The 72,089-nt window shown below is 37.3% G+C and overlaps 2 protein-coding genes and 1 pseudogene across 2 annotated transcripts; 2 read left to right on the forward strand and 1 right to left on the reverse strand.

Annotated features, from left to right (window-relative positions):
- Positions 1 to 4,883: 4,883 nt before the first annotated feature.
- On the reverse strand, positions 4,884 to 35,154 carry EIF2A (eukaryotic translation initiation factor 2A). The gene is made up of 14 exons (XM_007086309.3): positions 35,001 to 35,154; positions 25,207 to 25,276; positions 21,375 to 21,449; positions 18,170 to 18,288; positions 17,072 to 17,171; positions 16,631 to 16,713; positions 14,993 to 15,066; positions 14,712 to 14,856; positions 14,402 to 14,518; positions 11,580 to 12,151; positions 8,133 to 8,246; positions 6,741 to 6,869; positions 5,884 to 5,949; positions 4,884 to 5,282 (listed from the first exon to the last, which is right to left on the reverse strand). Exons 1-14 carry the CDS (start codon positions 35,050 to 35,052, stop codon positions 5,217 to 5,219), a joined length of 1,782 nt encoding a protein of 593 aa, XP_007086371.3. The 5' UTR covers positions 35,053 to 35,154; the 3' UTR covers positions 4,884 to 5,216.
- Positions 12,369 to 12,487, forward strand: LOC122230778 (annotated as a pseudogene).
- A 214-nt stretch (positions 35,155 to 35,368) lies between the features above and the next one.
- SERP1 (stress associated endoplasmic reticulum protein 1) lies at positions 35,369 to 39,387 on the forward strand. Its single transcript, XM_042957200.1, has 3 exons — positions 35,369 to 35,811; positions 36,103 to 36,178; positions 37,377 to 39,387. Exons 1-3 carry the CDS (start codon positions 35,728 to 35,730, stop codon positions 37,415 to 37,417), a joined length of 201 nt encoding a protein of 66 aa, XP_042813134.1. The 5' UTR covers positions 35,369 to 35,727; the 3' UTR covers positions 37,418 to 39,387.
- The last annotated feature ends 32,702 nt before the right edge of the window (positions 39,388 to 72,089 follow it).

Genomic DNA, 72,089 nt, shown 5'->3' on the forward strand with positions numbered 1-72,089 from the left:
CCATGCTCATGCTCTGTCTCTCTGTCTCTCAATAATAAATAAACATTAAAAAAATTTTTTAAAAAAAGATGTGGTATACATATACAATGGAGTATTACTTGGCAATCAAAAAAGAATGAAATATTGCCATTTGCAACTACTTGGGGGAACTAGAGGGTATTGTGCTAAGCAAAATTAGTCAGTCAAAAGACAAATATCATGACTTCACTTATATGAGGACTTTAAGAGACAAAACAGATGAACATAAGGGAAGGGAAGCAAAAATAATATAAAAAGAGGGAGGGGGACAAAACATAAGAGACTCTTAAATATGGAGAACAGAGGGTTACTGGGGGGGGGGGGGTTGTGGGAGGGGGGATCGGCCAAATGGGTAAGGGGCACTAAGGAATCTACTCCTGAAATCATTGTTGCACTATATGCTAACTTGGATGTAAATTAAAAATAAATAATTAAAAAACAAAACAAAAACAAAAAAAGAAAAATAAACAAAAGTGTGCCTGGAAGGAATTTTGCCTCAGAGTGTAAAATGTAAGCAGCTCTGTTTTGCTAAGTCTTTCGGGACTCTAAGAATACAGCTCCCTTTTCTTTGAAAAGGCATTAAATTCCTACGAGATTTCTGAAGGTATTCCCAAGTCATATTTGATTTGATTTGCAACCATTTCAGGGGTTACACAGTACTTATTTCCTCTTCCTAGTGTGCTCACTATCCCTCCATCCCTCCTCAGCTCAAATAAGAAACTAAGAGGTTTCTTGGGTGTGACGGCTCTGACCCAATTCCAATGTCATTCCTTCACAACTCCATTTTCCTTCTTGCTCTGTGCATCTCCTGTGTATCTTTTTCTCTGTCAAACCAGTCTACGAGATTGCAACTTTTAAGTGAGTGAACATATTTTCCAGATTGTTGTTAAATTTCTAATTCTTTAATTTCCATACACAGTGCTCTGATTTGGGGGACCCTCTAGTGGCCACATCAGGAATTGTTTTAGCTAAAACGAATTTTCAAATGCACTTAAAAGATAAAGATATTAGACATACCATAAAAACTTTTAGAAGTGTGCTTTTCTGACTCCTAACTCAAGAGAGAAAAATAAAGCACTGAATTTGCCACTCTCCTTGAGAAATGCCAGGAAAGGGGCAAAGCAGCAAATCTATGGTAACACCGGAAAGATGGCAATGGCCTAGAAACTGTAAAAACTCTAGAAATACTATTTGGCTTACCTGTCATCTCCGCAACATACCAAGAAAAAGGTGAAGTAAAGACAGGAGCTGTCCGAGCCCCAGGGAGGCTCCAGGAACCAGGTAGAGCAATAGAAAGGGAAGGAGTGCACGGTGAGACAGCAAATTGAGCAGCTAATTTGAGTAGGCAGTCATTTCTGCGTTAAGAAGCCTTCAGTGCAAATAGGTCCCCACAACTGCAGCAGGGCTCCCATGCCTGACATCTAAGCTTACTGACCCTAATGTGGCTAGGTTGTCCCTGTACAGTGGTTGGTAATGTTGCTGGGGCCTGAGGCTGACCCCTCATGCGATGGAGGGGTTAGACAGTCTCAGCAGGACTATGGCTGTCAATAGACGTGTCTTTAGGTACCTAGACAGCGAAGGGACCAAGATTAAAATGTTTACCTTACAATTTACTTTGGGAAAACTCAACATCTTACTTTTTTCACGTTTCACAGACTTTCTGATATGAAATTTCTTTTGGAATTTACACATATTTTTACTTGCCGAGGGTGTATAAATTCAGGAAGTATTTAGCTTAAAAAAGTAATGTAACAGTTTATCTGAAGCAGATTGGTGGCCCATGAAGTCTTTTCATTAACCCTTTGAATAATAAAGGTTTAAATGGTTAGATCCTCATCAAAATCAATCTGGTCCATGGTCTTGTTTCTTAAAAAACAATTAGGTGTTAAGATGCCAATTTGCAATCATTCATGATATTCACTCAAGTAACTTGATCATACTTTCATCAAATAAAAACAATAGTCTCAAAGAGCTAGCAATGCCCAAGATGAACACAGACTGACTAAAAAAACCGCAAAGAGGTGAGATTGGTGAAGAAAAAAACAATAAGGGGGCATTTAAGTTTTTAAATATGATGTGACCCAGCAAGGCCACTGCTGGGAATTTATATAGTGGAAACTATAAGAAGCAAAATAACTGTATGCTGCACTATAATTATTTTCATTTATTCTGTATTCTTGTAAAGTAGAAGTCAGCAAACTCTTTTAGAAAGGGCCAGAGGAGAAATGTTTTAGACTCTGCGAGCCATACAGTCTCTTCCACCTACTCAACTGCAGTTGTAGCATGAAAGCATATATGGCTGTATTCTGAAAAAACTTTAAGGATCCAGAAACCTAAATTTCATGTAATTTTCACGTCACCAAATTATCTTGTGATTTTCCAATCATTTAAAGATGCACAAACTACGCCGTGCTGCACGGGATTTAGCCCACGGGCTATAGTTGTGAAGCTATGGGCTGCAGCATCATTTTCATAAGGTTGCATAGCGTTCCATTTTCTTATTAAAATTTTTCACTGTCCTAAACATCACACAGTTTTGCAGACATTTACTTCCCTCTCACGCTACCTCGGAAATCAGATATGCTACCAAAGAGTAAATGAATTCCACTCAACCTCCTTAACACTGAGTCCGAATCTTAGAAATGAAAGGTGTATGGCAGTCACAAACTGAACTGTAAGAACAGTTATTTATTCTGAAGTCGTCTCAGCTGATTATGATTTTTTTAACTGTACAAAACTATAATCTCCTTTATATAAACAAAGTAAGCACAGCAAATCAGGCTAACATTCCTTCTGACCGCCCTCCATCCTCATAGTCAATGTCCTCAGTTTCCACTAGACTTTTTCTATTAAGTTTATGTATTTTTAAATGTGCATGGAAAATACAGTGTTAGTTTGACAATATTCAGTATTCCTTTTTTGGTAACATACAGAGCATGTTTTGACACAGATTATCTATTTCTTTTCTGAGAAAAGAATTCCTTTTTTTCAAGTGATAGTGTTGGGTTTTGCTCTTTTTCTCTTCCCTCACTGGGAAGCTTGCTTAACTCATGAAAAGATAAGGAGAGCCTTTGTGTCTACTGAAGTGCTTCCCTTCAAGATTATAATGCTCTCCAGAGATGTTTATGGCAAACGCCAAATGCATTTTTGAGACACTCTGAGCAAGGGAGATTTTTATGAGAATCAAGGATTTATAGATTTTCCTTTATAATGAATACCAATGTATTTAAAATCTCATTTTCAAGCAGACTTTTATAACCTTACCCTTTTTTTCCCATCACCTTACTCTTACTCCCAGAGGATAATGTTTAAACTAAAAATCAAACAAAATGTGTAGTCAAAGAACCTATTAGTGATTTTTATATTGACATGTGCTCAGAAATGAAACATTTCCTTGGAAAAAGCTGAATGGATTAGATGACTACAGAAATAAAGACAATTCTAAAAAATGAGCCTAAGAATTTTGGTAAGAACAGTTAGCCTGGAACAATTTAAAAGCATCTGACTAAAACAAAAGTCAAAGATACTACCTCTGAGATAAACATTTTAAAGATAATTATTAACGGTTACCGTAAATTGTGTTATAAATGGGTAATTAATTTTTTTAATGTTTTTATTTATTTTTGAGACAGAGAGAGAGCATGAGCAGGGGAGGGGCAGAGAGAGAGAGAGAGACACAGAATCCAAAGCAGGCTCCAGGCTCTGAGCTGTCAGCACAGAGCCTGACGCGGGGCTTGAACTCATGGACTGTGAGATCATGACCTGAGCCGAAGTCGGACGCTTAACCTACTGAGCCACCCAGGCGCCCCAGTAAATGGGTAATTAATTTTTTAAAAATAGACTGCCAGGTCAAAAAGAATTACACTGTCTCAGGATGCATTAGTTAATATTTTATTAGAAAAACGATTTTTAAGGTAATACACTGTAAAAGTAATCTATCTGCTTAAGTTTTTATTATCAGAAATGAATTAATGTTGAAAGCAATTATATGTATGTGTGTTCACACTCACACTCACTCACATATACTCTCTCTCTCTCTCTCTCCACACAAAATACTTAAAATAACACTCAAATTTTAATGAATTAGGTCTTTACCAAATCTTATTAGAAGTTCTGGGGTGTCAGTAAACTCAGTTATCTGTTTTTGTTTCTCAAGGTGTTTCTGGATTCTTTTACCTATCAGTTTAAATATTACCTCTTGGAAAATGGGTCATCAATGCAAATGAAAAGTAATTTCAAATGTTGGGGTGCCTGGCTGGCTCACTGGAAGGGTGTGAAACTCTTGATCTTTGGGGGTTGTGAATGCCAGCCCCATGTTGGGTGTAGAGGTTACTTAAAGTAATCAAGCTTAAAAAAAGAAAAGTAATTTGAAATGTAAACCTGATTAAAAAAATTAATTGCAATAGACTCTGAAACCAAATATAAATTAGTTTTGATAGATGAGCGTCTGGCATTATCATTACATCTTTTTTTTTCATCATATGAATAAATATCAAAACAATCAAGACTCGACTACAACAAAATAATCATAGTTCATGTTTGGAAAATATTTACCTCATCCTTAAATCACTAGATTTATTATTTGAAATACCAAAATAAAATGTTTTACTATTTTCCATTTTTCAAGTCTGTATTTTAGAACTAACCAGAAAAACTATTCCAAATACTACAAATAATATAATCAATTTAATATATTTAGTAAAATCTGATATTTAAGGCTTTTCTTTCAAGTTTGGACAGTATAAGAATGCTTTAGGATAAGAAAAAAGCCATATTACATATTCAAAGGAAAAATTTCCCAAACTTGTCTTGTAAATTAATAAAGGATCTGTTAACTTAGCAACTTATAACAAAGCCAACAATGATTAAATTTAAATTGTTTTTATTCACATATATGGTAAATACTATCCTCTACTAAAAAAAGCAATGACATCGTCTTTCAATCTGTCAGGCTTACTAAAGAAATTCATGTATTTCTTTTCTACATCATGTGTTGACATGGCATAGGATGCAGGATGTAAAAATCAATTTAATAGACATTATTAAATAATTTTATACATATGCAGAATCTTGGATAAATGGTTAAAATTATGGATGAACATTAAATGTAGGTACATGGGTATTTCATGTACACCAATGGGTCTATCAGAAAATGTGTTTGCACTGATTTCTGGTAACAATTGGCTTTCTGTGGATGTTTAAATACCCAATTCCAAATCTTCCAGCTCCTGGAGAAGGGCTTTCTCTTTCTGAATCTTCTCCAACTAGAAAAGTTTCAAACAACAAAGTTATTAAATAGGAAATGAAATAAAGTAATTATTGGATCTTTACCCAAAACAACAAAGCAGAAAAAATTTGTAAAAGGTGTATTTCTGACATTTTAACAGATCCACTGGTAAATACAGATTTAAAAATACAGAGTAACAAGCTTTAATTTGTTGCGTGGTATAAATCAAGGGGGCAAAGCACAAATGCCGCCTTACTGCAACTCTGAGGGTCCAATAAATTTTCATTCTATACTTCGGCATCCCTCAGAAGGCGAGAAAGGAATAAAAACAGGGCAGTGCAACCTGAGATATAGGAAGGAAGAGAATCTTGTGTTTATCTACTATAATACATCGCCTTTATTTTCAGCAGCAATGGCCTTACTATGCCTCTTAGAAATCACGATTCTCTCATTTACCATGGTCTACATCCGGTCTTCCCCTGTGCTTCTCCGTTTAAGTATAAAAGGGTTTTACAAAATATATGGTTTTCAAAAGAAGTTTTTAAACTCATGTGCTCTTACTTGATTAAATGATTGTGTATAATAAAAAGGGAAGAGTGGTAGTGACTACACGCGCGAATGAAACACGTAAAAATGACCTGATTTTTTTCTAGCTGTTTTCCAGCTGCGGCTTGTTCTTTCAGTTGTTCGATTGCTTTCAGTTTCTGCAAACATCAAATATATTATGAGTCAAGAGGAAGGAAGAATAAGTAATTTCAGAATGCAAGTTTTTTTAGTATCAACTCAATCACATAAATGGGAAAACTGAGTAAGGAGAATCAATTATCTCATCTTTGGATCAAGGATAGTCTGGTAAAATGCTAAGGTAAACTCTTTTTTTAAACTTAGATGTAAAACTAAACATGTTAAGAACACGGGATTTGGCAAATTTTCAAGTTTTCAAGTAATGGTATTATATATGTACGTGTATGTATAGACATACATGTATTCGTAGTAAATATATCACTAACTTCACTGTTTTCTCTAGCACTCCACTGTACCTAGACAATGTCTGTGGCTTAAAGAGACCCTTCATAATGCAGCCTGGGCAGGCTCCAGAAACCCGATTTTATACCAGGGCCATCACCACAAACTGGCTGCAATTTGGCAAATTAATGAACTTCTTTTTGTCTCCGTTTCTTCACCTTTAAAACTGGGATAAATAGCTGTTCCCACTGATCTCGTAAATGTCTAATGAAATACTGAGTATAAAACAGTTCAGCATATTTCTGTACAAATGGACCTTTTTTACTGCTCCAAAAATCAATAATAAAAAGACTTACAGCCTTTAGACATTTATGAATAGAACTGAAACCAGTGCCATTCCTAAATTATAGTATTTCATAGTGAGAAAGCAATAATCAGAGCTGCTTCTAACTTCTTAGATGCCTATCTTTATATATTTCTCATGTATGTCTTTTAATAAACACATCTGCTTTTTACTTAAGTCTCTTACTTTCTTTAGGTTCTTGATTTTTTTGTCTACTTCAGGGTCTCCAGAGGTTGACTGCGAGATAGTATTTCGTGGTGTGCTCTGTGGGGCAGGAGTAGGTGCCAAATCAGGACTCTTTTCATTCCTTGCTTCCTGCAGGAAATATTTTCAAAAAATCAATTTTCTAAAATCAAAACATTAAAGTACGTCAACCAACAGAGCCTTGATATATAAAATGCTAAAGCCAAAATGTGATTTTATCTTTTATACTACATTTTATGTCATTGATCTAAATTGAAGGTCTCATGAAATATGCCACATTGTCCCATAACAGAAAGATACAATGCAGCTTAAAAAAAAGTATCACAGTATAAGAAAGACACCCAGAAGGTTTTTACTATGTAATTGTCATAGAGACTACTTTGCTAGATCTAAAATTTAAAGTAGCATAATAATTTGAGACCCATGTTGAGCACTGTTAGTGCAGAGCCTACCTGGAATTTTCTCTCTCCCTCTTTCTTTGCTCCTCCCTCCCCCCTGCCCCGCTCCCATGCTCATGAGCATGCAAACTCGGTCCCTCTTTCTCTCTCTCTCAAAATAAATACACTTAAATAAAAAGTTATATTTAAAAAAAAAGATATTTCTGGAGATGAAATATATTAACTACAGAAGAGCACACTGATTTTTTTTGAAGCTCAGATTTTAGCAGACTATGGCTGCATAATGCAATTCTATACCTTAAAATAGTAATTGCCTGTCAAAACACGTAAGCAACCTAGAGCTGTCAAAATTCAAGCATTGCCAGCAAGACTGCCTTGTCCGAATCTCAAAACTATGATCGCCATGACTTCACGAACAGATACTCCTAGCTTAGCTGATCTCACCATCACTATAAGACATACACAATCATAATCTGTCAATTATGACACCGCTGTGTTTTTTCAACTATAAAATCATATAACAATCCACCGTTTTGGGTACTTCTGGTGTTGAGATTCCCAGCTGAATAATTTCCTATAGTAACGTAATACTGAGAAACAAAGTGGCTTTAGTATCGTGTCATTTCTGATCTCTCCTAACAAACGTATGCTTTCAGGGAGCAAACTGCACCACTTCACACAGGCTCCACCAAAAGGGTCTACGACAAGTAACGTTACTACACAATCCTATCAGGGTTTCAGGTTTTAAGATCAGGTCGTTTCCTCGCTTCCTCATTTTATTTTATGGAACTATTCAGAAATTCACAGGCAAACACAAAAAGAAAGATATTCTGGCTATTTATATCTAACTCCAACTACATTTTATAACGGAATAGTCAAGTCTTGAGGACTAGAATCTTTAAACTTTGAGGCTTAAACTAAGCTAATTTAACTGGTTTTGTTTGTTTTGTTTTGAAAAGATTAGTGCCCCAAATACCTGTTTCGCAGCTTTCTTAGCCTCATGCTTCCTTTGATTTTTCAGGGCTGTTTTTGATAATGGCTTATCATTTCCTGCTTGTGGTTTCATATTCTGAGGTGGTTCCTCCTCATGCTGTGGAAAATGTAAAATAAATGACTGTGAAATGCAGTCCATGTTTTTAAAAACAGGCATCACAAATCATATAATTTTGCTAGTGTGGAATAAACTTATTAAATTTGTTTTACAATCACTGGCAAAGAATATTTCAAAATTCTTATTAGTAACAGGCACACTCCAACTGTCAGGATGGATTTAATAAGGATCTTCCTATTAACTGATATATGGTGTCTTTCATTTATACAAGATCTGGCAAAATTCACTTCAGTTTTGCTTCAACAATGGAACTTTTCTTAGTACCACTATGACACATGATTCTTCTGAAAGTAGATACTAACGGTAGCTCCTTCCGGAGTCTTTTTGGATCGGACTACTGCCAACAGAAACCTAGTTGCCTCATTTGTTTTCTCTGCACAAAGAATTACTTGCTAGATCTTTATATGCAAAATCAGAGATTAGAAGATTAAAAATGAAAGCAAATTGAAAAACTAAAACAGACTAGAAGAAAACAAAACAAGAGGGGTGACCAACTGCATACTTATAAATCCAGTATTAACATAATGAAGAGGCATATGAAAAACTCAATGACCTGTCAGACTATACAATAAAAACACATCATCATTTCCATCATGAGATATTTATATAACCATCCATCAACTATATTTTACAACAGAAAGAGGGTGAATTAAGGAGTGGATCAAGGAGAAATTTGTGGAAACTCAAATGTTCTCACCACACACACACACACCCCACAGTGAGGTGGGAGATTCATTAATTAACTAGATGGGAGGAATCCTTTCACAATGAATACATCTAACAAATCACCATGACAGACACTTTAAATATCTTACAATTTCACATGTCAGTTAATTTCAATCAAAGAATACACACATACAGGTTTACGTTATCTCCGGAGCTGCTTCAGGCAACATACAGGATACATGACAGTACGACAACTTCTTATCAGGTTCATCTACTCAGTGATTTCCCTCTAAACTGCCGTTATCTTAGCGGTAACTGTCTCTTGGACTCTATCATTCTCAGCACATCAAAAGAACCAGATCTCCATGAAGGTTCTTAAGGACTAGCTCTCAGATCCATGTTGTACTCAAAAGTGCTATAAGGAAATGGGCAGGGTCAAACATTTAAGATGACGGAGGAATAAATAAGAAATCATACCGTGACTTCATCTTAGCTGCATGAACCGTAACAGGTCATCAAAGTTGTGTGTGCATACATGTTCTACCTGAAGCAACTGAATATATGAGAACCCACAATTGTAGAACAGATTTGATGGCTCGTCTCTTTCACTTTCTTATCTACACAGCATACAATGTTAGTTGAGACATGGCTTTATTTGCCGAACATTTGTTTTACACATCAAAATTCTCTCAATAGTGGGCTCTCCTATAGTACTTTGCTTTGGATAAAAAAGTTTCTATTCATGAGAACTCCAGGGAAATGACAAAGCAATTACAAATGATGTAAGAAAGGATAAGTTACAAGGCTATTCCACAAGGCTCTTATCCACAAAGGATAAGTTACAAGGCTCTTCTACATTATGAACATAACGTAGCCATCAACAGGCTTTCGTTTTAGACAAAAAGAAAAAAATATCCACACAGCTACTACGGATCATGAGCTTTTCTGGCTTTAGAACTGTGCCTATCGTATACAATTTCATCCATATTAATATATTTTTTTCATCTATGTCAATTATAATGGGACTGTTTTAATGAACACATTACAACACTGAAGGGTGATTTTGGAAGCCAAGAAATACTTAAGTATAATTTATAGGTGAGTTTTTATTTATAAAAAAGTTTTTTCTTCAGAGAGAGAATCTCATCATTTTTTTCCCCTTGTGATACATAACCATCCTCCTTTGTGAAGTTATTTACTAGAATGTCTTTGTTTCTACTAATTTCTTAGCAGTATTTTTTTTTTTTTGCCATTTAGGTCATTTCTAGAATTTGATACAAACAAAAAATTCTCATTAGCCTGTGGTTCCTCCATTTAAAATCATTTGATAAAATCACATAATCATCATGTTACGTACAAAAGCAAAAATTTAGTGGAAATCTTAAATGGTAAAACAATTTTGGTTTTAAATGTTCTTACTAAGTTTTATTACTATTTTCAAAGTATATCTTTCTCTTCCTCCCCCTATCAAAACAAATGAGTTTTATGGATCAAAGAATAAAAATATACAGTGATTCGGAATTTAGTCCTCTTGTGCTTACAGATATTTAGAAAGCCAGATATGTTGAGGTCACTTCTGTTTTTATCTTAGGTAAGGAAAATTTCAATATAGAGGGAAGACAATCCAAAGTCTACTATAACCTTTCTGTTTTAATCTATATACAAATATCATAAATGGGCTTAATTTGTTCATAAGTTTTTATGTTTTTAGTAAATGATACAACAGAAATGTTTAAACAAAACATTTCAATGAAGTCATTACAGACCACTGCTAGATTTTGTGGAGGAGGAAGGGTTCCTCTGTTTTTGTTTTTGAGAGGGTTAGGAGTGGTACAAGGGAGGCATAGGAATGTTTATCCTTTGAACAAGTGTCGACTTCCCTGAGTGGCTAATAATTAAGTGGCTGAATATCCTCATTTACTTGAACCAGTTTACACTTACTGTATGGTCACCTTTATAATACCAATAATATTGTTGTTCATTCTTATAGAACAACTTTATTTCTTAACATCATCACAGAGACTCAGATCACTAATAAATGTTTCCCCTGAGCTCTGAAATGCTCACATTTTAAAGATCAGAATGTGACCAATGCTCTAGTCATAACTTTACAATACAGATGGGAAATGACAGCCTAAGGAAAATAAACATGTTTTGTTTGACCAACAGTGTTTTAAAAATCGAGCAATTTTACATAAGCATCCAGACTGGTTTTGTCTTGAAAAATCATTTTGGCAAACTGGGCCTAAATCTCCTATGGAAACAATCAGCTACTGCTGTGCGGTTGCTATGGCCTTTAAAGAGGGCATGATCTCTTCCTTCCCCCATTCTCTCCCAGTCACCAAAGCCTTACATTACCAGCCTAGCCAGACAGGCATGTGAATTTGAGCCCATGATGTCTACAAAGGCAGCATGTCATACTCCATTATCTTTCTCACAAATGTAAAATGTGAACTGTTTTAAATGGACTACTCTGTTAACAATGTCAGCTGTTCCCCATCTTCAATGGTAGGTCCTCCATGATTTCTAGAGTTTATATTCTAATCAGGTGCTAAGTAACACAAGAGCATACATGAGAAAAAGGTCTCGAGAATTCCACACACTAAAAAACCTTTTCCTACCAAAGTAGTAAAAAACGTTACTTACTAGTTTGGAATTGGTGATTGGTTTATTTCTTAAAGCTGGAGGTCTATAAGCTGTTGCAACTTTAGGTTCTTCACTGGGTACGTCACTTGGAACTGCTTGGTAAGTTATCGTTTTTGCTGGAAATATTCCATCTAAAAATGGCTGCCAAGAAACCTGCCATAATTCTGCATTTGATGGCACATCATGCTTGTGCAAGACAGAGCCAGTATAATGCCAAATCTTATACCCATTATTAACACGTAACCTGGGAGCACATGTGGCTGTTAAAATATGCTCACCATCAGGGCACCAAGCAAAATACGTAGAATCAGAGGCCACTGGTTTAGAAATAAGTTTGTAGTTTTTAACATCCCACACTTCCATTTGTCCCCTCAGATTTCCAAACCCAGCTAGTACTAATATATGTCCATGCGGGCTATAGTAGGCTGCATTACGAGGACCAGTTCCGAAGTCAAAAACAGGATCACATTTCAAGTTGAAAATTGTCGCTTTGGCAGGCATAAAACCATAAACAGCACAAAACTCAGTAGAACTAGAATTCCAAACGACATCATAAATGGGGCCATTTTTTGCTAGAAAAAGAATATAAAATCGAAATTAGCAATAAAGAATAACATGAATACAATATTTATTAGCTGAATTACAATTGTATAATACTCATAAACATGTCAAACAGTAAAAAAAAATCCAACAATTTCAAGATACGTTACAATTAAAATATTTTTATATGATATACTATGGATACTGATGTATAACCATAAATTTATTTAAGAACCTCTAGGGAATCTAGTCTACGGCCATACCACCCTGAACGCACCCGATCTCGTCTGATCTCGGAAGCTAAGCAGGGTCGGGCCTGGTTAGTACTTGGATGGGAGAACCTCTAGGGAATCTAAATTTCATTTAAACATTTTGGCAACGTAGGCTCAAAGACACACGTTATTATTACTATTACCAAACTAGTTTTCACTGGAAGAGGTAATGTGGGCACACAGGAATAAAAATACACATTATATAAAATGATACACCACACAATAAGTTCCCCCACACAAAGGCAACACTCTATTCCCTGTATATACTTTCAGAATAGTTTTGTTGAAATTAAGCATCTCTCTTAACCATACACATACACATACACATACACACACACACACACACACACACACACACACACACACAGTTCTTTGTTGTTACAGTTAGTACTCTATCTTGGAGATGTTTCCATATAAGCACACTGAGGTCTGCCTCACTCTTTTCCAATGGTACTGTATTCCTATATATTCTCAACTGTGAGTGTACACAAACACATCTATAGGAGTGAAACTGGCTGCTCAAAGGTACATACGTTTAGTTGATAATGTGCTACCAGACTGCCCTTCAGAGAAGCTGTACCATTTTATATTATCAACAGGTTTTTTTTGAAGTTTATTTACTTATTTTTTTAGTAATCTCTACACCCAATGTGGGGCTCGAACTCACAACCCCAAGAACAAGAGTCACATGCTCCTCTGCCTGAGTTAGCCAGGAGCCTCAACAGTGTGTGAGAGTACAGATTTTCTCCTCATTCTCATTCACACTGCGTAGTTTCATACTTTTATCTTTGTCAAGCTGCGGAGACAAAAATTGTTGTCTTGCCTTCCTTTCTGTTCTTTTATTATAAACTGAGCACATTTTAATATACTTACACAATCTTATTTCTGGTTTTGTGGACTATTTTTTACTGTCCCATGCCTATTTTTCTCCCCAATTATTGGCCTTTTATTGATTTACTTGATATAGCAACAAAATTCACCTTTCTCATACTCATCCCTTTTCCATCTAAATAAATTTTCCCCAATCTTTTGTTTGGCTTAGTTTATGGAATTTTCTTCCTCCAATGTAAAACTCTGTATTTTATACATTCAAATTAATCACTTTTCCCTTATTAGTTCTGCCTTGTTAGAAAATCTTTTTTCACTTTTTTAGGATTAGAAAAAAATCAACTTTAGAACCAGTTTACCTAGTTTATAAAAACGTACCGGCATTTTAATTTTTAGGTTAATTTGGAGAGAAATGACATCTTTATAAAATTCTCCTTATAAAGGTCACATTTTGTCCCTTAGAAGTTTTAAAGTTTTCTTCCTATTAGTCCTATAGATTTCTTGCCTTTTGTTGTTATGCATTTCCTTCTATTATGTTTTTTAAGTGGCTATTTATACTGTGACTTCATCTATATGTACAGAGATGATTCTGTTTTTCCTCCTTCAAAAGTGTACATTTATTCTTTTGATATGTTACACTGACAAGGTCCTTCAGGATGTTAAATTATAGCGGAAAGAGGACATCCTTGTTTCCTTTCTGACTTCAGAGGGAATACATAGTTTTTTGTAAGGAAGTTTATCCTACTCCTACATGTTCAATTCAAAATGAAAAACCAGGGAGTTGCCAGAGTTTTAAAACTTATTCTACAGTTAATTTAGCTCATCAAAACAAAAGATAAAATGGTGACATTCCTCACACTCAGTTCTGAAGGAATGCTACACTCACAAGACCAACTCCCTGTCATTATAAGTTAAATAAGTCCCCAAAGAGCTACTGCAATGAAATTAACCTCACTCAGCAAGTTCCCCACTAAAGTGCTGGCGTAACTAAATTAATTGGATTCTGTCAAAATAATGTATGTCTGGGGATGACTTTAAGTGTATTAATCAAGAGGAATTTTACCTGAAAGGTTATTAAAATATGCGAGTTTTATCACTTGAACAAGAATTTAGATTGCATCATCTTTATGGCCCAGTATTTTTTCCATTGTTTTAGCATAAGAAGGCTATGGGAATACTCACGTAGCTGCACGACAGCGCTTTCTCCGTTCACTGCAATGTAGTGCAGCGTTTGTTCTCCGTAGTAGGACGCCCCTGTCTTGTCAACGTCTGTACTAGCTATTACTAACACGGCAGTAGCTAGAACGGAAAAAACTTTCATTAGATTTAAAACACAATTTAACCTGATGCTGATAAGAAAAATTTTTTAAATTTAACACAGCACATGTAAATTTTCATTAAATAAGCATTGATATTCTTTTTTTCTATATACATATAGGAATATAAGCCTCAATGAATACTTGATAAATGAGATAAAATGTATTTATCATACCTTTTTTATTCCATAGCATTGTAACTTTATCAGCTTTAAAGAAACTTTTATTAGCTAAGGCTGCATGAGGTCCATCAAAATTGGGGTACTGATATAATCTAACAAATGAAGGTGCACCCTTACTTCCTGGAACATAGACAGCCACCTGAAATACACATATATCATCATCACTTAATTTTCTGAGGCATATAAACTAAGATGGACATGTTTTTATAGTCACTAAGCACTAGGAAAAGGTTTAATTTCCTAAAATTCCATATGAACAAAGACACAGAAATTACCTTGTATGGTTGGGGTCCAGGTGATAACACAAAATCATTAATTTTTTGCAAATGCAATTTGTTTGCAATTGTGTCTAAAAAAACAAAAAGCAAATGGTGTTGGAAGAATGAAACTAATAGGAACATGATAAATTCTGAATGTATTATAAACGATTAATGTAATGATATAGTAATACTGCTCATTGTAGTCTCATGAGTAGACTCATGTGGAGTGGGAACAACACAGACCTACATTTCAATTTCTACCCAGTCATTTAGTAGCTGGGTGACCCTGGGCAAGTAATGAGATTATACATCTAATCCCACTGATTGATTATAAGAACACAGTGCTCTTTCTTATATAAATGGTGCCACTAGGTAATCAAATAGTAGATGGGGGAATTTCTCTTTATAGAAGTAGTATAGCTTATAAATGAGAGGGTAGGGAGGAGGGAAATCACCAATGTGCAACCAGTCATGAAATAACAGATCAGCTAATCCTACAAAATTACAGACAAGAAGACACTATGTGCTTCTTGATAAAAGAACTGAACACTGCTTGTGAGGCAGACTTGTCCTCATCTCCCCAAAAAAGAGAATCTGAAGCTGACCAGTTCTAGATGCAAATAGCTATTTAGGGGACAGATGAACATGTTAAACTATAGGACAAGATACAATAGCAAAATTCAACTATGAGAAAATACATGAAAAGTAACCTTGTTTCTTAAATAATAAATCTCAAGGTGGGGGTAGAAGAGATGGACAGGGAGCCTATAGCTTAAAAGAAATTTAAAAGAGGGGTGCCTGGGTGGCTCAGTTGGTTAAGCATCCAACTCTTGATTTCAGCTCAGATCACGAGCTCACAGTTCATGAGTTCGAGCCCTGCATCAGGCTTGGCACTGACAGTGCAGCGCCTGCTTGGAATTATCTCTCTTTCTCTCAAAAATAAGTAAATAAACTTAAAAAAAAAAGAAAAAGAAAAAGAAAGAAACCTAAGATTCTCTCTCTCCCTCTCCTCTACCTCTCCCCTGCTCACACACACTCTCTCCCTCTAAATAAATAAATAAATAAGCTTTAAACAAAACAATAACAAAAAATTAAAACATTTGCAATTATCAGAAATTTGAACACTGACCAGATACTTTATATCTGTGATAATGGTATTGTGGCTATTCAACAATTAAAAAGCCCTAGTCTTCAGAGATACATACTGAGATGTACAGGTAAAATTATATGATGCCTAGGATTTGCTTTAGCACAGTAAGAGAGATGTTAGGTGGAGAGATGTGTGGATGAGGTAGGATTGGCAATAGGCTGAAAGTTACCGGGACTAGGTGTCTACTTTTATGTTTGAAATTCCACACAATAAGACATTTAAAAAATTTGTATCAAAGAATTTCAATAGTAACTAAACTCCGAAAGAGGTATGCAAATGCCTTAATAGCAATTATTAGATAATAAAAACTTATTATAAAAACAAATCTTTGTTAGAATTTCTTCAGTATTCAGATTTACAAGAGTTATTCAAATGAATTAATAAAACAACAATTATTAACATATTAACAGTATTTAGGAAAACCCTATGATGCCATATAAGGCAACAAAACTGTATATACATTTATAATAAGTGATAAATTGATTTCATAAATCTTTCCATACTAAAATTGTTGTTTTCAAAGAAGTGAACTTCATTGTTAACATTTCGGGCACAGATAGTTTCATCTTCTGACCAAGATGGACACCTACGTTGAAAGAATATGAAAAAAATTTAGACACGTGTAACCTCACATGTTAACCTGTTAAAGTTTGTGATACGCTTACTATTTAAGAAAAATACTTATAAATATGATGTCAAGTCAGTTCCTAATAGTTTTAGTTAAGCATTTGTAAGAGAAAGGTATTGTTCGTTTTCATCCAAATATTAAACAAAAGAAAGATCAAGTTTTTACTCTATTACATTCCCACATATTCCAGATCCTTAAAGATCTAGATTTTAGTCTAACAAGTTATCTTCTAAACTAGTACCTGAGAAACAATATTACACAATGAAGATATTTAGAACATTTTGTAAATAATTAGCATTTTAAAGCATTTATTTACCAATTTTGCATTTTTTTCTGAATGAAAGACTTCAAACATGTACCAGTTTTCACATCGTAAAGTTGTAGGTTGGGTACCCCAGCTGTGCCATCTTTAGAAGCTAAAAGAAACACAGATGTCTTTGCAATAATTGTCTCCTAACGTTAGTAAAAAGAATTTATTCTTAAAACAACTTTCAACAAGATTATAAAGATCAAGTAAAAGAGTTGCTTTAAATCAACTTTCCCTTTTGGGTTTAATCTCTATTCCTAAAGCCATGACAAAAGTTCAGCATTTCTGAAATGACTTGATTACTATAGATTTTAAGAATACTTAAAAGATTTGTTTATTAAGTGTGACATGTTAAATGGATTAAATTATCTTACTATGAAATCAATCGTGTGTCTCTAAGTCACACACACACAAAGTTACACAAACTATTCATGAGTCTCAATTTCCCATTTATTTACTTGGAAAAAGAAGATTCATTCAAGTCTGCCTCTTGGAAGAACCAAGCTAGAAGGCCTATAACCAAACAACGAACTATTATCATATATTTAACTCAACACTGCCCACACTATTAAAACATTTTTTTAAAAGCCCCTACACCCCGAGTGTTTTCTTATTCATCTATGAAGTGCAGCTGTATAAAATGTTCATATAACATACCATCATATCGTTAAATGTGTTAAAAAAAAAATGGCACACCATCTTCCTATTCTTTGTCATATCTTACACATTTCTTACATGTTGCGTCTATTGAACTTCCTCTTTGATTTACAATGATTATTTAAAATGTTTTCCATTTAAAGGTCATTATTATTCTTAATTTTTGAGATCTTCTCCCTAAGCAACCACTGATGATTCACTTTCTAAAATTCCCCTTGAGCTTTTTCTTTTCCTCTATCTCACGATAAATCTTTTCACTAACTTACTGTACCTTGAAATTACTTAAAGTACATTGTATTGGGGGAATACAAGATTCATTGTTGAATAAAGATTTTCACAAACACTATTTACTATCTAAAGATTAATTGCTTTCTTAAAAGGTTGTAAACTCTTTTTCCCCCCTGAATTGAACTGATCTTGTCAATATTCTTACAATTGGAAAATACTTACTAGTGTAAGGCTGCCACGTTGCCAGGACAGTGTTTTTTGGCGAGAACTCAAGGCAAACTGTCTTTGGGAGGTCGAAGGAGTGCCGTAGTCCCTTGTTAGTGACATTGATAATATTTATTCTGGTTTCAAAAGAAATTACTTCAGCAATGAAATACTGTTTTAAAATAGCCAGCACTATCCAAAACATTCATACCTCTTTTCAAATACAGATCACTGTAAAGTGGTTGTTTTCATAAAAATCAATTTTCAGGTAAGTTCTAGAAAACATCCAATAAACACCTTAACAACAACAACAAAAACCAAGTGTATGTTTTGCCAAAAGGCCCCTATGTAAAGCTGGTACTGGGGAACACAGAATTAGCAGAAGGATGTAACACATGATTCTACTTTTAGCTGAAAAGAAAACAACAGGCCTTTAAGTGGACGCAGAGCTAACCTACATATAAGCTGAGGTGTATTAGACTAAAGCAAAATAGAAGTGCTAGGCCAAAAGTATTTTTTTCAATTTGACTAAATGGAAGCTGTAGCAGTTGTGAGATCAATAAGGACGCTTTCGATGTCTATCAAAATATCAGAAGCCATCTTCAAAAGATAAAGGTAAAAGTATGAATCATCATAATACGATAATGATGAAAATTACAGCAATTGTATAATAAAAGCAGTTTCCATTTTTTGGATGCTTTCTATGAACCATGTTTTGCTCTGACCACTTTATGTACATTTTCTCATTTAATCCTCACAAGAGATTTGTAAAGTAGGTATTATCATCTCCATTTTACAAATGTTAAAAGTGAAGCTTAGAAAAAGTAAATGATTTATGATTTGTCCAAGATCATACGACTGATAAATGCCAGAGCCAAGTTCTAAAGTTTCCCAAGTTCTAAAACCAGTTTTGCCTGACTTGTCTTATGTACTCTTTGGGGGGAAAAATATATTCCATCTTATTTTAGAAATTGCTAAAAAAAAAAAAAAAATTGCTTAAAGTTACTTTGTTCTATTCAAGTTTGGGACACTGGTTTAGGATAAGCAGAAATTGCTAAGAGTGAACGAATACTGCATATTGTTTAAACACAACACACACACACACAAATATACAAGATTCTTTAAAACTTACTGTAAATTACATATTTTAGAATTACATGAAACTTTCTTTTTTTTGGTTTTTAATAGCCTTTAAGAGTTATTCTTAGTTAAAAATAAAGAGTATTTATTTTAACTAAAAACCTCACATATTTCAAGAAAAATCCGTTATAGTTTTTGATTAACTATGACCTCAGCAAAGCCACAATCAATACACTACATCTGTTTCTCTTGACCTCAGGAACATTGTATGTTGTTGTGGCCATAGCAGTTTAAGGAAATAAATGCTAGAACCAGGTATAGAAAATACCTATTAAAAAGATGGACACAACAAATGGGCACAACAAAGGGTTCAGGGGCACCTGGGTGGGGCTCAGTCGGTTAACTGTCAGACTCGATTTTGGCTCAGGTCATGATCTCACAGTTCATAAGATCAGGTGCGCTATCAGCACAGAGCCCCATTGGGATTCTCATTCTCTCTCTCTCTGCCTCTGCCCAGCTTTCATGCCATCTCTTCTTTCTCTCTCAAAATAAACAAGCTTAAAAAAAAAAAGGTTCAGAGTTGAATCCAACAGAAAGCCAAGTAAGGATACGAAGTATAAAAAATAATTAATAACTGTGAAGGTGAAAACAGGCTTATTCAACAAACTCTAAGCTAGCAAAATAAGGGATACTTCAAAAAGATAATAGACAAGAAGTATGGTATGTCCCATTAAATAGTGAATTTCTATGAGCTCATTACTCATAGTATAAATTACAAGATAAATTTTAAAAAATAAAAGTCAAACACCCACAATCAGTTACACCAAAAATAAGAAAATTTGAGAGTATGTTCTTTGAGACTGAGATTAAGACTGTCTGTTAACATTGTGGATAAGGACCCAATACGATTATATTCCTAATAATTTATGAGTAGTAGTATGCTTATTGGATTCAAAAACTTAAAAAAAAGAAGTAAAAAACTGATTAACATAAAATTACAAAAGCTAATTCTGCCAGGTACTTACAGTCATAAAAAGTGAATCATCTAATTCAGCACAATCTTTTTAGCATTAATTTAAAAAAATCATGTGTTTAATCCAATCTGACCTGACAGTTGAAAGACTTCAGCTTATATTACCACTGTGTAAAAACCAACATTTAAAATGTACTTTTTGGGGGCGCCTGGGTGGCTCAGTCAGTTAAGCGACCGACTTCGGCTCAGGTCATGATCTCACGGTCCGTGAGTTCGAGCCCCGCGTCGGGCTCTGTGCTGACAGCTCAGAGCCTGGAGCCTGTTTCAGATTCTGTGTTTCCCTCTCTCTGACCCTCCCCTGTTCATGCTCTGTCTCTCCCTGTCTCAAAATTAAATAAAACGTTAAAAAAAAAAATTTAAAAATAAAATGTACTTTTTGTATTAATGTATGCATTTTTCCCTTTTAAAAAACCTAACATATTACATCTGATAAGAAACAACAAAAATAACTTTAAACCAAATTACACATATTCAGGCATTTTCCTGGTTCTTTGCCTGAAATGTTGTAGTGCCTACAGAAAAATTAAAAATGAGTGGTTTTCTTAATACAATGAGTACTTAATCAAAATACTTACTTTTTTTGCAAAACCAATTTTGTGATCTGATTATTTTATGTAATATAGACTATCCTAGACATACTTTTGAATAATTTATAAAATATTTAAATAATACTTTTACATACAATAAAACTCACAGTAATAAGCAAGCAGTTGCTACTAATTTAATAGCAAAGATATAATAAAGTATCTAAATCTAAGGTAAACAAGCAAAGAGAGTTATTCTCTAAGTGTTAGCACAGAACTTAAATCCTAACTGATCACTTAGAGCACTATGTAAAAAAACCTTTCAGCTTCTCTAGCATTAAATTAATTGCCCCTTACCACACATTACTTTTTAATTCTAAGAAACTAGATAAGTCAAGTCATGGCATATAAACAGAAGCTAACAACTTTGGAGGTGTTCTATGGAAGCTGCATTTCAGACAATACCTAACTACATCATGACATTAAAAGATGGACTTTATTAACGACACCCAAACATGTGTTATTCAAATGCCAGTTATGTTTAAACTGATGACACATAAAATATGTTATATAAATAAACACTAACTTTTCTCCGTTGCCCCAGGCAAACAAGGTGCCATCCTTGCTAAAGGTATAGACTTTGCAATTTTTCCCAGATTCCCTGAAAATGACAAGAAAAAAAGTTTAATAAGCATGAATACTTTTAAAAAAATCTGATTAAAAATTTACAATCTTATCACTAATTTAATGATTATGAACTTACATAAATTTAAGAAAGTAATTCCATAATGCTTTAGTCTACCAAAATACCTTATCTCTTAAAACACAGTGCCAACAACCACTGCAAAGTAAGGTGGAAATCGATGTTACAACAACAGATCAATCTTAAGGAGAAAACAGAGCCCTTTTAGGTGAATAACTGGTTTGTGTGAAAAACCCAAAAATGTAGGTGAACATGGAAGTTACGAGCTATCAACCGTGATCTTGAGGGCTGACGGATTTCAATATAGAGACTTTGTGAAGAATGTCCCAGACCACCTGCATAACAAAACAAGTGTGGCTACAACATCCTGAAGTAGACAAGAAGTGTCCTGGATTTGAAGGAAAAAGATCTTCCATCGATTTCTGATGTGCAGAGAAGGAAAGTATAACAACGGTAAGAGGATCTTCACATTAAATAAGTGTGGATGCAGGATTCTCTACAAAAACAGACCTGGGGAAATCAGACTTCTTGGCAATATTCTATCCAGTGGTCAGAACTCTAAGTACTGTATCTCTCAACAGGAGAAGGCTACTACGAGTACATCTCACAGTGACAATCAACACCCAAACAGAAATGTGTATGTGGGAACATGTAAATGTCCGTAAGTGTAGTCACATAAAACCAGAACTTCATAGCTAATGAACATCTGAATTATTATGTAACAAGCACTGAGAACTGACCAGTACATCCCCCTTAAACTGGATACTATCTTTACATTAATTCATCCGAAGATGACCTTTGTGTTTCTGCATCACATAATAATGGTAGCTTGTACTCAGCTTGTAGTTACTGAAATATCCTTTTTTGCCCTCTTTTCACATAAACAACTAGACCAAGATGTCCCCCATCCTACACTTGTACCGCAACTTATTTCTGAACCTAAGGGCAGACTGTGCAGTTATCCTTATTAATTCCACCCAGGCTTTGGCCTATTAATTAGTTCAGCCTACTGAGATCTATTTACATCTTCATTTTCTCTTACAAAACATTAGTCATTTCTTACAGACTTATGTAATGTATAAATTATAAAACTTCATTCTTAGCTATCCTCTAAATTCATGATAAGAATGTTGAATGAGCTTTGGACAAGATCATATGGCTCACCAATATAGTCCTTCCCTCAAACTAAAATCAATTCATTAATCAGCTGACTTTACCACCATGCCACTTCGTCTCACATAAATAATAACAATAATCCTTACTATCATTTAATACCCAGTCCTTGGATATCTAGGTTTTGAAAAGCTCCTCAGGTCATCCTAATGTGCAGCCAAATTTGAGAACCACTCATCTAAAAGCTTAACTGGCCATAGGTTTGTTTTTTGTTTGTTTTGGTTTTGGTTTTGGACCTTCCTAGAAGTTAAGTATCATGTAGTTCCCATTACTACCCACCAGGGGGTAGGTCTCCTGGTGTCTCCTTGTTCTACCCTCCGTGATGCTGAGGCTGTACTGGACTCTTTAAGTGCCTCCTCGGATTCACCCTACCTTTCCTGCTCCCAGTCATCAGCTATTCAATGAAGAAACCTGGCTACCTCATGCCCTAACACCACTGGTTGTCTCAGACTCTCTAGGAGTGAGGGCCACATTTCAGCACGGCTTCCACTATGCCTAGTGAAGTAGCAGGAAGAGGAGGTGACATTCAGATTCAACCTGAATAGACCAAAAAAGGCTCTGGCTGTACATACATTTCTTACCCTTCCTCTCCACGACTGTTCTGAGGCACAGTGGTTCATTATAGCCTCTCCGGAGACATTCTGCATGACCAAGAAACCTGGCTATATTTTATGAATCTGTGGTCAGCTCAGTGCACTCCACGTTAGATTTACTTTCACTTCTTCCTTGCCTTATTCCCTTTACCCCTCATTCCTGCTGCCTTGGGATTGTACACCCCACTGAAGTGCTTGCAGCACAAAAGCTCTGACACAGACTTGTTTGCTAGAGTAGTGCTTTTCAAATATTAATATGCATACAAATCACCTGAGGGTCTGGTTAAAACACAGATTCTGATTCAGTAAGCTGAATCAGGGACTGAGATGTTATACTGGTTCAAGGTGATGGCAATATAGCTGGTCTTGATACTTCCTGTATCATGATTCTAAAGAACTGGGTCTAGTAAAAAATTGGTCGACAGACTTAGGTGATGTCAGCCTGATTATAAAGTTCCCCATCCATAGTTCTTCTAACAGGCTCAGCATCTTTTGATGATCATTTACCCAGATCAGTGGTTCTCAAAGCAGGGTCCCTAAACTTGCAGCTTTGGCATTACTGGGGAACTTGTTAAAAATTCTAGTTCTTGGGCCCCACCCCAGATCTAATGAGTCAGAATATCTGGAGAGGAAGCAGCAATCTGTGTTTTAACAAGCTCTTCAGATCACTCTGATGTATGCTAAGTCTGAGAACTGACACAAGATTTCTTTAAGATTACAATGATTATCTAACCCCAATGTTACTTCTGTATTTATCCACTGGAATTCTCCTCTAAATAAGTTTTCCTCATCAACAATCTGGATACTTTGAAAAACCGTCTGTATGGGAAAGACAAAATAAATGCGTGATTTCTTCTCTTGATTTGTCAATTTTCAAAATAATGCGCAAGGACCCCATCAACCTCCAATGCTGACCAATAAGATTTGGAGAGAGAGGAATTTGGGGGCGAGTGTTTACATACTTGAATGTCTCAATCCTTTTAGTCATGATTCTTTCCAATGCTCAAATTGCCTCATTTTAAGTTGCTGTGAATGCCCTGAAGTTGCCTCTTGTGACTCTTCAACAAAGCCCTGGTAATCTTTTATAGCTTCCTTGCTTTCTGGACCAAAATGTCTCTAGCTCAACTCGTACTGTCTTCTGTACTAGACCTGGAATCAGTCGCTTCTTCAAGGAACGAGTTCCTGTTACTGAAGAATGGTGTTTAGAGATCATAATCTGTGAGACAGGGGTATTCACTGCTACTACCTTATCACTGCCCCTTAACCTTTTTCAGTGGACATTACTAAAAAATACAAGCGTTTTTATGAAAAGAAATCATGAGTTCATATTGACATATGCAAGTCTATCCCTTAGGCTGAAAATCTTGGTTTCTGAGGATGTTAATGTAATTGTTTTATCCTGTAATAGATTTAAAATGACAATATCAATTTTCTGTTGCCAATAAAGCTACTGAATGCATTTAAGAATTTTGAATGTCATCATATAGTTATGCCACCAACTTAATACTTTTATTCGTTTTTGGTTTAGCCTTTTTATTCTTTTTAAGAAAAAACCATATCTACATCTATCGATCGTATTTTCTTCCTTTCTTATACATTTGTCATTCTCTGATTTCACGAAGACTGTAGGCAGAGGTTTGACTATCACATTTGCAAGTTTTTCTTCATCCCCTAAGATAAAATTCTTCTAAGTCAAAGGCTTCAACACAATTATACTCGTGTCTACACTTTTTCTTTTAAACATGCTGAAGCTATTAGTTTCAAATCTAAAGATTGATCATTTTTCTTGATAGAGAACATACATTCTTTCCATCTTCTGTTAATATTATATAACATACCCCAGGAAACTTGCTTATCTGCTCTTTCTTGTTCAAAATATAACAACAACGAAAATAATTTAGAATTATTATATAGTTCCCTATAACATCACTTAACAAAATAAACCATACCTTGGAAACAATGTGCTTTCTGTAAAATGTGGTGGTCCATTTACCATGTAAAGTCCTTCTGATCCTCGGACTAAAAAAACAAAACAGAACCACCATTAGTTTGTTAATAAATACTCAGTAATCACAAATATTTTATTTTATATTTTATTTCTTTTCTTTCTGAGAGAGAAAGCATGAGCAGAGGAAGGGCAGAGAGAGAGAGGGACAGAGGATCTGAAGCACGCTCTGCACTGACAGCAGCAAGCCCAATTCACGAACCACAAGATCACAACCTGACCCAAAGCTGGACGCTCAACCGACTGAGCCATCCAGGCACCCCACAAATATTTTAAAAAACAAAAAGCTTTCAGTCAAAGTATCAATGAAACTATTAAACATTTCATAAAACTATACAATGTTGGCATTACAAAGGTAAATTTTTCTTAACCCTATTGCATGAAATTATGTAACCCTATTGCTGGGAAACCAATAGGTAATGTCATGGAATGTTTATGTCTCCCCCAAATCCTCATGTTGAAACTCTAACCCCAATGTGATAGTATTTGGAATTGGGGACTTTGAGAAATAATTAGATCATGAGGGTAGGGCCCTCATGAGTGGGATTAGTGCCCTTAGAAGAACAGTCCCAGACCTAGCCAGCTTTCCTTCTGCCGTGTAAAGATACAATAAAGAGTTGGCAGTCTGCAACCTGAAAGAGAGGAAATATTAGAACACAAGGTGGCTGTGTGCTTTATGCAAAACAATAACCTAAAAATATAGAATATATTCAAAGTTCTTAAAGAAAACTAGGCATTATTAATACAATTCTCAAACTAAGAGAACAAGTGGGATGAGACACATTCATTACGAAGTTCCCAAGGACAGTAATATCCTAAAAAATTAAGTGGGAATAAAGTCCAAGATTAAGAACATCTATAAAATTAATTATATATTTTTAAATGGCCGAATTAGAAGTTTCTAAAGCTGAATCAAATAAATTGATTCGTTCATTCAACAAATGCTTACTGAGTAAAAAATAAAAACTGCCTCCCAGACCCTCTGTTGAGTACTGGAGATACAATAGGGAGGAAAATCAGACTTGTTCCTGAGCTTATTAACCAAATAGTCAAATACATGGAATTCTGTAAGTGTGCTTAGTGCTACAAAGTAAAGAGATACGGGGCTAATCCAGTGATTAATAGGTGAGTTTTGATCTAAAAATGGAAAGTTAGGGAAAGTGTCCTTGAGCACAGGATTTGTGTGCTGAGATGTGAGGGATGAATGGCAGTTAACAAGCAAAGACAACAGTAACAAGTGCAAAACCTCCATGGCAAGAGAGATGACAGAGCAACACAGAAATGGAAAGAGGGCCTTTATGGAAGGAACTGGAGCTGGAGAGGAAAACAGGGTTCAGACCAAGCAGGATCTTATGGCCTAAGTTAGGCAATGTTGGTCTGTAGCCTAAGAATGGTGGGGAACTTCATGGGGTGCCTGGGTGGCTCAGTCGGTTAAGCGTCCGACTTTGGCTCAGGTCATGATCTCGCAGTTCATGAGCCCCACGTTAGGCTCTGTGCTGACAGCTCAGAGCCTGGAGCCTGCTTGGGATTGTGTCTCCCTCTCTCTTTGCCCCTCCCTCACTCGCTCTCTGTCTCTCCCTCTTTCAAAAATAAATAAACACTTAAAAAAAAATGGTGGGGAACTTCAGAAGGGTTTTAGGCAAATTTTGAGAACCACATCTGCATTTTGTAATGGTCAATCTGGTACAAGGTAGAGAATAAACTGGAAGAGAGTTAAGAGTGGATAAGAAAAGACTATTCAAGACAGTTCTGCAGGAATCCTACAGGAGAGCATGGAAACTTGGACTGGGGTGGGCAGTGGAAATGGAGAACGAGTGTGTTTAATTTTAGGAGATAAAAATAGCAGGGCTTGGTGATGAGTTACTATTTTATCAGCTAAAATTCTTGCTAGCAGCAACAGTTTAAGAGCTGAAGAGCAGAAAAACTTTTACTGAGGTTCATGGTTATAATTATATCTGCTTCCTTTTCTGCCAGCTGTTCACAAATATCCCCTTCCTCTCTTTACTGAGAAGGCAGCAAAGTTGGTAAATAGGGGCCACTCTCAGCTCCCTTGTCAAGGGACAGTTCTCATTAACACTGATTTTCTACCTGAGAATTACTAGCTCAATTTTCAGATACTAAAAGTAATATAATTTATAGACCCAAAGTAAATAAAGTTAGCATGAAAGGAAAAGAACCACTGATGAACAAGACAAAAATTGATGTCTTCCTGGAGCCTCCATTCTAATGGAGGGATAGAAAATAAGCAAACATACAACTAAATGAAATTTCTAGTTAGAGATCCAAAAGTATACAAGTAGCTACCATGTTTCTTCATATGCAGAGCACCAGACTGAACTGTCAAACTGTTACAGGTCCTTTGGCCTTGAATGGAATGAATTCTAGCAAAGTGTTCTGCATGTATCACAATCTTTTTTAAGTTTATTTATTTTGAGAGAGTGTGTGTACGCGTGCTCTAGAGTTGCGGAGGGGCAGAGAGACAGGGAGAAAGAATCCCAAGCAGACTCCGTGCTGTCAGCACAGAGCCTGACAAGGGCTCGATCCCACAAACCATGAGATCATGACCTGGGCTGAAACCAAGAGTCAGACACTTAACCAACTGACCCATCCAGGTGCCTGTGCATATATTAAAATCTAAACTCCTTATACTACGGCCTATAAACTTCTATATGATTTGGCCCCTGCACAGTTCTATGGGCTAGGTATTAGGGATTTAAAAAAATGAATCCATCACTGCACTCAAGGTAACAATGTCAAAGGAGCTCAGTCTGTGGCTATGCCTTGAATGAAACACTGAAGTTATCTATTTTAAAAATCTCTAATGACATTAGAAAATTTTGTGCCAGAAAATGTTTTCCTACAAGATTTTAAAACTATGAAGTATAATCCTTTACCATGAAAATTCTCACTTGCTTCTCGGTTTTTTGGTTAAGATCAAATGCAGCACCAATATACTACACAGGCAAAACGATGCTATTTCTCATTACCAAATCATCTGCTGCAATATCATGTATGACACATTCTGATTTAGAAGAAAACAGGCCATTCTTTTCTTAATACTATAATAATGGTTTTAACAAATCTTTATTTGAGGAATTAATCAAAAATGATTTTACCAAACTAGGGAGTTTAGTTACCAGATTACACTTTATTATAAGGGTTACATAAAACCTTGTCAGCCTAATGAGGTCCTCCCACAAGCTGCTGTGGCAACTTAACACATTAAGGACCCTCTTACAGAACTCACATATAGGCCTAGGAAAATAAAACAGCATATCATCAGTGAAGTCCCACTGAAGCTGAAGTGTAATTAGATAATGTGCTATATGATGATGCAATCAAACCATGTTCTATTGCCTTAACTGCCGGCCCTTAGAACATATGCCTGAGGTGACTAGCAAAAAAGAAAAAAGAAAAAAAAAAAAGCTTTATCGAACTCATCTCAGCTTTTTGTGTTCTCATGAACTTGCAACTAGTGACCTTGGTCCTCTGTATTTGTTGACTTTGCTGTTATCAACAACCACAATGTTTACTTGGGGTAAAATTCAAAGTTTTTGTACATTATACAGTTGACCCTTGAACAACACAGGGGTTAGGGGTATTGAATCCCGCACAACTGAAAATCTGTGAATAACCTGACTCTCCAAAATATTTAACTATTAATAGCCTATAGCTGACCAGAAGTCTTACTGATAACATAAATGGTCAATTAACACATATTTTGTTATATATGCATATATACTATATTCTTACAATACAGTAATTAACTACAGAAAAGAAAAGTGTTATTAAGAAAATCATAAGCAGAGGTGCCTGGGTGGCTCAGTTGGTTAAGCGCCTGACTTTGGCTCAGGTCATGATCTCATGGTTCGTGGGTTCAAGTCCTGCATTAGGCTCAACGCTGATAGCTCGGAGCCTAGAGCCTGCTTCAGATTCTGTGTCTCCCTCTCTTTCTGCCCCTTTCCTGCTTGTGCTTGCTCTCTCTCAAAATAAATAAATAAACATTAAAAATAAATAAAAATAAAAATAATGTTTAAGTGGACCTGCATGGTGCAAACCCATGTTACTCAAGGGTCAATTGGACTAAAGTGGCAACTATATTGCCAAACCCATGAAGGTAGCAGTGGGAATTTCCAGGGTATTCAGGGCAATCAGTACAAGGTTTTCCTTTTCTAAAATTTCTGTTTCATATCTACATACCAAACTAAGACAGGTGGAAAACCCCAAAGGATCTACTATAGACTGAATGATTACCACCCCCCTCATTCATATGTTGAATCTTAATCCTTAAAGTAATGGTACTTGGAGGTAGGCCTTTGGAAGGTAATTAGGTCAGGACAACAGAGCCCTCAAGAATGGGATTAGCACCCTTATGAAAGAGATCCCAGAGAGCTCTTTTGCCCTTTCTGCCCAGCAGACAATGGCTATCTATGAACCAGGAAGTAGGCTCTCACCAGACACCAAATCTGCCAGTATCTTGATCTTGGACTTCCCAGACTCCAGAAGTGTGGGAAATAAGTGTTTAAGCCAACTACTCTAGGGTATTTTTGCTATTGTAGCTTGAATGGACTAAGACAGGAACAGGAGCAAGGAACAAAAACTACTTAATCCACATTCTTTCATATAGATTGTTTACTCAAAATCTTAAAAGGCAACACTTGACAGAAATGTCAGTGTGAAAAGTGTCACTCTTTCCTGCTCAAGTAGCATTCAGTCTCATGTGGTTTTTACTTCCTGGTTTTAGTTATGTTTCTGGAGAAGCAAAATCTTGAGTCAAATTAATCAAGTGCTTTCAACATGCACATGTTCACATTCTAAATAAAGAACAGTTTTCTTCTTTTTTTTTAAGTTTATTTATTTTGGGAGAGACAGAGTTAGAGTGGGGAAGGGGCAGAAAAAGAGGGAGAATCTCAAGCAGACTCCACACTGTCAGCACAGAGCCCTACATGGGGCTCAAACTTATGAAACTGTGAGATCATGACCTAAGCTGAAATCAAGAGTCAGATGCTTAACCAGATGAACCACCCAGGTGTCCCCAAAACAGTTTTAAACACAAATCCGCAGGCTTCATGTTCTATGATTCCATTTATTTAACACTCTTGAAATGACAAAATTATCATGATAAAGGACAGATCAGTGGTTGCCAAAGTTTAGAGCTCGAAGGAGATTCTGACTATAAAAGGGTAGCATCTTCTTTATGATAGAGTAGTTCTACACTCCGATAGTGGCGGTTACAGAAATCTATATATGTGACAAAATTTCTTAGTGTGATATACGCACACAAACTGGTGAAATCCAAATAAGGATTTTAAGTTAGTAAATACTACTGTGCCAGCACTAATTTCCTAGTTTTGATAACGTAGTATGGTTATGTAAGATAGTATACAAAGCTAAGTGAAGGATACAGGGGAACTCCTTTTACTGTTTTGCGACTTCTTGTAAGTCTTAAACTATATCAAGATATAAGGTGTTTTATAAGACCATCATTTTTGGTAGTGCTTGTTCACAATATGGCAAGAAATTAAACCAATCAAAAGTTTGGAAAAAACGTTTTCCAACATTTCTCAAGAATGGATTTGCTTGCAAATACCAGGCAAAAGTGTTACATTAAAAGAAAAAATTGAAGAGACCACGACTTATGTACTAAGGTAAAAACAAATTCCATGAGACAAAAGTACAAACCAGGGCTACTTTAAAACTGGTGATACTGTTGGTCCCCATTCAATTAGACAACCCTTCTTTGTACATGATGCTTTATAATAGATATGTCTATTTTAGGGGAACTAATTATCAATTGAATTCATCATAAAAATCATAATGAGTCACTACAGTCTTGTTCACACATGTAAATCCCTACTTATATTTATATTCATTTCACACCTCCTTACACAGAAGCAGAACTAGGAGAAAGTGTTGCAAGACGTTTTGGAACCACTAAGATATTTTACTGGATTTAATCAGTTTGAGTAACTTCTACAAGAATAAATGGGTATACAAAGTTTATTAGAAGACACACAAAATCAGATTCTTAACAACATAAACTGTATTTTGACTTAATAAAGGCAAAATAAATATGGATTCAAAAGTTCTTTTCAGTAACTAAAACAATTTTTCTACATATTACTTTCCAATGAGAAATTCATTTTAATTAGAAGTGACTAAATATGAAACAGTGAATACAGTGTAGAGATAGTTTAATATAGTGTACTGAGAGTTGATATGATCCCTTGTTTTTAATGACTTTCCCCTGTTAATCAAAGGGGATCTGGAAATATGTTCTATTAGAAAGAAAAATCTAGAATATGAACAGTTCTTTTCAGTAAAGCAACAAATAAATGCCAGAGTTTCACAAAGAAAAACTATTTTAAAACAATCACATTAAATGTTGCACTTAAATAATATCTTTTAAAAAATTACTAGCCTTGGGGTGCCTGGGTGGCTCAGTCAGTTAAGCGTCTGACTCTTGGTTTCAACTCAGGTCATGATCTCACCGTTCTTTAGTTAGATCCTGCATTAGGCTCTGCACAGCACGGGGCCTGCTTGGGATCCTTTCTCCTCCTCTCTCTCTGCCCTTCCCCTGCTCACTCTCTCCCAAAATAAATAAATAAAAACTTTAAAGATTACTAGCCTTTATAGATACTCATATGCCATTTATTGCTCTAGGCCTGACTCAATATGAGAAAACTACTAGGCTTCAACAACATGGATCCCGTACCAGGGATATGGTGATCATTACAATGGGATACTTTTTCCAACCCTTACATTCAATGAAGTACCTATCAGTGTAGGAAAATGATTCCATTTTGAATCAATTATCTCAATGGTGGCCTCAACCAGGCAAGCTGATTAGACATACGGGTTTCATGTAAGGGCCACTGTTTTACATGCCTGGCATGGACACAGGTCCTACCTTCTAGGAGACTCTAATTTTCCAGGGGGAACTATCCAAGAGTGAGACTATAATTTGGTCCTGGTGATTTGATTAAATATTGATTCAAAGATGAACAAGATCCAGCCAAGCCAAGCCAAAAACAGCCAGCATTGAGACTAGCAAAAAAATGTGCTTTCCTTTGGGGCTATGAGCTAGTTGAATGTAAACCTGGAGAATGTTAGCCTAAGAATGAATTTAATTGAAAAGAAAGCAAGAGCCTAGGGATAAAGAAAAACATTTTTGGAGTCAAGTGAGTACCTGGGTGTAGCAGTACTAAAGCTTTACAATTACATGAGTTTCAAAAAAAAGAAAACTCCCTTTATCACCTACTCTGGCTTTTTGTCATTTTCAGTGAAAAGTTAAGACTGACAGGGGTGCCCGGGTGGCTCAGTTGTTTGGGCATCCGACTTCAGCTCAGGTCATGATCTCACGGTTTATGACTTCGAGCCCCACATCAGGCTCTGTGCTGACAGCTCAGAGCCTGGAGCCTGCTTTGGATTCTGTGTCTCATTCTCTCTCTGACCCTCCCCCACTTGTGCTCTGTCTCTCTCAAATAAATGTAAAAAAAAAATTTTTTTTAAAAGTTGCAACTGACAAAACTTACTGGACAATGTCCAAATTATTCCAAACTCCAAAATCCTGTAAGTCTAAGTGTAAAAAAAAATTTTGGAAGTAAAAATCTATTATTGATTGAAATACCTATACTAACAATTTTTAAAAATTAGTGTGTTCAAGTAAAAGAAAAATGGACCACAGAGTTGAATGATTCAATATAATTCTAATTCTGCCAATTTGCAATGTGAATCTGACCACCTAATCTTTCAGGGCTTCTATGAATATGAGACTATGAGGGATAGACTGACTAGCTAACCTTTAAGCTCTTACCAAGTCCTTAATTTTAAGCATTGTAAGAGAACTGTCACTTTGTTAATATGACTATAAATGAAGTGGTTATGCTTCATTAATTTATTCCTCCATCAAACATTTAGAATGTCTATTGTTTACTACACACTGTACCTGGTATTGAGAAGACGGAGATGAGGAAAACTGTGCCCAAGGAGTTTAGTCTAGAAAGGCAGAAAAGCATCTAAACAACTAGATAATTAACCTATGTGATACGTGAAAAAAAAAAAAATTCAAGTATATATGAAGTACAAAAATAGCCTGGGAGTGACTGATCGTCTGAGAAGAGTGAGGACAAGAGTATCCAAAGCAGGCTCTGTGCTGACAGCAGCGAGCCCAATGGGGTGCTTCAACTTACGAATCCCCAAGATCATGACCTGACTCCAAGTCAGACGTTCAACTGACAGAGCCACACAGGCGCCCCAGAAATGAAATTTAAAAGATGAAAAGTAAGCCAAATCAAGAGGACCAGGAGTCCTAGACTGAAGTAGATTTTTCAAGGGTTTTGTAAGCAGTCCAATATTGATGGAGCACAATAGGGTGGGGAGCAAAGAAATGAATGCAAAGAGCTTTTCAAGGATTATGAAGGGTTCCACATGCTATGCTAAACAGGATGGAATTTACCCTGTAAACACTGAGCAGCCCCTGTAAAGATTTTTTTCAAATTGAATTTTTTACTTGTATATAATTAACACACAATATTACATTACTTTCAGATAGAAAATTTATCAGATTTTTAAATGTACTGTTTTTTTTAGAGTACAAATAAGCATTCAGTGTTCCAAAACTGTGAATAACATACTAGTTACTTTTAAGAAGCCAGAGAAAAAAATTCATTTAGTTATGTAATTATGCCTTTTAAATAGTATCTGTCTGGCATATTATCTTACAAATTATACTCATTATTTGATAAATACTTGACGACTGAACTGCGGTAGCCAGATTGATATGAGTGGTCATGGTGCTTAATAACAAAGATCTTAAAATGTAGAATGGCAAAAAGTGCAAAAGCTTTCTAAGGTTCCTTTCAAGTTTGGGGACATAACCCCCTTCCTCAAAAGTAAACGACCTTTCTGTTAATGGTGTTTTTCCTTCTGTATAAGCTATCCATGGCTTAATCAAAGCCTCTGTTCTTTTCTCTCCCAATTCCCCTCTATTTGATACTCATGTGAGAATCTCAGCCATTACCCTAACCCAGAGTCTTCCCGGACACAGACCAAGACTAAGTTAACTATCTTTTATAAAATTGTAAACTCTGCCTCCAATCCAAAATCTCAGGAATCCGGTAATAATCAGATTCTAAAATACTCATAAACACTTCAACATCAAACGTTGCCATCATTTCCATAATGCTCACTGCCACGACCCCAGACCACACTTTCATCACTTTAAACCTACGCTACCACAGCTCCACTCTATTTGATCCTACTAATTTCATTAAAGCAAAGAGCACAGAATTTGGTACTACTTAAATTCAGGTGTATTTAATGTGTGTGCGCATTCTAGCCATTTGTTTATGTTTGTTCTTTATTACAGAACTCAATGACTTCTGTCAACAAGATCTGTCACCACATAAGAGTACGTATAAAACCCGTGTTTGCAGACCCGGGGTAACAAATTCAACCCGCACTTTCTGTTCTTATCTCTCGTCCGCAACTCCAGTGGAATCTGAAGCGACAGGGAGTAATGATGGACGGGCAAAAGGGAGGGGAATGCTGAAGCCCAGAGGCTGGGGCCTCACTTCCGATTGCCACGCTACACCAAGCAACCCACAAGACCCTCTGGCTCTTCCATAGTCCACAAGGAAAGGTGGAGCAGACGCCAGTGCTTCTCGGGTAATCCCCAAGAGCAAAGACACAAGAGGAAAATGCTCCGAAAAAGTCTCTTACTCGTTCAGGACTCACCTGTCAGTAGTGGCGTGGAAGGCGCCATCTTGTCCCGGAAAGAGAAACCCATGCGCTGGGGTCAGAGTTCACGAGGGCCAAACCCGGCCCCTACACGTCTCCACAGGCGTGGAGACAGCGCATAGCTGTTTCCGGTATCACGAGCCTCGGGGCCAATTCACTTCCGGTGGGAGACGGCAGTAGAAAAAGGAGTCTGAACGCGCACGCGCAGCTCTGGGGCGACACTTTAAAGAGCACCGCGGGAGGGACTACTGCTCGTGCGCCAGCCTTTGCCCTCCCCTCTCCCTCTTTTACAGCAGGCGGAGTTCGCACTTCCGCGGGGCGGAGTCCGTCCAGTGCTGACGTTGGCAGCCGAACCCGAAGTAGTTCGAGGCTACGGGCAGCGCTGCTCGGTTGTTGCGTTGCGTTTCCTTCCTCTTTCACTCCACGCTCCCGGCGGCGTCCAGAGCGGCGGCGCGAGAATATCCCGGCGGCCTGCTTGTCGTCCCGCGTGTCCGCTTCTCGGCCGGCCAGTCCGGCGTCGTCAGTCAGTCGGCGGCCCGACGCCCCGCTTGCGCTCGGCACCCGAGTTCGCCTCGCTCAGGCCCAGCGGCCGGAGCTAGCGCCCCGCCTGAGAGCCTTCTAGCTCCGGCAGCGCAGGCACCCGGATCAGAGCGTCGCAGCGGCCCGAGGGGAGGCGAGCTAGCGAGTCTAAGGGGTGGCTGAGGCAGGTGGTGGCGCCGTGAAGATGGTCGCCAAGCAGCGAATCCGTATGGCCAACGAGAAGCACAGCAAGAACATCACCCAGCGGGGCAACGTCGCCAAGACTTCGGTAAGGAAAGAGCAGGCGCCCGTCCGTCCCGCAGCCGGGGTTCAGGCCCGGGTCCTAGGATCGAGTTCTCCCCAGGCCGGAGGCCACGAGCTGGACGCTAAGTTGGCGGGGCGGGGCGGGGCAGGGCAGGGGGGAGGGTGGTTCGGGTAGGTGGGTGCCTGAAGCTAGGCGGTTCGGGAACGGAGGGCAAACCTGTGAGGGGACCTGGAAACCTGGCCCGTGGTGTAGGCTGCAGGAGCCCGGGATCGGATTGGGTTTTTGCATTTGAAATGGGACTTTCCGTTTTTGCAGAGAAATGCCCCCGAAGAGAAGGCGTCTGTAGGACCCTGGTTATTGGCTCTCTTCATTTTTGTCGTTTGTGGTTCTGGTAAGTGTTTTGGGGCTACCATCGGGTAGGGCATTGGATGTCGGGTTTGGGATGACGTGGTGACCCATCAGTGGTGAATCCTACCCGCGTAGTTCTCAACCCACCTGCTGGGAGCTCCACATAAGTGTCTCTCGTCTGAACCGAATTACTTGTCCCACATATGCACAGAGGGTGGTGCTCCAGAAACTTCTCATAGCTTGATTTGTGCTCACAGGAGATCAGAAAAGGAGGTCAGATCTTCAGTTAGTAATGATCAAGTTGGAAGAAATTTAGACCAAAACAAAAAAAACCTCACGGAATGAGAATTTAGAATGTTTTGCAAGCATATTATGAATATATTTGCAAAAAACTTACGAACATGATGTATATGTGGACGTTGAACTGAATTTAACGTGTCCCAAAATCTAATGTTTTTATGGCAAAAATGGGTATATTTTGTAAAGTAAAGCTCGTGCGAAGAATTGGTTGGGTATAGAGGAAATGTACCTGATTGGTAACTTAGTGTAGGAGACAAATGTTTTTAGATTAATTAAAGAAACGTTTGACATATGGGAGGAAAAATAAGTTATCAGGTCAGCCTACTATTAAAGTAATAGATTCCTGCCTGTGCAAATTGATTACAGAATATTTTTCTTCTTTTCATTTATTATTTCAATATGCAAACTGTTCATATTGTTTCTGTTTTTTATATTCTGACATTCTAAAGTTACTGAGGTTTTTCTTAAACGTTTCACTTCGCCTGCTTCCTAAACTTACTAGTTGGCCAAGAGCCAAGCAATTTATATAACCTAAAGATTATTCAATTTCAGCTTTGTGAGAATGAGGAAACATGGTTATATTATAGGCCAGGCCTTAGAAGGACACTTAATATTTTGGGGATAAATCAAAATAATTCTATGCTATAAAAACCTGTTTGCTTTGGTGCTTTAAGCTTTTTCTAAAATGATTGTGTATTGCAAAATCTATTGGACAGTTAGACATAGAGTTCAGAAAAGCTGAAAAAAATAACTCATGGACATTGAATTGGTTTATTAGGGTAGGCTTGTCTTCACTTCTTCAATGAAGTTACATAGCATTTGCAAGTAATTTTAAGGGTGCTCTTGGATTCTCATGAAGTACCTTAATAAATATTTGCCAGTTGTCATTCCTATTTTATTCAAAGTATGCTTACTAAAACATTTGTTCTTTCTTTTTACAGCAATTTTCCAGATTATTCAAAGTATCAGGATGGGCATGTGAAGTGACTGACCTTAAGATGTTTCCATTCTCCTGTGAATTTTAACTTGAACTCATTCCTGATGTTTGATACCCTGGTTAAAAACAATTCAGTAAAGCATCCTGCCTCAGAATGACTTTTCATATCATCCTTCATTTGTCATTCCAAGGTTTCTCCATGAGTCATTCCAAGTTTTCTAGTCCATACCACAGTGCCTTGCAAAAGCACCACATGAATAAAGCAATAAAATTTGATTATTAAGCTATAGTAGTGGACCCTACTTATTCAGTCAGTAAAGAGTAAGTTTTCTTAATGTGGTTGTTAAAACCCTATCCAGTATAGATAGATAATTAGATTAAATCTATGTAGACAGAGTCTAGATTTTGTTAACCCTAATGTGTATATGCAATTAGTTTAATTTAAAATTTGGAGTCATGGTTTTTATATAGTTAGGCACTTTATTACTATATCTTGAAAGCACACTCCCATATAGGGTAATGTCACTGTCCTGTAATAAAGTGCTTATAAATGGAACAACTACACAGTTAGCCTCGTTTTCCCATAATCTTTAGCACCTAAAATTTTTTAAAAGCTTCTAAATGCCTAATATAAAAGGAGATGCTTATAGCTACAATATCTATTTTAACAATATTATTTCTATTACACTACCTTGGATTTTGCATGAGTAGTTATACTAATGTAAAATGCCATAAGAAAACTTGGTTGAGCGTTTTGTAACTTAATCAGTAACTTCAGTTTCACTAAAAGCTACCATGTGGAGTAAAGTCAGGGAAAGTTTGTTTATGTCACCATTGATTTTACCATAATTAATATATCAAAGGGGTCTACTATGCTAGACAATATTTTGGGGAAAAATACTACTAAAAATGGATGTTTCATCAGGACATCCTGATGAGTCTAATGTGCCATAAGACATCTTAGCACGTTAATAGCACTTTTAATACCAAAAAGGCACATCAACTAAAAAGTTACTTCGTTTGGAAATAATTTTCTGGGTTTATGATTAAAATTTTGGTAGGGCACTAGATACATCAGACTAAAGTGCCATCTGGAATCAAATGGATTTGCTGATAAGGATCAGTCTTTAGTCTTCCCTTTGTTGTATAATTTTATAGGTTATGATTGATCAAAGTTTCTTTTTACTAATGGTAAGGGTGAGAAGGCAGGTTTTAGGTTTTCTGATACTGTTGAAAATTGTAAGTTTTGGCTGTTTACTTAGCCATAACTTGATTAAAAAAACAAACAAACAAACCTGAGAGGTGTCTATGTATCAATGAATTGGAAAGAAAGCTGCTTGTTTGCTTTGTTAATTGCCTCAGGATATCTCTTTTAAAATAAGCTGTTTTAAGAGGAACAGAAGGGAAATCTACCTAGTCATACACATTGTGAACCTCAGAGTTTCTGATACCCCTCAATATAGAGGACGAGTGAGGGAGAGGAGTAGTTAAGGATGCTTAGGAACTTGACTACTCTAAAACAGGAAAGGAAGGAATCAGCTGACCTTGGGCCAGCAGGTTTTTATCTGCAGTTACCTGCCTTTCTCACCCAGGAAATAAACACTTGTTTCCCTATGAAGCAAGTGTCTTGATTGACTAATTCTATTTTATTATAACTTTAAAAATGAAAGTTACTGTTCTAAATTTATAGCAGGTGCCTTATTCTTTGCTTTGAGTCAAACCATTCCGTATAAAAATTTCCCTTGGTTTACTATAAATAATTGGCTTTAAGATGTTAGGGTTTTGTTTTTTTTTTTTAAGTTGTACAATGTCTTTATTGATTTGACTGTTAAATTGCTACAGCTAGCAATCATTTTACATATGTAAAGTTGCATTCCTTTTGTATTTCATGTGTGATTTCCTAATTGAGTACATTTTATATTAAGGATGGATTATGCATGTTTGGGTCAATGAAAGCTATGTCTTGATTTATCCTTTAAAAATAAAGTTCCCAGAATATTTGATTCCTTCTGAAAGGAAATGATTTTACAGATTTCTTATCTGAGTGTACTTTTTATAGTTAATAGAAAATTAAAGAATGCTTAGTATTATGTTGTACTTGAGTTAAAAGAACTGGTACCCAGAGACTCAGATTAAAAACTTATAACTGGAAATAGGTAGCAAGAAAAACATTAAAAGTATAGGGGTGCCTGAGTGGCTTGGTGAATTAAGCGGCTGACTCTTGATAGCAGCTCAGGTCATTATCTTATGGTTCATGAAATCCAGCCCTGTCTTGGGCTCCATACCGACAATGCAGAGCCTGCTTGGGATTCTCTCTTTCCCTCTCTCTCTGCCCCCTTCCCTGCTTGCACACTTGCGCTAGCCTGCTCTCAAAATAAAAGTAAATTTTAAAAAAAGGAAAACATGAAAAGCACAGTGAATTAAATACTTCTCCACCTAAGATTTACCCTCATCTCATTATCATTCAAGAAGTCTCATTCAAGGAAAAATCACAGTTCTTTTGATCTCCCTTTCCCAATTGAATTTGGTGTCATCCAGTGTTGAACATAGTATGATGATGCTTTGTTGGGGGTTGTCTACACTGTGTCCAATTACGCTTTGTAACTTAGGTATAACGTTTCAAGGAGTTGTTCAGGATTTCACTGTATCTGTTGGGTTGTATGTAATGTTGCTCAGAATAACCAAGTGGGCTTCCAGAATGTGGAAAGATTTTCATTGTAACAGGATGTTTTGTAATGGGCTTTGACTTACTTGGAAGAAGTGTGTGTGCTCAACTGCAGGGTGGTCGCTCTTACTGAGGTTTGTGGTGTTTTGCTGGCATAAAGGAGGACCCTGTAGAGGTGGATTATGCTCTTGGGAGGTTCATCAAAATTTTATTGCTCTTAGAGCATCTGAAATTTAGGACATCAAATTTTCTAATTAGAAATTCTTTTGAAATTTGATTTGTCTTTACCTACCTTTAACTTACTGTTTTAGATGCAAACCAGAACTTCAAGAAGCAGGAGTTGGGTTCAACAGCAAATTCTTTGTAACTCCCTTAGAGAACCCTTTCCTATCTAAACTTCATCCCACTGTAGCTACTTGTACTGCTTTATCTTCAAGTTGAATTAGGAGAAAAATGTCCTAATTTGAAAAGAGTACGAATGAGCAGTAAAAGGCTAGAAGTCACGCTGAAGGGGAAAACTCAACTGTCAGGACTTGGATATTACAGAATCATAAGTATGGAAAGGACATGAGCAATTTAGTCCAATCGCATTTATTCAATGAATATTGAGTAACTTATGTGCCAGATATCGAGTTAGAGCTGTGAAAACAGTCCCAGCACTCAGGTATTTTTCAGTCCAGTAGTGGGAGAAAAGACAAAGTGAAAACCGTAATTGTGGTCAGTATTTCAAAGGAAAAGTAAAACCAGATAAATGGTGTCTGCTCTCACAAAGCTAGCTGAGGCAGAGCAGAAACTAGAACCAAGGTTTCCAGACTCAACTGTACCCTAGAGAAACCATAGGAATGATTGCAAAACGTCTATACAGAGCACTTCTGTTTTCATGAGCTCTTTACTTCTGCATTTAGAAAAAAAATCTTAATGAAAAAAAAAATGTTTTTGCATGTTGCCAATTCAAAGAAGAAAAAAAACTTGTCCTTTTATAGATGCAATTTCTTTTGAAAATGAATTTGTGACAATTTTACTATTGATGTTTCCTGTATAGCACAAAAATAGATCAAATCAGTAATGTTATCCACTGTAACATATTCAAGAGTACATTTTTAACAAATATTTTGCTATATATTCTTCTGTATTTTGTTTTAAAATTTTCATCTGTGATGTTGAAAAATCTTACTTGATAGTCTGGTAGCCAAAAATAAATGCAGTCATGTGCCCTCCATAGATTCTTTTTATTACAAAATTTCAGTGAATAAACCATGTGTGACTTTTTTTTTTTTTTTACCATGTACAAACTTCTACTTTGGGATGTAGATAGAAAAAATCTGCAAATTTAAATAAAACTATGATTTCAAGGTCATTAAAACAGGTTTTTCTTCTTTTCTCACTGTTGTGAAGAAAGTCTGGACCAGGAGAATGAAAATAATTGATTTTAGAGCCAGAAAGGAACTTTAGAAATTATCTTGATTAGTAGCCCCTTTATTTTACGTTTGAGGAAATTATGGCCTAGAGAAGTTCTCTTTCCCATCACCAATAATGAATCAGTAGCAGAACAAGGATTAGAAAGTAATTCTGATTCTTTAGGAATATCTTATTTTATTTTAGATTACATGTTAATCTCAGAAAACCCCATAAGTGTACTGTGAAGGCAAAATCTGAATATTTACTAAACTTCAATGGCTTCCCACTGCCATTGGAATCAAATAACTCTTTAAGCTCTGATTTTCGGGAGACTTCACAACATGGTCCAACCTACCTTTTCAGCTTTGGCCCCCTCACTCTCCCACTTCTCTCCATTGCCAAGTTAGCCCCCAAAGTCTGCTTTCATTTTTCAAATACCTTGTGCTCTGTTTTTGCTCATTTCCCCTACATTACAATACTACCTATTCACAAAGTCTAGCTTAAATCCACCCCCCACCGTGAAGTCTTCTCTTATGGAAATTAGAAACACTTTCTTTGGGATTGTTGACTCTGAACCAGTTAGCATTTATTATGTTGCCATGTTTATTAGTTTTGTTTGCTTAGTTTCTCAGCTAGAGTATAGAATCCTTAAGAGAAACAATATTTTTATTTCTTTTTCATTCTTTTTTCATCTCCCATCACCACCCTCAAGGTGAATATGCAACTTTACACACATAGAGGGAGTTCAACATTTAAAAAAAATTTTTTTTAGTGTTTGTTTATTCTTGAGAGAGAGGGAGACACAGAATCCGAAGCAGGCTCCAGGCTCTGAGCTGTCAGCCCAGAGCCTAATGGGGGGCTCGAGCTCATGAACTGTGAGATCATGACCTAAGCCAAAGTCGAATGCATAACCAACTGAGCCACCCAGGTGCCCCTTAGGTGAGTGATAAAAGAGAGCACTGGAGGCCCTATCATATCAGAATAATCTTTAAAGTAAGAACATGTCTTGTGAAATAATCTTCCTGGTACAACAGTCACCCCAACTACTTCCAGTCTTGGCCACCTCTGCTTAACGGCTGGGCTTAGCACCAGAGTACAGTCCACCTTTGAAACGGACTCTCTCAGGATACACTTGATATTTAGAAATAAGTCAACAGTGGTATTTGTCCTTCGGGCATATTTGAGAACTGCTTGTTGTGAGTGTCCTTGAGAAAACCATTATAAGTGCTGTATAAAGAAAGCTGACACCTCACCACACCTGTCTGTCCAGTTATAAGGAAAGAGTCAGACAACCATGCTGTTCAGAGAAGGTGCCTGGGGGCTGTCAGCTGCCCTCTGTCCTGGGCCCCATCCCAGAGCATAGGAAGGAACAAGGATGTCACAGGAGGTGCGCCTTTCCCCAAATCAGACCACAAACCCAGAAGGCTTTGCTTCTCCCAAACCAGATCCAGTCCATGAAAGGGACAGCTTGTTCTCTTCGCAAGGAAATTCCCTCCAGCAAGGCCACACCACACAGACTAGCATTTATGATGTCATGTGGTCACCAAACCAGATCTCATCCATTGGGCAAAGGAGACTCTCAGGGCCCATCTGGGAAAAGGCCATCCATGCAGCCATGTGGAGCTCTGGACAACCACTTAACTCTTGACACCCAGTTGTGCCATGGGACCAGGGTGAACCACGAAGACGCTGCGAGTTTGTTTTCTGCCTGACACTTGCACCATTTAATGAACAACTATAGATGCCAAGGCATGAATGCATCTGGGGTTCAGACAGATTATAATTTCTGACAAAGCCCAAATGACAAAGATCAAGAAACCCTGGCAGTATCCAAGCGTATTTCTACCTAGCTCCAGTCCTGGTTACTTATACACAACCTCCTGTTAATTACAGGTGGATTACATGGAGAAGGGAGGTGTAATAGTCCTTTCTGCTTGACTGAGAACAGCATCAGATTGCTCTTCAAGGGAAAAGCTGGCTCCATCAGTGGACTATGCAACTCTTGATCATGGGGTTGTGGGTTCAAGCCCCACACTGGGTGTAGAAATTACTTAAAAATAAAATCTAAAAAAAAAAAAAAAAAAAAAAAGAATGCTTTTCAAGGCCAGATCCCTTTCTTCGCTGAACATTATGTGAAAGTCCACCTGCACTTTCCAAGTACACACAGGGAAAGTGGACCAGCAGAGTTTAATACCCAGCCTAGGTCAATGGTCTAATCTATTAATCACAGTGTGGCAGGGGGACCCACAGAAACCTGGAAGCCAGACTCTTGGGCCCCACCCAAGTCCCACTGAATCAGAATTTTCATTGTCACGGGATCCTTAGGTAATTCATATACAAATTAAACTTTGAGAAGTGTTGAAGAGATCTCAGAGTTCTGGTTCCCTGGCCATAAACAAATACCCAATCTCCTTGGGCTTCATTCTCTTTGCCTACTGAAAAGGAACCACTTAACCCTCCCGTTTCATGCAACTGTTATGAAACCTCATGATAGTAAAAGCACTTTGAAAAGCTAAAATACTCTATGTAAATAAGATTCACTAGCTTTGTGAACTGCAAACAGAAGCCATCTCTGATAGGGTGAGGGGCCTTCCTCACTGAAAACAGAAAGTAACAGTAGCCTCTGTATTTGACTTGGCAGGAAATCACCTGTTTCTTAGGATCACTTGCTATTTATGCATTTTGAACTATAATTTTACTTTCCCAAAGTTCTGCCTTCTGAACAGTCTCTTAAAACTTATGGGACTGTGAATCCTATCCAGCTAATTAGGAATGCGATAAGATCGATCACATTTGGAAACTTGAAGAGAATCCAGAGTGTACCCTGGTCTCAAAGACCGCTTGTGACACAGGTATCCCTGCTTTCGAGGCTCTTGTGACATCCCTTTTATCATCCCACAACAAAATTGCCATTTCTGGGGAAGTACAGAGGGCACACTTGCAGGTAATGCTACCTCCAGTGTGAAAAGGGTGCTTGGTAAATATATAGACTCTGAAATTTGTCCTTAAAAAAGACCTGAATCCATGTAAAGAGAAAACAGAAAAACGTTTAGAAAAAGATATATAGACTTTGATTTGATACCTTCACTCATTAAGAAAATATTTTAAAATATTTTTTAATGTTTATTTATTTCTGAGAGAGAGAGACAGAGTGGGAGTGGGAAGGGGCGGGGAGAGAGGGGAACACAGAATCCAACGCAGGCTCCAGGCTCTGAGCTGTCAGCACAGAGCCTGACATGGGGCTTGAACTCACGAACCATGAGATCATGACCTGAGCTGAAGTCAGTCACTTAGCCAGCTAAGCCACCCAGGTGTCCCTACCTTCACTCATTTTAAAGATAAACTTAGGGTAGCCTGGGTGGCTCTCAGTTAAGTGTCCAGCTCTCGATTTTGGCTCAAGTCATGATCCCATGGTTGTGGGATTGACCCCTGCATCGGGCTCCATTCTGAGCATAAAGTTGCTTAGGATTCTCTCTCTCCCTCCCCCCCATCTCCCTCTCTCTCTCTCTCTCTCCATCTCTGCCCCTCCCCTGCTTGTGTGCTCTCTCTCTCTCTCAAAATAAATAAATGAACATTAAAAAAAAGAAGAAATTTAGGGCACCTTGGTAGCTCAGTCAGTTGAACGTCCCACTCTTGGTTTCAGCTCAGGTCATGATCTCATGGTTTCGTGATTCGCTAACAGCAAGGAGCCTGCTTGGGATTCCCTCTCTCTCCCTCTCTCTCTGCCCCTCCCCTACTCATGCTGTCTCTGTCTCTCTCAAAATAAATAAGTCAAATGAAAAAAAAAATAATAAACCTACATTTTTACAGGAAAGTTACAAAGATAGTACAGAAATTTCCTTTACCCCTTCACTCAGCTTCCCCTATTGTAAATATCTTACATAACCATGATACACTTGTTAAAACTAAGAAATTAACACTGAAGCAATACTATTGACTAAATTGCAACTCTTTGGATTTCACCAGTTTTCCCACTACGTCCCTTTTCTGTTTTAGAATCTAGTCCAAGCTGCTACCACATGTTACTTTAGCCTTCACCCCCATCTTTTTTTCTTTTTTTAATGAGCCTTTTTTTAATTGTGCCTCATATAGGATATTGTGCTTTGGATATATACACAAAATATATGAGATGCCTACATGCTACCACCAATATGCCAATATTTAACAGTTGTTAAAATTTTGCCATATTTCCTTTAAATCTCTTTTTTGAAATATAATTAAAATCTTAAGGATATAACAAAGATACCCCTTTTTTGCCTTCTGAAGTCAGTTTAAGCCATTCAAAATCATTAAAAATTTTTTTTAATGTTTATTTATTTTTAAGAGAAAGAGAGACAGAACGCAAGTGAGGGAGGGACAGAGAGAGAGGGAGACACAGAATCCAAAGCGGGCTCCAGGCTCTGAGCCGTCAGAGCAGAGCACAACACGGGGCTCGAACCCACGGACTGTGAGATCATGACCTGAGCCACAGTCTAACGCTTACCCAATAGAGCCGCCCAGGAGCTCCTAGACATTTTTGTACCTTGACTACACATATACAAATTCACAAATAATATATATTCTTGCTTTGTGAACTTTTAAGATTGACATAGGTAGTGTCAAACCATACATTTTATATGCAATTTTACTTTTCACTCCACATAATTTTGAGGTTTCTCCAGTGTATCTGATTCATTCATTTTAATTGCTGTATGGAGCATACTCTTTATGAATAAGCCACACTTTTGCATCTAGACTCTAGAGAGATGCTGAGGCTGTTTCTGCTGGCTCACTGTTGTACTCTGGGCTGTAATGGAAGTGGATGTTTATACATTTTTCCTTGTATAAATATATAGAGAATCTAGTCTAGAAGTAGAACATCTGAGCGTGAGGCAGGTGCATCTTCAAATGTATTAGGGATGGTAAATTAACTATCTAGAAAAGGTTCTGAGTTTCCATCAGCAATGTGTAAGAGTTTTTATTTCCTTGAGAGTTCACTAAAATTTTATTTGATCAGACATTAACTTTTGCCCTTCTAATAAGAGGGTAAACTTGTCTCGGTGCTGTTTTAATATGCCTCTCTCTGATTACTAGCAAGGTTGAGCCACTTTTCAAGTGCTGGCTCTGAAGCCTGGCTTTGTATCTTTTTTTTACACTCTGTACCTATGTGACCTTGGGCAATCTGTTTAATTCTGCTTTTTCAATTACAAATGAATTAAATGAACAAATACAGGTAAAGCACACAGAAAAGAGACTGGTAGAACAAGATGCCCCAAATTCACCTGAGATATCTCTTTCCCTAGACTTGGAACCATCAGCCATGGTTCTTTTTACCAGGATATGGTATTTAGAGATTACAACCTGAATTCTACAGGAGCTTATTACAACTGTGTTGTCATTGCCTCTAAGACTTTTAGTGAACAAAACTAAAAAAATATGTATTTTTATGTTGTATGTTTTAAAGTTTATTTATTTGAGAGAGAGAGAGAGAGGGAGCATGCACACATGAATGGGGGAGGGGCAGAGAGAGTGGGAGAGGGAGAATCCCAAGCAGGCTCTACACTCTCAGTCCAGAGTTTGATGTGGGGCTTGAACCCACAAACCATGAGATCATGACCTGAAATCAAGGGTCAGATGTTTAACTGACCGAGCCACCCAGGTGCCCCCAAAATATGTATTTTTAAGGGAAAGTACATCATGATTTTATATTGGTGTTTCCAGTTTAAACTTAAGATGACAGGTTTTCACTTGTTTCTTGAATTTTGTATTTGTATCCTTTTTTTCCCTTAAGTTTGAAAATCTTGGTTCCTAACAACATTAATGCAATTATTTAGTTGTTTTATCCTATTAAATATATAATAGTTTCAAAATATAATAACCATTTTATTAACAATATGGTTATTGAAAACAGTTTTCTTTGCAGTTCTTTTTGTCCTTAGGTGATATTTCATGAGGGATATAGAACCAAATTAGAAGCGTCTAAATCATCTGAAATTTCTCTGTGTGATGATGCCACTAACTTGATATTGAGTTAGGATCATTTGTTCCATTTGACTTTGATTTTCAGGATTTTTTTTAAACAGCTTTATATGAATCACATGCTATACAATTCACCCATTTAAAGTATGCATTTAAATGGTTTTCAGTATATTCAGAGTTGTGTGATGATCACCTACAGTCATGTTTGCATAACCTCAAAAAGAAATCTAGTACTTTTTGGCTATGAACACTCAACTATTCTCCCCACCCCCACTCCATAGCCTAATGCAACCACTAACTTATTTTCTCTCTCTCTATTGACCTATTCTGGACATTTAATATGAATGGAATCACTTAATATGTGGTATTTTGTGACTAGCTTCATCCATATTGTAGTGTGTAACAGCACTTCATTTTTTTATGGCTAAATAATATTCCATTATATGGATATACCAGATTTGGTGGAACATTTAGTGGAGATTGAGGTTTTTTTCCACCTTTGATTATTAGGAATAATGCTGCTACTGTACATTTGTGTACAAGTTGTTGTGTGGACATATACTTACATTTCTCTTGGATAGATACTTAGGAGTAGAATTGCTTGGTCAAATGGTGACTCGATGTTTTAACTTTTTTGAGGACCACTGGATTGTTTTCCAAAGTGGCTGCCCCATTTTATATTCCAGCAGTGTAGGAGGGTTCTAATTTCTCTATATCCTTGTCAACACTTGTCAAAGGATGTCAGCATCCTTTGTTATTATTGTCTTTTTTATTCTAGCCATCCTGGTGGGTATGAAGAGGTAGCTCATCGTGGCTTTGATTTGCATTTCCCTGATGGCTGATGATTTTCATATGTTTATTAGCCATGTGCGTATCTTCTTTAGTGAAATATGTTTGGAGATCCTTTGCTTAGTTAAATTGAATAGGAACACTCGATGTAAGATCTCTTTTGTCCATTTAAAAACTGAGTTATTTATTTCTTGTTATTGAGTTGTAAGAGGTCTTTGTGTAATTCTAGATACAAGTCCTTTATCAGATATATATGATTGTGATTTGCAAATATATTCTCCCAATCAATGTGTTGTCTTTTTAACTTTCTTGATTGAGTCTTTTGAAGCACAAAATTTTCAATTTAGATGAAGCTCAATTTATCTATTTCTTTAGTTGCTTGTACTTTTGTTGTCATATCCAAGAATCCACTGCCAGATCTAAGGTCATGAAGATTTACCCCTGTTTTTTCCTTCAGGTGTCATAGTTTTGGCTTTTACATTTAGGTCTTTGATCAATTTTGAGTTAATTTTTTGTATACGGTATAAGGAAAGCGTCTAATTTTATTCTTTTGTGTGTGGCTATCCAGTTGTCCCAGCACCATTTGTTGAAAAGGCTACTGTTTCCCCTTTGAATTGTCTTGGCATCATTGTTGAAAACTCAATTGACTCTACATGAGTTTATTTCTGGACTTTCAATCCTATTCCACTGATCTATTTGGCTAGATTTAGGTCAGTAACACAATGTCTTGATCACTCTTGCTTTGTAGTAAGTTTTGAAATCAGGAGGTGAGTCATCCAACTTTGTTCTTTTTCAAGATTATTTTGCCATTTTGGTTCCCTTAAGTTTCCATATGAATTTTAGGGTTTGCTTGTCAATTTCTACAAAGAAGCCAACTTACATTCAGGTAGGTATGATGTTGAATCTGTAGATCAATTTGGGGAGCATTGTCATTTTAACAATATCAAGCCTTCCAATCTGTAAACATGGGATATCTTTCTATATACAGTATTTACATTTCTTTCAACAATGATTTGTAGTTTTCAGAGTATATGTTTTAAACTTTTGTTAAATTTATTCCTAAGTATTATTCTTTTTGATTTCATCATAAATGGAACTGTTTTCTAAGTTTCATTTTTTATTTGCTCAATGCTACTATATAAAAGTACAATTTGTGTCTTTATGTTGACTTTGTGCCCTACAATCTTACTGAACACATTCATTAGTCCCAATAGTTTTTAGTAGATTTCTTAGGATTTTCTACATACAAGATTATGTTACCTGCAAATAGAGATAGTTTTACTCTTTCTTTTCCAATCTGTATGCCTTTAATTTCTTTTTCTTGACTAATTAATTACTCTGGCTGGAACCTCTAATATAATATTGACTAGAAGTGGCAACAGCAGATATCTTTGTCTTATTCCTGATCTTAGGAGGAAGGCATTTAGCCTTTCACCATTAAGTAGGATGTTAGCTGTGGGTTTTTTGCGGATGACTTTTCAGGTAGAGATTTTAGTTTGCTACTATTTTGTTAAAAATTTCTGCATTGCATTGAGGGGTGACTGGGTGGCTCAGTTGGTTAAGTGCGTGACTCTGGCTCAGGTCATGAACTTGCGGTTCATGAGTTTGAGCCCCATATCGGGCTAGCTGCTGTCAGCAGAGAGCCTGCTTTAGATCCTCTGTGTCCCGCCTCCATCCCCCCCCCCCAACTTGCTGGTGCTCCCTGTCTCTGTCAAAAACAAATAAACATTTAAAAAAATTTTCTGCACTGATGTCCGTAAGAGATCTTGGTATGGTTTTCATTTTTTGAGATGTACTTGTCTGGTCTTGGCATCAGGGTAATAGCGGCCTCAGAAGATAAAATGGGAACAGTTCTTCCCTCTTCTATTTCGTGGAAGAGTTTATGAAGAATTGTTTATTATTCTTTAAATATTTGGTAGAATTCTCCAGTGAATGGTAATCATTTTGCAGTATGTACCTACCTCAAATCATTATGTTGTATACCTTTAACTTACATAATCTTATATGTCAATTGTATCTCAATAAAACTGGGGGAGAAAAAAGGAAGTCACCAGTGAAGTCATCTGGGTCTGGACCTTTCTTTGCAGATAGTTTTAAAATGACAAATTCAATCTGTTTACTTATTTAAGGCTATTCAGATTTTCTATTTTTTTCTTGATTCAGTCTGTGTCTTTTTAGGAAATTGTCCATCTTATCTAAGTTATCTAATTTATTAGCATGTAAGTGTTTATCATATTCTTTTAGAATCCTTTTATTTCTGTAAGGTGAATAGCAATGTCCCCCCTTTTATCTGAACCTTCTCTCTCTTTTCCTTGATCAATCAAGCTACAGGTTTGCCAACTTTGCTGTTCTTTTCAAATAACCAACTTTTCGGTTTATTAATTTTCTCTATTATTTTTGTATTCTTTATTTCTTTCATTTCTGTTCTGTAACCATTGGTATTCTTGGCTTCCTTGTCTGGGCATGGAAACTCTGCTTTATGAATGAACTGGGGCAAGGTGAATCAGATCCCAGTACTTTCAGTGTGCCAGACCCAGCATAGAGTCTCTGTCCCCACAAGTGGGAGCTGGGTGAAAGAAGGGAACCCTATGTTCCTGGCTGCATCTGTCTGGAGTGGGGTTTTTATCACATCGAGTCGGGAAGGAGAGGGAGAGGGTCGTGGGTCAGATGCCACCAATTCTCATTGTTCTTACTAAGTTTTAATAGGTTTTCTTGAATAAATGTTTCTTCATTTGCTATATGGCCTGAAGAGCATTTCTAGAGAATGAATATTTAAAAGTGATTTTCACCAATTTCACTGTGGAGAGGGAACACAGAGGTCCTAACATTGCCATGCCAGAAGTACACCCTTAAGGGTTGCTTTTTAATTTTTTTCAAATTGATTGTACAACTATGTAACATATTCACACAATTCTAAACTTAAATCCACTGAAGAAGATATATTCAGAGAAATCCATTCCTATTACTGCTCTTTCCACTGTGTTGCCTCTATTGATAAAGTTAAATTTTTTTTATTGACATATAATTAACATACCTTAACATTTACCCTTTTAAAGAGCACAAATTCAGTGGTTTTTAGTATATTTTAAAAGTTACGCAGCAATTACTATCTTATTTCAGAATATTTCATCTCTTCCAAAAGAAACCTCTGTTAGCAGTCACCCCCAAGTCCCCACTCCTCCCAGCCCTGGCAACCACCAATCTACTTTGTTTCTTTGTGAGTTTGTCTATTCTGAACTTTTCATAAGAGTGGAATAATATGGTATGTTGCCTTTTGTGAGAGACTTATCTCACTTAGCATAATGTATTCACAATTTCTTCTTCATGGCTGAATAACATTCCATTGTATGCAGGTAATGCAGTTTGTTTATTCATTCATCAGTTGATGGAGAGTTGGGTTGTTTCTATTTTTGGCTATTATGAATAATTCTGCTATGAATATTCATATTCAAGTTTATGTGTGGGCATATGGGTGTTCTTTTCTCTTGGGTGTATGCCTAGGAGTATAAACAACCTTTTAAAAAGAGTTTTTGTTTTATTCCATTAGTTCTTTTGTCCATCTATCTTATCTAGATATATATCACAACCACTTTCTTAGATAAATGGTAGATTGTGCACATACACTTTTCTTCACTTTCCTCTTTTCATTTAAAATATATCCAGGAAAACAAAATAAAAAATACATGTGCTGGGGCCGGGGTCGGGGGGGTGCCTGGGTGGCTCAGTTGGTTAAGCGTCCAACTCTTGGTTTCAGCTCAGGTCATGATCTCACCGTTTGTGGGATCGAGCCCTGTGTTGGGCTCTGCGCTGACAGCACGGAGCCTGCTTGGGATTCTCTCTCTCCTTCCTTATCTGCCCCTCCCCTGCTCTCTCTCTCTGAAACTAAATAAACTAAAAAAATTAAATTAAAATAATACACGTTGGGCATCAGTCCCTATCCATATGTAGAGATATTCCTCACTTCATTTTACAGCTGAATGATCAGGATGTGCCGTGATTTATTTAACTTCAGCCAGTAACCTATTCATGGATATTTGTTTTACATTCTCTTGCTATTACAAACTGAACTGGAATAAATTGCCTTATGGATATGTTTTTTGCAAATTTATTTTTTCATTGTTTTTCATTTTAATCCCAGTATAGTTAACATACAGTGTTATACTAGTTTCAGGTGTACAATATAGTGAGTCAACAATTGTATACATTACCCAGTGCTCGTCATGATAAGTGTAGTCTTTAACCCCATCACTTATCTTACCCATCCCCTCTCCCACCTCTGCTCTGGCGACCACAGTTTTTTCTCTATAGTTAAGAGTCTATTTCTTGGTTTGCCCCTCTCTCTTTTCTTCCTTTGCTTGTTTTGTTTCTTGAATTCTACATATGAGTGACATCATATGGTATTTGTTTTTGACTTATTTTGCTTAGCATAATACTCTCTAGCTCCATCTATGCTATTGCAAATGGCAAGGTTTCATTCTTTTTATGGCTGAATAATATCTCAGTGTATCTATCTACTACATCTTCGTTATCCATTCATCAATCAATGGACACTTGGGCTGCTTCCATAATTTGGCTACTGTAGATAATGCTACTATAAACATCAGTGTGTGTGTATCCCTTTGAATTAATATTTTTGTATTCTTTGGGTAAATATTTAGTACTGCAATTGCTAGATCACGGGGTAGCTCTATTTTTAACTTTTTGAGGAACCTCCATATTGTTTTCCTCCATATTGTTTTCCTCCATATTATTTTCCATGCCACAGTGGCTGTATCAGCATTCCCACCAACAGTGCAAGAGCTTTCCTTTTTCTCCATGTCTTTGCCAACACTTGTTGTTTCTTGTGTTTTTGATTTTAGCCATTCTGACAGGTATGAGGTGCTACCTCATTGTACTTTTGATTTGCATTTCTCTGATGATGAGTGATGTTGAAAGTCTTTTCATTTGTCTCTTGGCCAACTGTATGTCTTTAGAGAAATGTCTATTCATGTCTTCTGCCCAATTTTAATTGGATTATTTGTTTTTTGGGTGTTGAATGTTTTAAGTTCTTTAGAGATTTTGGATACCAATGCTTTATTGGATGTTATTTGTAAATATCTTCTCCCATTCACTAGATTGCCTTTTAGTTTTGCCGTTTCCTTCACTGTTCAGAAGCTTTCTTATTTTATTTTAAGGAGAGAGCAAGTGCATGAGAGTGGGGGAGATGGGGAGAGAGAAAGAGAATCCAAAGCAGGCTCCATGCTCAGTGGAGCCTGGTGCAGGGCTTGATCCCAAGATCCTGGGATCATGACCTGAGCTGAAATCAAGGGTTGGAGACTCAGTTGACTGAGCCACTCAGGTGCCCTATGTTCAGAAGCTTTTTATTTTGATGTAGTCCTAATAGTTTATTTTTGCTTTTATTTCCCTTGCCTTGGGAGACATATCTAGAAAAATGCTGCTACAGCCAATGTCAAAGAAATTACTCCCTGTGCCCTCTTCTAGGATCTGTATGGTTTCAGATTTTATATTTTGATCTTTAGTCCATTTTGAGTTTATTTTTGTGTCTGGTGTAAGAAAGTGGTCCAGCTTCATTCTTTTGCACGTGGCTGTTTAGTTTTCCCAACACAGTTTATTGAAGAGACTGTCTTTCCCATTATATATTATTTCCTCCTTTGTCAGAGATTAATTGACATATAATGATGGATTTATTCCTGGGTTTTCTGTTCTGTTCCATTGATCTATGTGTTTATTTTTAGGTCAGTGCCATACTGTTTTGATTATTACAGCTTTGTAATATACTTGAAGCCTGGAATTGTAATACCACTAGTTTTATTGGTTTGTTTCTCTTTCTCAAGCTTGCTTTGGCTATTCGTGGTCTTTTGCGGTTGTGTACAAATCTTAGGATTGTATGATCCAGCTCTGTGAAAAATGCTGTGGATATTTTGATAAGTATTGCATTAAATGCGTAGACTAATTTGGGTAGTATAGACATTGTAACAATATTTGTTCTTCCAATCCATGAGCATGGAATGTTTGTCCATTTCTTTGAGTCATCTTCAATTTCTTTATCAGTGTTTTGTAGTTTCCACAGTACAGGTCTTTCATCTCTTTGGTTAAGTTTATTCATACATATTTTATTGTTTTTGGTACAATTATAAATGAGATTGTTTTCTTAATTTCATTCTCTTCCGCTTCATTATTAGGGTACAGAAATGCAACAGATTTCTGTACATTAATTTTGTATCCTGTGACTTTACTGCATTCATTTATCAGTTCTAGTGGTTTTTTGGTGGGGTTTTTAGGGTTTTCTATATATAGTATCACGTCATCTGCAAATAGTGAAAGCTTTAATTCTTCCTTAACAATTTGGATGCCTTTTCTTTCTTTTTGTTGTCTAATTGCTGTGGCTAGAACTTCCAGTGCTATCTTGAATAAAAATGGTGAGAGGGGACATCTTCGTCTTGATCCTGACCTTAGGGAAAAAGCTCTGTTTTTCCCCCATTGAGTGTGATGATTGCTGTGGGTTTTTCACATATAGCCTTTATTATGTTGAGGTATGTTTCCTCTAGACCTGCTTTGTTTAGGGTTTTATCATGATGGATGTTGCACTATATCAAAGGCTTTTTCTGCATCTATTGAAATGATCATATGGGTTTTATCCTTTCTCTTATTGATGTGCTGTATCACATTGACTTGCAAATATTGAACCACACTTGCATCCTGAGAATAAATCCCACTTGACTGTGGTGAAATAATTTTTAATATGTATTGTTGGATTCAATTTGCTAGTATTTTGTTGAGGATTTTTGCATCTACGTTCATCAGAGATATTGGTCTGTAGTTCTCCTTTTTTTGTGGTTCTTTATCTGGTTTTGGTATCAAGGTGATACTGGCCTCATAGAATAAATTTGGAAGCTTTCCTTCCTCTTTTATTTTTTGGAATAGTATGAGAAGAACAGATATTAAGTCTTCTTTAGATGTTTGGTAAAATGCACCTGCAAAGCTTGTTTGTTGGGAGGTTTTATTATCATCATCATCATCATCATTATTATTACTTATTCAATTTCATTGCTGGTAACCAGTCTGTTCAAATTTTCTATTCCTTCTTGTTTCAGTTTTGGCAGGTTATATGTTTCTAGGAATTTATCCATTTCCTCTAGGTTGTCCAATTTGTTGGCATATAGTTTTTCATAATATTCTGTTGCAATTGTTTTTATATCTGTAGTATTTATTGTTTTTTTATTTCTCCCCTTTCATTTGTGATTTTGTTTATTTGGCTCTCTCTCTCTGTCTCTGTCACCTTTTGTTTCTGATGAGTCTGACTAGAAGTTCATCAATTTTGTTGATCTTTTCAAAAAGCTAGCTCCTGGTTTTATTGATCTGTTCTTTTTTTTTTTTTTTTTTTTTAGTTTCTAGATCATTTATTTCGGTCTAATATTTATTATTTCCTTTCTTCTGCTGGCTTTGGTTTTGTTTGTTCTTTTTTTTTTTTTCCTAGCTTCTTTAGGTGTAACATTAGATTGTTTATTTGAGATTTTTCTTGCTTCTTGAGGTAGGCTTGTGTTGTTATAAACTTCCCTCCTAGAACCACTTTTGCTGCATCCCAAAGCTTTTGGACCTACGTGTTTTCATTTTCATTTGTTTTCATGTATTTTTAAAATTTCTTCTTTGATATTTTGGCTTGCCCATCCATTCATTATTTAGTAACATGTCACTTAACCTCCATGTATTTTTGCTCTTCCAGATTTTTTCTTTCTTTTCTTTTTTAAAAATGTTCATTTATTTTTTAGAAAGTGGGGGAGGGGCAGAGAGAGAATTGCAAGCAGGCTCTTTGCTGTATGCACAGAGCCTGATGTGAGGCTTGAACTCATGAACCATGAGATCATGACCTAAGCTGAAATCAAGAGTTGGATGCTTAAATGATTGAGCTACCCAGGTGCCCCTTTCCCGATTTTTTCTTATGGTTTATTTCTAGTTTCATATATTGTGGTCAGAAGAGACGCATGGTATGACTTCAATCTTTTTTAATTTGTTGAGGCTTGTTTTGTGGCCTAATACGCGATCTGTTCTGGAGAATGTTCTATGTGCACTTGAAAAGGATGTGTACTCTACTGTTTTAGGGTAGAATGTTCTGAATATGTCTGTTAAATCCATTTGATCCAGTGTGTCATTCAAAGCCATTGTTTCCTTGTTGATTTTCTGTTTGAATGATCTGTCCATTGATGTAAGTGAGGTGTTAAAGTCCCCTAAAACTATTATTGTTTTACTATTGATTAGTTCCTTTATGTTTGTTATTAACTCTTTTATGTATTTGAGTGCTCTCATGTTGGGTGCATAAATATCTTCTTGTTAGGCTATCCTCTTTATTATTGTATAGTGCCCTTCTTTATCTCTTGTTACAGTCTTTGTTTTAAAGTCTATTTTGTTCTATATAAGGATTGCTACTCTGGCTTTATTTTGATATCCATTTGCATGATAAATGTATCTCCATCCCTTCACTTTCAATCTGCAGATGTCTTTAGGTCTGAAGTGAGTCTCTTATAGGCAGCATATAGATGGGTCTTGTTTCTTAATCCACTCTGTCATACTATGTCTTAATTGGAGCATTTATTCCATTTGCATTCAAAGTAATTATTGATAGGTATGTATTTATTGCCATTTTGTTACTTGTTTTGTGGTTGTTTTTGCACTTTTCCCCTGATACTTCCTTCTCTTGTTTTTTTTTTTTTTTTTTTCTTTCTTGTGGTCTGTTGGTTTTCTTTAGTGATATACTTGGATTCTTTTCTTTTTATTGTTTGAACATCTGTTACTGGTTTTTGGTTTGTGGTTACCATTAGGTTTGTATATAACATCTTCTGCATATAGCAGTGTATATTAAGTTGATAGTTGCTTAAGTTTGAACCCATTCTTTACTCCTCTCCCCTCCCATGTTTTAGGTATATGGTGTCATATTTTATGTCCTTCTATTTTATGAATTCCTTGACTGATTTTTACAGAAATACTTTTTTTTTTTTTTTTTTTTTTACTGTTTTTATGCTTTTTCCTTTAATACTCTCACTTACGGTCTCTCTTTTCCACTTAAAGGATCACCTTTAATTTTTCTTGTAGGGCTGGTTTAATGGTCATGAACTCCTTTAGGTTTTGTTTGTCTGAGAAACTCTATCTTGCCTTCTATTCTGAATGATAAGCTTTCTGGATAGAGTATTTTGGCTACATATTTTTCTCTTTCAGCACTTTGAATATATCATGTCACTTCCTTCAGGCTTGCAAGGTTTCTGCTGAAAAATCCTCTGATAGCCTTATGGGGTTTCCCCTTGTATGTAACTAGCTTCTTTTCTCTTGCTGCTTTAAAATTTATTTCTTTATCTCTGCTTTTTGCATTTTAATTACTATGTGTTGGTATAGACCTTGGGTTGATTTGGGAGTGGGGGGAATCCTGTGCCTCCTGGATCTGGATATCTGTTTCCTTCCCCAGATTAGGGAAGTTTTCAGCTAGTATTTCTTCAAATAAGTTTTCTGCTCCCTTTTCTCTCTCTTCTTCTGTGATCCCCATGATATGAATATTATTACATTTGATGGAGTCACTGAATTTCCTAAGATTATTCTCAATTTTTATAATTTTTTTTCTTTCATTTGCTCAGCTTGGTTACTTTCCATCACTCTGTCTTCTAGGTCTCAATTTGTTTCTCTACTTCCTCTAGCCTGCTATTTATTCCATCAGATGTATTTTTAATTTCACTTATTGTGTTTTTCATCACAGATTGGTTCTTTTTTTATCTCTTTGTTAAGGGTCTCACTAATGTCCTCCACTCTTTTCTCAAGTCCTGTGAGTATCTTTATGATCATTCCTTTAAATTCTCTATGGGACACATTATTTATATCTGTTTCACTTAGGTCTCTTGCTATGATTTGGTCCTCTTCTTTCATTTTGGACCTATTCTTCTGTCTTTTCATTTTCTCTACCTCTCTATGTCTCTTTCTCTGTGTTAAGAAAGTTAGCTATGTCTCTTGCTCTCGAAGGTAATGGCCTTATGAAAAAGAGATACTATAGAGTCGTGTAGTGCAGTGTCTCCTGTTCCCCAGGACGTGGCACTTTAGGGAGTGTGTCCTATGTGTGTTGTGTGTACTCTGCTCTTGAGTCCTAGCCTCTTTTTCCTTCAGTCCAGTCATCTGCAGAGGCTGTCTTTGCCTGTTGTGGGCAGTGTTTGGTCCCTGCCAGGTAGGGCACATTTTAACAAGGTGTGCACTGGTGTGCTTGTGAAATGAAACCTGCCACCACTGCTGCCAGAAGAGAGGCCATGCACAAGGCAGGTCGGAAGACCCAGTGCCAGTGAAGTTTGTGCCAGTCTTCTGGGGGAGGGGGCCTGCAGTGCTGGGACTGAGGCAAGCATGACTGCTAAGGGCAGACCTGCCAAAGTGCAGGGGGACAGGGCTTGGTATAAGCAAGTTAGGCAGCGAATGTTGATGCTCAACTGGTTCCCACAGCAAGTGGCCCTGTGCTCATGTTGAAGGGAAGAGGGAGGAAATGGCACTTGCCAGTTTCTTTGTTCCCAGAGGGGACTCCTTGTGATCCTTGCTTCTCAGGGCCATGCTCTGCAATGAGTACATCACTCTCCCTCCCATATGCCACAGGTCTTTTTCTTTTCTTTTTCTTTTTTTAAAGTTTATTTATTTTTGAGAGAGAGACAGAGACAGAGAGTGAGCAGGGGAGGGGCAGAGAGACAGAGAGACACAGAATCCAAAGCAGGCTCCAGGCTCTGAGCCATCAGCACAGAGACCAACTCGGGGCTTGAATTCACGAACCATGAGATCATGACCTGAGCTGAAGTCGGATGCTTAACTGACTAAGCCACCCAAGCACCCCTGCCACAGGTGTTTTTCAAACTGTTCCTTCTGTGCTGTATTTTCACTGGCTCTGGTGCTGTCTCCACGCAGGTGGAGACTCAGCTTCCTAACACCCTCCAGGCTCCCCCCAAGCTCAGTAATTTTTAAAATTCCAGTATTTAAGTTCTGTTAGTCATAAGAACTTGCTAAGTTTGGCCAAATGTTATGGGGATTCATCTTCCTTGTGCAGGCTCCCCAGCATGACAGTCTGTTTCTTGCCCTTCTCTGAGACCCAGCTCTGTCCAGCCATAAATGGCCATGGTTTCTTTCACTCCCAAACCACACCTTCACTCTTCTTACCTTCTTCAGTATGGCCTCTTCCCTACCTTTAGTTGCAAAGTCTGTTCTTCCAGTCTTCGGCCCATTTTCTGTGTTATTTACACTGATGTGAGTGCTATCTAGTTGTGTCTGTGGGATGAGGTGAGCTTAGGGTCCTCTTACTCTGCCATCTCCCCAGCTTTCTGACCTGCAAATAAATTTTTGAAATGAATTCTTAGAAGTGAGAAGTTTGTGTCAAAGAATATATGCAGTCAGATACTACTGAATTCCCTTCCATTCTATTTTATATTCTTAGCCAGTATCCCTATGTAGTTACCTTCTATAATGTGGTATATATGACTGAAAATAACAATGTGTATTCTCGAATTTTTGGTGTCAGTTCTGTTTGTTCCTTTGGTAAAATTGTTAATTATGCTGTTTAAATATAGTTTTATTAATTTTTTAACCTCCTTTTTTAAATGTTTGTTTATTTTGAGAAAGATAGTGTATATGTGAGTGGGGGAGGAGTAGAAATAGAGAGAAAGGGAGAGAGAGAGAGAGAGAGAGAGAGACAGATAATCCCAAGCAGCTGATAGCACAGAGCCTGATGCCAGGCTCAAACCCACAAACCATGAGATCATGACCTGAGCTGAAGTCAAGAGTCTGGTGCTTAACTGACTGAGCCACCTAGGCACCCCTGTAGTGTATTTTTCTGTCCCTTTATGTTCAATCTTTCTATGACATTATGTTTTGTGTCTAGTTTGAATAGCATATACTTGGATTTTGGTCATGTTTTAACTTGTTATGATGATGATCATAATTATCATCACTATTTTATTTTGCTTACTTTTAATTTCCATTCCTACCTTCTGTTGGATTTATTGAGATTTCAGGTTGCTGGGGCTTTTTAAGGGCAAAATATATCTTAAAAGCACAACATTTTCTTTGTTATAATTTTTACCTGTGGCTTTTTTGTTTCAGAAATTGGAGACCATCTTTTCATTAAGCTGTAGTTCCTTCCTTCTCTTCCAGTTTAGGGAAAGTTGGAGAAAAGCTTATTTTGTAGAAACTAATTCGAAATTATTTTCATTTTTAAGTCATAATTTAAGTGTATATAAAGCACACAAGATGGTATTTCACAGTGTATGAGGCTTTTGAAAAAATAACATTTTTATTGTAATCTTTTGTACTGTAAAAATTTCCTATAAATACAATCAAAGAGACTCTTCTGAATATTCCTGTTATTAGGAAATATGCACTAAAATATTTACGGGGGAGGTGGGAGGGGGGATAGGTGAAACAGGTGATAGAGATTGAAGCATACACTTATGATGAGCACTGAGTAATGCATAAAATTGTTGAATCACTATATCATACGCCTGAAACTAATATAACACTGTATGTTAACTAGCTGGATTTAAAATAATAATAAAAATTGTTTTTAAAGGAAAAGAAAGTGAATGGTATAAAATGCTAACAACAGGTAAATCAGGGTGAAGGACATATGTGTACTTGGGGTAGTATTTTTATTTCGGAATATTTATAACTTTGAAATTATTTCCAAAGGAAGAATTTTAAAACTCCATATTTAATAAAAGGTTAAAAAGACAGTTCCTTTTGTGAAATTTTTCATTTCACAGTAAGTAAAAATAAATAAATAAACCAATACATTAATATTTTTGATGATTGGGTGCCACCCAGTGCTCAATTTCTGCAACTACAAAACTTGCCAATTCAAACCCAACTTCTCAAAACTGTTTTTGGAAATAGCTTTTGTTGATTTCTTTATGATGGCAAAATAAGATTATGAAAAAATGTGTGTGATATAAAAATCAGTAAAAAAAGAAAAAATGCCACAAGCTACTAAACTATGAAGAAAAGAGCCATGCATTGTGATCTCAAATGCAGATTTCTGCCTCCTTTAAATTTTATCAGAGTCTAAAGAAGACACCAAAGTAAAGAGAATATACAGAAGGACTCTGATCAGTACACAGAGTAGTCAAAAGCAGAGGTTTATATATAATCCATGGTAATTATATGGTATAGAATTTATTTAAAACATTCATATACTTGGGGTGCCTGGGTGGGCCAGTCGGTTAAGCATCTGACTTCAGCTCAGGTCATGATCTCATGGCTAGTGGGTTTGAGCCTTGGGCTCTGTGCTGACAGCTCAGAGCCTGGAGCCTGCTTTGGATTCTGTCTGCCCCCTCTCTCTGCCCCTCCTCCACTCACACTCGGTCTCTCTCTCAAAAATAAATAAACATTAAAAATTTTTTAAAAAAATAGTGTCTTATTTTATTTAGTTTTGATTATTTAAAAATATTTTTAATCACTTCAAAGATAGTTATTTTATTCTCCTTCAGTTTGTCTTTTTAGTTATCTCAAGTTCTGGTACTTACATTCACTGATTGTCACTCATGGTGGAATAATTTCTCATGCTTTAACAATTTTTTCCAGCAAACTCAGCTTTAGTTGGGGCTGTGTTTTCTATGAGTCTAGAACAGACTAGACATCTTCCTGTCTTGGAGAACACATTGCATTCTGATCTACTCTTTCACTGAGGGTGTAGACCTTACCTCCACCTCCTTACCCCTTGTGAAACCAAGTCCCTTATAGCCTGTGAATTTATTCTCTTGAGGGGATTATTTTTATATTTGATTTAGCAATTCTTTGAATGGGAGGGTAGATTTTTCTAGGCCTCTTATTGGACTCGGGATGCTTGACCTTGTTAAAGGATGATTTTTTTGAAAAGCTAAAGTCAGAACTTTCATACAGATATAATATGAACATACAGATATAATATGAACATGTATTAAAGATTTATTTAACTCATTGTTAACGAAGGAGCCAGTACAATGTTAACTAATCCAAAGGGGAAGTCAAAGGATCACAAATTTATATGAAATAAAGACATGTTGAAATGAATTTACGAATGAACAAGAAAACTGGCTTTTTCCATGGGGAGGAGGGAAGTCAATCCCAAACATCCTCGGACAGAATATATTTGCACATCTATGGACAAGACATACTTTGCATGCTATCATTCATCCACAGTTTACAGAGCTGTAAAATAGCTGACACGCAGTGAAAGGCTAGAGTAAGATACCTGAAAAAGTGGGCTCTAAACAGTGCTTAGTTTTGCATTGAAGAATCCCAATAATCTTTTTTTGCTATTTTCAAATATTCTTAGGACTGACAGTCTCCCTTTGACCAAACTTTAATCAGTCTCCTCTGAACTCTGTTGTTGTGGACTAAATGTGTCCTTCCCAATTCCTATGTTGAAATTCCAGGGGCACCTGGGTGGCTCAGTCGGTTAAGCGTCCGACTTCGGCTCAGGTCATGATCTCGTGGTCCGTGGGTTCGAGCCCCGTGTCGGGCTCTGTGCTGACTGCTCAGAGCCTGGAGCCTGTTTCAGATTCTGTGTCTCCCTCTCTCTCTGACCCTCCCTCGTTCATGCTCTGTCTCTCTCTGTCTCAAAAATAAATAAACTTAAAAAAAAAAAAAAGAAATTCCAACCCCCAAGGTAATGATATTAGGAGGTGGAGACTTTGGGAGGTAAAAATGATTGGGACATGAGGGTAGCGCTCTTGTGAATGGGATTTGTGCCCTTATAAAAGTGGCCCAGAGAGTCCCCTCACCTCTTCCACCTTGTGAGGACACAGCAGGAAGATGGCCATCTATGAATGAGAAACTGGGCTTTCATCAGACATCAAATCTGCTGGTACCTTTATCTTGGGCTTCCCAGATTCCAGAACTGTGGGGAATAAATGTTGTTTAAGTCCTAGTCTGTGATATTTTTGTTGTAGCAGCTCGGACTGACTCAGACATCTCTTTTAAACTCTTGGGCTTCTCTATTTGCCTTTTCATTGTTCAATTGTAGCAAGAATCCTGCTAAGCAAGTTTGCCTGAATCCCCTGTCCTCAATATCTGGTTGGGTTCCTTGGTCTCCATCACCCCCTAGGTGACGTCTGATTACCCTGCCTGCCTTCAGCAAGAATCCTACCAAGTCAGCTTAGCCCGAATCTTCCTTACCACTGATGTTTCCTCTTAGTAATTTTCCACTCACTGACCCCCACCCCATCCTTGGCTATAAATTCCCACTTTTCCTTATTGTATTTGGAGTTGAGCTTAATCTCTCTCCCCCCACTGCAAAACCCCATTTCAGTGGTACCTACACCTATAGAAATGGTCCTGAATAAAGTCTGCCTCACTGTTCTTTAATGAATGTCATGAATAAAGTTTTTAAACACAACCTTGGATTTCATAGTAATTTCGCAGAGAAGATCTTACCTTGGTAATGATTTCTTTATCTTCATAATGGAAAAAAAGAAAAACCACAGTATTTTCTCTTCAATCTGTTGCTCAGTTGGTGGAGCCTAACCTGAGGGTGGGAGTCAGGGATAGCGAAAGAAAAAGAATTACTTTAATATTTCCTCCATGCTCTCCTGAAATTTCTGAGAAAATATAAGGGGCCATAAATAAACATTTGATTATTTATTGAGCAAATAAACATTTGATTGACCCTCGGGAATTTAATGTATCAGGCTCTTTATTTATAGAAGAGTAGCGGATGATGGGAGCAGGAGAAGCAGTTGCTGATTGGTAGAATACGCACAGGGCACAAATACTTTAGGTTCTAGGGACAGACAGTCCATTCTCCCCCACCTACCACCCCAGACCATTCCTTGTGAAGCATATGTTGAAAACCACTACAGGAATCTGAGAGATGAAATTGCATTCAGGATTTTCCTTTATATTTCAGGGTTGGACCTTATGGTTTCTGTTTCAAGGAAGGAAGATGAAGCCAATTTGGCTCCTAGATTGTTACCGTAGGGCTGAAAGCCCTTTAGGGACAGCCCTGCATGCCCAGCCCTAGGAACTCTAAAGAAGTTAGGGGGATGAAAAGTCTCTGTGGGGGGTAGAGGGGGATAAAAGTCAGGAAAGATGACCCCTTTCTCTAGCAATAGGCAAGCAGCTGGCATTGGTTTTCACTGACTTTATGCCTTTGTGAGGCAACAGCAGTGTCCTGCACAGGGAGGCCCCTGACAGGGGCAACTGGTGTTTCAAGTAGAAGAGATTAAGAGGATGGGATAAAATGCAGAAGCATTCTGTTTTCTTCTCTTTCTTTCTTTCTTTCTTTCTTTCTTTCTTTCAATATTTATTTATGTGGGGGAGAGCACAAGTGGGGAAGGGGCAGAGAGAGGGGGACAGAGGACCCAAAGCAGGCTCTATGCTGACAGCACAGAGCCTGACATGGGACTTGAACTCACGAACTGTGAGATCATGACATGAGCCAAAGACGGAAGTTCAACCAACTGAGCCATCCCAGGTGCCCTAGCATTCTGTTTTCTTAAGTGGGGCGAGCAATGAAAACTTTACAAGATAGAAAAGGCTGTTAAGTTTGTTCCAAACACTTGTGTGAAGTAGAATTCTGGGGTTGTAGGATCTGTGCATATTTTAATTAATTTCACGCAGACCTTGTAAATTAATTTGATAACATTTATATGGTAACATTGAAATCCTGAATAAATGAGAAGGTCAGAATGTAAAATAACATGTGTACTGATATATCCATACTAAAATGGGAAAGAAATTTGGATACTATTAACTTGTTTTTTTTTTTTTTTTAAATCATAATAGGGTCATTTGTGTATTTTTAAAAATTGTTTATATTTTGACAACCATAATAATTACCAGATAATTTTAAAAAGCCAAAGTAAAGCATAAGAAAAAAATACGCATATGTTTGTTATTGCCATTATGACTTAAGGGCAATCTTTCACATTTTGCCCTTATACATAACCTTGAAGTGTGATAAATAATACATATCAGGTTATTTCAGTGATAGTTAGAAATACCTATGGCAAGATAGCTTACAGAATTTTTAAGTTGTCTTTGTCCTCTCTAAATTTCAAATCCTTAGGGTTTGGAGGTTTCAGGGATACTTGCAGGATTAAATGCAGAAGCAACCAGAAGTCAAATATTCTTCCGGTCTTTTGTAAAAGAAGCAATGAAGCCAGGGGTTGAGACAGGTGGGAGAGCCAAGAAATATGGCTCTCGGGGTTCCCTGGGGCTGGGAGAGACCCTGTGGAGACTGCCCAACCCTTTGCAAGGGGTGAAGGCTGAGAGCCCCCACAGACCCACTGCCCCTGAGGATGTCAGCAGGGTGGTGAGAGGCTAACAGTGAGGCCTATTTCCAGTTCCCTAGATGCTTCCCAGGAGCTGCATGGCTCAGGGAGGGGACAGGCCCCCAGGCAACCAACCAACATGGCATCTCCCTCCACCCCAGGACTGAGGGTCTGAATTAAGGTGGTAGAACGTGAAACAAGCCAGAGTTTGCGATCGGAGATTCAAACTGCAAAGCAGATAACTTCGGCAGTGAGTGAGGAGAGATAGTTTGAGGGGCTGCGTCCAGTGTTGGTGAGCGGAAACCAGGTGTGTGACATGTTTGATCATCTCTAAAGGCCTTGCCTACAAAAATAGGTAAGTGGGTACAGCAGTGGTTCTCAAACGGAAGGGTGCTCCAGAATCATCTGGAGGGCTCTTAAAACACGGGTTGCTGGGCCCCACCCCCAGATCTTCTGATTCCAAGAAGGGATTGGGTTGGGGCCTGACAATTTGCATTTTCTAACAAATTCCCAAGTTGGGCTGATGCTGCAGGCCCCAGGGGAATACTTTGGTAATTGGCGAGTAGAAAGTGTTTTTCAGATACTTTGTTATCAAACATCTTGACCACTGCCACTGTCTAATGTGGCATGATGTCAGTGTTAGCCAACATTACTGTCCTCTAGATTTGGCTTGGTTTATTTTCAGATTTAAGAATGGGGAGCATTTGGAGTTTGTTAGATTCCTTTCGAAGACCCATTTTGGTGGAAGTTGTCCCAATCCTTTCACTGACTTTATAAAGGACCACAACGTTACAACATTTCCATAATATAATTAAAAGGATCATTTATGTAACCTCTATCAATTTATAAAGTTTTCACGTAATTATCTGGTCAGATTTCTGTTAATGTAAATTTTCTTTTTTTAAAAAAATTTTAAAGTTTATTCATTTATTTTTGAGAGAGTGAGAGGGGGAGGGTGGAGAGGGAGAGAGAGAATCTCAAGCAGGCTCCACACTGTCGGCACAGAGCCGAACGTGGGGCTCGAACTCATAAACCATGAGATTGTGACCTGAGCCGAAACAAAGAGTTGGACACTTAATCAACTGAGCCACCCAGGTGCCATGAAATTTTCAAAAGTATGTATTTGGGTCTTTTAGCAGCAGTCCTGTGAGGTAAATACAGAGGAGTAGTGTGTGTGTGTGTGTGTGTGTGTGTGTGTGTGTGTTTTACTGTCTTAGTCACAGAGCTGGGATTAACTCCATGCTGTCTCTTAGTGAGGATGTGTAGATGTGACATCTAGGATGTGACAAAGAGGCGTGATTAGGGAATAATGAGGGGAAAACCCAAACACAGCAAAGGTACATTAATCATCTGATTCTGTAATGAGGCCTCATGTGCCCATGCTTCTCCAGCCTGTCTCTTCCCAACCCCCTTCCTGGTAAGCCTTCCATTGGAAGAAGAAGGAGGCCTCAGCCAGAGAAAACACCATCTTAGATAAATTCTGGCATCTAAGGAAGGATATTCTAAAGCTGAGTGGGGACCACTTCTGGTTCTATAATGCAGGGCATTCGTTGAAACCCCAGTGTACTCTATTTCCCGCCTTGGGTTCTCTCGGATACCTTTGCTTTTGCCCCCTGAGCAGCTTGAGAATCAGAACCCCATGCCCGACTCTAGTCCTGAAGTGGACAAAAACATACAGTGTTTGACCTCTTCTGCAGGTGGAGGAAAAGAGCAAATGTGGGGGGATAGGGTAAGCAGCAAAGAAGTGAGATCTGATTGAGAGGAAACAGAATGGCTTGGCCTTGCAGAAGGCAATTCCAAAATTTCATTCACTACCCGAGCTCTGAAATACGAAGAAAGACTTGAAAGGAGTGAAAAACCATTGATATCTCTTGAGAGCAGCTGGGTTGTTTCTAACATTTCTTTCAAATGACATCACCCTATGTGGCCCCTTTGTGACCGGTTTCTTTCACTTAGCACGTTTTCGGGGTTCAGCCATGTTGTAGCATATATCAACACTTCATTTCTTTGTATTGACCCAACTTTTCCATTGTATGGCTATATCACATTGTATTTTTCCATTCATTCACCAGTTGATTTCCATCTCTTCTTGGCCTTTATGAATAATGCTGCTATGAACATTTGTGTAGAAGTTTTTGTATGGTTAGTGGACATATGTTTTTCTTTTTCTTGGGTACATCCTGAGGGATGGAATTGCTGGATCATATGGTAACTATGTTTAAGTGTTTCAAGAATTGCCAGACTGTTTTTAAGCAGCCACATCATTTTACATTCCCACTAGCAGTGTTTGAGGGTTTCAGTTCCTCTACCTCTTCAGCAGCCCTAGTTATTATTTGTCTTTTTGATTCTAGCCATGCTAGTGGGTATGAAATACTATCTCATTCTGGTCTTAACTGACATTTCCCTGATGGCTAATAATACTGAGTATCTTTTCGTGGGCTGGTTAGCCATTTCTATATATTTCTTGGAGAAATGTCTATTCAGATCCTTTGCCTACTAAAAAAAAAATTGTTGTTTGCCCTTTGATTACTGAGTTGTAACTGTTTCTTGTACGTTCTATATAGAAGTCTCTTATCAGATTTATGATTTGCCAAAATTTTGTCTCACTCTATGGAATTTCTTTTCACTTTCTTGATAGTGTCCATCGAAGCACAAAAGTGTTTAATTTTAATGGTGCCTACCTTGTCTATTTTTTCCTTTGCTGCTTATGCTTTTGGTGTCATATCTAAGAAACCAGTCAAAAAGATTTATGGCGATGTTTTATTTTAAAAAGTTTACAGTGTTGGCTCTTACACGTAGGTCTTTGAGCCATTTTTGAGTTAATTTTTTTTAAATGTTTACTTATTTTGAGAGAGAGCACAAGGCTGGGAGGGGAACAAAGGGGTAGAGAGAGAATCTGCTGATAGTGCAGAGCTCAACGTGGGGCTTGATATCATGTACCATGAGGTCATGACCGAAATCAAGAGTTGGACACTTAACTGACTGAGCCACTTAGGTGCCCCAAGTTAATTTTTGCTGATGTTGTGAGGTAGGGGATCAGACTTCACTCTTATGTATGTGGATACCCACATGTCCTAGAATCATTTCTTGAAGCCTATTCTTTTCCTAGTTAGTCTTTTTGGCACCCTTGTCAAAATCCAATTGGCTATAATCATGAGGGTCTATTACTGGACTCTCAATTGTATTCTGTCACCTACTACGTCTAATCTATGCCAGTACCACACAGTATTGATTACTGTAGCTTTGTTGTAAGGTTTGAAATGTATCAGTTTGAGTTGTCCAACTTTGTTTTTCTTAAGATTGTTTTGGTTATTGTTGGTCCTTTGCAATTCCATATGAATTTTTCATTTTTGCGAAGAAGTCACTTAGTATTTTGATAGTGATCGCATTGAATCTGTAGACCAACTTGGAGAATGCTGCCATTTTAACAATATTAAGTCTTCTGATACATGAAAATATGATATCTTTAAGTAGGTTTAATTAGGCTCTCCGTCATTTCTCTCTATAGTGTTTTATAGTTTTCAAAGTATAAGTTTTGCATTTTTGTCAAATTTCTTCTTTTTATTTAAGTTTGTTTATTTTGAGGGAGAGAGAGAGCAAGGGAGAAAGGGATAGAGAAAGGGAGAGACAGAATCCCAAGCAGACTCTGTGCTGTCAGCACGGCTCAAAAGTCACAAAATGTGAGATCACGACCTGAGCTGACACCAAGAGTCAGACACTTAACTGACTGAGCCACCCAGGCATCCCTTTGTTAAATTTATTCATAAGCATTTTTTTTCTTTTTGATGCTATGATAAATAAAATTGCTCTCTTCATTTTCTGTTGGCTCACTGCAACTGTATAGAAATATAATTTTTTATATGGATTTTTGTGTCCTGTACTTTACTGGACTGTTTATTAATTCTAATAGTTTAGTAGGGTCCTTAGGATTTTCCACATACAAGATCATGTCATCTGCAAATAGAGGTAATTCTACTTCTTTCCAACCGGTATGTCTTTTAATTTCATTTTCTTGCTTACCTGGGCTGGCTAGAATGGTCCAGACAATAAAGTGTTGAACAGAAGTGTTGAGAGTAGCCATCTGTGTCTTCTTCCTGATCTTAGGAGAAAAGCATTCAGCTGTTCACCATTAAGAATATAGCTGTGAAGGGACACTTGGGTGGCTCAGTCGGTTAAGCGTCTGACTTCAGCTCAGGACATGATCTCACGGTTTATGAGTTTGAGCCCCGTTTCAGGCTCTGTGCTGACAGCTTGGAGCCTAGAGCCTGCTTCAGATTCTGTCTCTCTCTCTCTCTCTCTCTCTGCCCCTCCCCTGCATGCATTCTGTTTCTCTCTCAAAAATAAATAAACATAAACAAAAAAAGAATATAGCTGTGAATATTTTGTAGATATCTTTAATCAGGTTGAGGAAGTTCCCTTCTATTCCTAGCTTGTTGAGTGTTTCTATCATGAAGGGCTGTTGAAATTATAAACATTCTTGTACATTACTTTTGCTGAACCTGGGTACACATTAAGTGCTCACAGTGAGTATACCTGGTTGTGGACATGCCAAGAAGAAGAAATGCTGAGTCATAGGGTATGTGTAAGTTTAGCTTCCGTAGACTCTGTCAAATAGTTTTCGAAGTGCTTCTAGTCATGAAGACTCCCACCAACATTATATGAGGATTCCAATTACTCTACGGGATGGTGCTTCATTAAACCACTGGCTAACAGAACGACTCCCTCACCTTTGCAGTCAAAACTAGCTGCTTCCTGGTTTCCCTGTATGCCTATCTGTTGGGCAATGGCTGTGAGCAATGGTTCCCAGACTTTGACAAATGTGGGAGTTGCCCTGATTCATGGCTTTGTAGGCTTTGGTGGGAATTTAATTTGTAGGATGGAAGAAAAGGGTTTTAATATCTGTCAACACAAGATGTGAAAAATAGTTTTATTTTAATGTTCTGGTTTTTTACTACTACTAATGTTAAGACAAATTTTCATAGCTTTGGCATCTGTGTTATGTGATTTTTCTGTGTAGGTCCTTCGCCTTTTCATTTTTTTCAAACAAAAATTTGATTTTTAAATTGACTTTAAGTTGTCCTTATTATTAAAGACATTGTCCCATTATCTGTAATATTTTCATATTTTTAAGGAATAGTTTTCCAGAATCACTGTTTATCTGGGTGGCTTTTCTTTTACGTGTATTTATTTTGAGAGAAAGAGTGTGTGTGTGAGCAGGGGAGGGGCAGAGAGAGGGAGAGAAAGAATCCCAAGCAGGCCCTGCACTGTCAGCACTGGCCCTATGCAGGGCTCAAATCCACACACCCACACACTGTGTGTGATCATGACCTGAGCTGGAATCAGGAGTTGGGTACTTAACTAACCGAGCCACCCAGGTGCCCCAGTGGCTTTTCATTTTTATGAGTATAGATGTGCCAGTTATTTCCGTATGATTTTTGGTATTGGTGCCATGTTAAAAAAGGTTTACAAATATTACTGTATTTTTCTTAGTATTCTTTATGTGTGTTTTTAAACATTTATTTTTTAATGTAACTGAAATTGATCTTCATACATGGTATGAAGTAGAGATTTAGCCTTATGTTTATTGAACATGGCATTAAAATACATTTTGACAATGGGAAGGATACGAAATAGTCTAGAACTTGTCGTCAACTTTGACAGGGGTCAGGTTAACCTCTGCTTCCTTATTAATTATGAGACGAGCATTGCTGCAGATGGGGAAGGAGGTCTTTTTTTCCTCAGCACAGTGGTAATACGTGTTCATTGCAGGAAATTTGGAACTATGGATATACATAAAACCTAAAGTCAAGATGGGGAAATTAAACGCATTTTTACTCTAACCTAGTCTTAGGCCTGGCTCCACTCTTGTGTAACACACACACACACACACACACACACACACACACACACTCAGTAGTTGTTTTTCATGACCCTGATTTTATCTCTTCTTCCCTGTTAGCAGGTAGATTGGTAACTACAGGGGCTCTTGCTGACCTCACCGTAAGCCCGGGAGGAGGTGAATCATCTTAGTTAACAAAAGAATTATGGAGTTAAAAGAGACCTTGATGAGCACTTTTTCCCTTTTGACCTGGCATGAGGTTGCACCAACATTGCCAAAACTCTGTTCTGGAGAATTCCACCACCTCCCTCTGGAACCTTTCACTGGTTAATTCTGGAGACAGAAATTTCTTGCAAACATTCACCCCAAATCTCTCTGATGAAATTTGAACTCACCCCTTCTGTTCCTTTCTCAGATCAAATAGGCGGCAGCTGTTCGCCATTCCTCCGGATGCTCTTGCACACGTGTCCACATGTCCACACTGTAGCTGTATTCAGGGTGAGAGGCACAGCAGCTCCCTGTCTGCAGGGCAGCAGTGGTGTCCCTGAATGGACATGGACATTTTTCTTTTTAAACTTGTCTCTTTTTCCATTGGAAGAGCATAGGGTTCTGTGCTGACAGCGCGGAGCCTGCTGGGAATTGCCTTCTCTCTGCCCCTCCCCCCACTTGCTCTCTCTCAAAATCAATAAGCAAAAAGAAAAAAACCCAGAGTGTTGTTTAGTTCAGCATTTAGGAAAGCAGTTGCTGAGGGAGGTTCGTTATATTTTAGGTGACCTCAGTCAGGTTAACCACTCTTTCTCAGCTTCAGTTTTTTTTTTT

This window comes from Panthera tigris, chromosome C2 (genome assembly GCF_018350195.1).
Source record: "Panthera tigris isolate Pti1 chromosome C2, P.tigris_Pti1_mat1.1, whole genome shotgun sequence".
Classification (NCBI taxonomy): Eukaryota; Metazoa; Chordata; class Mammalia; order Carnivora; family Felidae; genus Panthera; species Panthera tigris.

Bases quoted from the DNA above. Each gene is read 5' to 3' on its own strand.
- EIF2A (XM_007086309.3), bottom strand. From the start codon at position 35,052: ATGGGTTTCTCTTTCCGGGACAAGATGGCGCCTTCCACGCCACTACTG. The intron at 15,067-16,630 runs GTATGGAAAGAT...TTGTTTTTTTAG, and splicing joins CTTTGAAAACAACAATTTTA to ACACAATTGCAAACAAATTG. The intron at 8,247-11,579 runs GTAAGTAACGTT...CATTTTCCACAG, and splicing joins CAATCACCAATTCCAAACTA to CATGAGGAGGAACCACCTCA.
- SERP1 (XM_042957200.1), top strand. From the start codon at position 35,728: ATGGTCGCCAAGCAGCGAATCCGTATGGCCAACGAGAAGCACAGCAAG. The intron at 35,812-36,102 runs GTAAGGAAAGAG...CCGTTTTTGCAG, and splicing joins GCAACGTCGCCAAGACTTCG to AGAAATGCCCCCGAAGAGAA. The intron at 36,179-37,376 runs GTAAGTGTTTTG...TTCTTTTTACAG, and splicing joins TTTTGTCGTTTGTGGTTCTG to CAATTTTCCAGATTATTCAA.